Below are 72,089 nucleotides of genomic sequence, written 5' to 3'. Positions count from 1 at the left end.
ACTACATTTGCACAACAGATAACATAAGGCTGGGATACATGAGAGAAGGAAAACAATTGAGGTGAGACTTATTATGGTCTCAGCTTTTAGCAGTCGATTTTAAGAGTTTGGTGAATGGAGTGGGAATCCAGGCAGAACTTGGTAGTCTTGCTGTGGAGCATCAAGAGATCAAAGTTTAGGCAGAATTTACAGAGCAGAGCACTACAGATGAATAAGCTAGGCAGAAAACAAAGAAGCAAACAAACGAGCAACAACAACAGTAAAACAAACAGAAATCTCTTGTTGTTCTTCAGTCTTTGACTTAGTAACACTCTGTGTATTCCTAGTAGAAACCCCTCAAGATGGTCAAAGAAAAACGTCTGGAGAAAGTACCGTTATTAGGCAGTTGTTAGTTGAAAAATTCCCAGAGCTCATATAGAGCCAAGGATTGTTTGATTTCTCTCTAGCCAAACTGGATAGGCTTTACTGAATACAGAGCATGTGGCAGAGAGCTCGCTCACTCATTTGGTTAAGACTTCAACACGAGGATATATTAGCTCTAGAATGAAGGCTAATTTTTACCCACCCTAAAATGAGCCTAAAAATGAGATTCAAAAGGATCAAACTAATTGACAAGAGCAGTTTTAGGTTTACAGAAAAATTAGAGGAAAGAACAGAGAGTTCCCATTAACCTATTACCTTCAATATTTCCTATTATTATTTTGCATTAGTGCGGTACACTTATTATAATTGAGCCAGGGAATGGAGTCTCACTGTCACTCAAGCTGGGGTGCCGTGGAGCAATCACAACTCACTGCAGCCTCAAACTCGTGGCCTCAAGTGATCCTCCTGCCTCAGCCTCCCAAGTATCTAGGAATACACCACCACACTTGGCAAATTTTTAGAATTTTTGTAGAGAAGGGGTATTGCTATGTTGCCCAGGCTGGTATCAAATTCCTGGACTCAAGCAATTCCTCCCCTGTGGCCTCGCAAAGTGCTGGAATTATAGGCATGAGACACCACACTTGGCTAGATATAGTTTTACTGACTAAAGAGCATAGTTTACGTTAGAATTTGCTCTAGATGTTTGCACTCTATGGCTTTCGAAAAATGCATAAGGACATGTATCCACCATTACAGTATCAATTAGAATAATTTTATACTAAAATCCTCTTGGCACCACTTTTTCATTCCTCTTTACTCTTCCTGAACTCCTGGCAACCACTGGTCTTTTTACTGTCTTCTCAGCTTTGCCTTTTGCAAAATAACTTACAGTAGTTGGAATCAAACAGTATGCAGCCTTTTTATATTATTTTCTTTCACTTATCAATATACATTTAAGATTCCTTCATGTCTCTTCATGGTTTGATAGCTCATTACTTTTTATTATTAAATAATATTCCATTGTATGGATGTACCAAATTTGTTTATTCATTTATCTATTACAGGACATTTTGGTGCTTCCAAACTTTGACAACAAGAAACTTGTATACAAATTTTTGTGTAGACATACGTTTTAAACTCTGGGTTAATATCAAAGAACATGATTGCTGGATTGTGTGGTAAGAATTTGTTTAGTTTTGTAAGAAACAACCAAAATGTCTTTTGAAGTGGCTGTCTCAAATTTCATTATCAGTAATGATTGAGGTTTTCTATTGCTCCAAAGCTACATCAGCATTTGATATTGTCAGCATTTTGGATTATAGCCATTCTGATAGGTGTGGTGGGATCATTTTGTTTTAATTTGTAATTAATAACATAAGATGTTGAAGATCTTTTCATGTGCTTATTTTACATCTGTATCTCTTACTTGAGGAATTGTCTGTTCAAATCTTTTATAATTTGAACTGTTTTCTGGTTGTCGAATTGTAACAATATTGCATGGTTTCTGAAATGCCGTCTGATATTATTATCCTTGCTCTTCTATAATGAGAGTATTTTATTCTTCTGACTTCTTCCAAGACTCTCTCTTTGTCTGATTTTCTCCAGTCTAAATATGTGTGGGTGTCATTTTTTCTTTTTATTCTGCTTGGTTCTCTGAGATTCCTGGGTTTGTGGTTGGGTGTCTATCATTAATTTGAGGAAAAACTTCAGTCAATATTACTTCAAATATTTCTTATTTTTCTTTCTCATTTTTTGTTCTTCTTGTATGCCCATTATACATACATTATGCCTTTAAATATTCTACAGTTCAGGATATTTCCTTCTTAATTCTTTTTCTCTTTCTGTTTCAATTTTGGAAGCTTCTACTGACAGTTCACTCATTCTTTTCTCAGCCATGCCTAACTGTTGATGGGTCCAACAAATAAATTCTTCATTTCTTCTATAGCATTTTTTATTTCCAGCCTTTCTTCTTGATTTTATCTTAAAGTTTTCATTTCTCTTCATACATTACAAAGCTCTTCTTGCATGTTGTACACTTTCAAGATTAAATTCCCTAGCATATTAATCAGTGTGATTTTAAATCCCTAGATGGATAATTTCAACATCACTGCCATTTCTGAGTCTGGTTTGGATGCTTGCCCTCTCTATCACTTTGGACTGTGTCTTTTGTATTTTTGTATGCCTTACAATTTTTGGAAAGCAGGACAGCAAGTACTGGTTAAAAATAACTGAGGTTTCATGTTTTTCTGGCTAGGTGTTAGGCTTTGTTTACTCTTTGTTGGAGCTGTAGGTGTTGACACAGGATTTTTCTCAGTTACTTTGTAAGATGGGGACCTCTGGCTAGTGATGTCCCCCTGCCTGGACCTTGCTTGACCATGCTACCTGCAGCCTGCACACTTGACCTGCCTGGGCTGCAGTATAGAGACTGCTTAAATAATTTCTGATATATGTATATCTTTCATTTGTATTGCCCTGTTATTATATAGGAACCCTATTGATGTGGTGTAAGGGGTGGGAGGAAGAGAAGTGTTCAACAGACGTATGATTAAGTTTTTTTTTTTTTTTGAGACGGAGTCTGGCTCTGTCACCCAGGCTGGAGTGCAGTGGCGCGATCTCGGCTCACTGCAAGCTCCGCCTCCCGGGTTTACGCCATTCTCCTGCCTCAGCCTCCCGAGTAGCTGGGACTACAGGCGCCCACCACCTCGCCCGGCTAGTTTTTTGTATTTTTTAGTAGAGACGGGGTTTCACCGTGTTAGCCAGGATGGTCTCGATCTCGTGACCTCGTGATCCGCCCGTCTCGGCCTCCCAAAGTGCTGGGATTACAGGCTTGAGCCACCGCGCCCGGCCGCATGATTAAGTTTTAGTCTTCTGGGGAGCTTGTGTCCCCGGGCTCTGACCTTCACAAGTGCCTCTCAGTTCCCTTCCCCCAAACTTAGGTGTAACAGGACAGCTAGAGAGAGTAGGAGTTAGGTATTTCCCTTCCCCCACATCAGGCTCTGGCAATATCTCAGCTGGTTAGGGGGCTGGAGAAATAGTCTTTTGAGGACAGGTCTTGTTACAGAGAACAGAGTGCTCTGAAAATATTTCAAACTGGCTACTTTCCCCCTCTCCCTGACAGAATCACTCAAGGACTTTGTTTCTGGTTATCATTGTGAGAAACTTTTAGGCTCTTCGAGGTAAAACTCACAGAAGTGTGTGGTTTTCCTAAGAAGGGCACTGTTGTGATGCAAATCCTCAAAATTCTCCACATTGAACATCCAGCAATTAATCAATTACAGTTAAGGTTTTCTTATCCTGATACTGGTTGCCATTGAGATTTCTTCATGTAGGTTTGTGCTCTCATAGTTCTGATTCTCCATATCTGCTAGCATGTGACTCAGAATTTTTGGGGCAGTGTATTTTTCCTGTGATCTCAATTCTTTCATGAATCTAAAAATAATTGTGAATTTTTCAATTTTTTAAAGCTATTTTCTGTAGATGATAATTTCTAAGTTCCTTCTGTGTTAGGCTAGAAACCAGAACTGAAATACAATTTTAATAAAAAGTATAAATCCAGAGCTCATACAAGGAATCCAAAAAACCACAAACAGGTTAGACACAAAGAAAACCACATTGAGGCAGATTATTACTAAATTGCTGAAATAGTGTTAAGTAGAAAGTCTTAAAAGAACTAGACGAAAAGAGGCAGTCTGTGCAGAGGAACAAAAATAAGAATGAACACACATTTCTTATCAGAAACTCATACTGGAAAGGGGTTCAGATCCAGACCCTAAGAGAAGTTTCCTGGAACTCACAAAATAATTCAGGGCAAGACCATACAGTCAAGTGAAAGCAAGTTTATTAAGAAAGTAAAGGAATAAAGAATGGGTACTCTATAGGCAGAGCAGCCCTGCGGGCTTCTGGGTGCCCATTTTTCTGGCTATTTCTGATTATATGCTAAACAAGGGGTGGATTCTTCATGCCTCCCCTTTTTAGACCATATAGAGTAACCTCCTGATGTTGCCATGTCATTTGTAAACTGTCATGGCACAGGTGGCAGTGTAACAGTGAGGATGACCAGAGGTTACTCTCATCACCATCTTGATTTTGGTGGGTTTTAGCTGGCTTCTTTACTGCAACCTGCTTTATCAGTGAGGACTTCATGACCCGTATCTTATGCCAACCTCCTATCTCATCCTGTGACTAAGAATGCCTTAACCTCCTAGAAATGCTGTCCAGTAGGTCTCAGCCTTGTTTTACCCAGCCCCTATCCAAGATGGAGTTGCTCTTGTTCAAATGCCTCTGACAAAACTACACAAAACCATAAGATAAGGAAATAACATACTTAAAGTACTGAAAGAAAAATACATAATTAGATTTCTATATACATTAAAAATATGTTTCAAAAATGCAAGTAAAATAAAGACATTTTTAGACCAACAAGATTTAAGAATATTTTTCACTTGTAAATAGATACATTAAAATGTTAATGGAAGGTCTCTAGGCAGAAAGAACATGATACCAGATAGAAATTTGAATATACACAAAAAATTATAGAAATAATTAATATATGAATACATAGGGAAGACATGTTCTCCATTTATATGTGTGTGTGTATATATATAATATATATATATGCTCTAAGAGTAATAAAATGTTTAAAGCACATAATAACTCTGTATTATTATGTTTATAAAATAAGCTGAAGTAAAATACATTACAAAAAGAACACTAACAACACAAGTAAGGAAATAGAAGAACAATGTTATAAACTTCATACATTTTATGTGTAGTGGTAACATTTGAAAATATATTGAAATAAGTTACAGATTATAGATCCTAGAGCAAAGGATTAAAAATATAACTCGTATAGCTATTTAGCCAATAGCTGAGATAAAATGGAATACAGATGTTCCTCAGCTTACAATGGGGTTACATCTTGATAAACCCACTGGGAGTTGAAACCATCATAAATCAAAATTTTACTTAGTACACTATATAGTATCAGTTGTGTACTTTTGTGATCTTATGGCTGACTGGGAACTGTGCTTTGAGTCACTTCCCAGCATCGTGAGATAGTATCGTAGTATATATCACTAGTCCAGAAAAATATTAAGTTTCATAATTCAGCTTCTACTGAATGCATATCCCTTTTGCACCAATGTACAGTTGAAAAATTATAAGTAAAATAACATAATTTGGGGGTCATCTGTACTAAAAGGTAATAATAGTAGTAGTAGGAAAAAGTACAGGACAGATAAATAGAAAATAAATAGTAGCAAGATGGTAGCATTAAACCCAAACACATTAATAATTTTATTAAATATAAATAGCTTAAGCATTCCAATTAACATGCAAATGCTTTCAGAACAGATAAAACAGCAAGACCCACATACTTGCAGTTTATCGAGTACCCAAATAAAATGTAAAGACACAGGTTAAAAATAAGAAGATGTAAAATATTTATCACACCAGTTCAAATAATGATAAAGCTGAAATGATTGGATGAATATCAGAAAAAGTAGACTTCCAAGAAAGGACTATATTATTAAGAATTTACAGGGTACAATTTATAATTACAAAGGTTGAAGTCATCAAAGAGTTATAACAAATGAGTTTAAAACACAAGCTTAAGACACAAGAAGGAAAACCTACAGAAATTTAAAAAATACATAAAACTACAATTATAGTTAGACATTTCAATAAATTTATCAGTAATTGATAAAACGAGTAGATAAATATACAGTCATAATAGAATTAAATAATGATACCAGCCAACTTCACCTAATTGGTGTTTAATACCACTTCAACCAACTACTACAGAAATATACTTTTCAACTGCACACAAATCATTCACCAAGATAGATGATATTCTGGTTAATAAAAAAAGCAATAAATTCAGAAACAAAAAAGTTATACAAAGTATGTTCTCTGATCAGCATAAAATTAAATTAAACAACGATAACAAAAATATATCTAAGATATCTATAAATATTTGGAAATTAATACACTTCTAAATACTTCATAAAAATAAACCATGAGGGGAAATTAGGAAATATTTTTACTAAATAATAATAAAAACAATATATTTCAAACATTGTGAGATTAGCTAATTCAATGTTCAGAGAGAATTATAGCTTCAAATACTTCTATTAAAAATACGAGGTTTAAAATAAATAATTTAAGATTCTGCCTTAGAACTCTAAAAAACAAAACAAAAAACAGATAAATAAAAAGAACTCTAGGAAATTGAACTCATAGTAAATGAAAAGCTGGAGATAATGAAGAACACAAAAATTTGGGAAAAGCCAAAAGAAGAGAAATCAATGAAACAAGAAACTCTTTTTATTTTGTTTTAAAAATTAACACATTGTTTCATGTTCCTGGCCTTTTCTCTCAACAAAATCTGAGACTTATCTGTGTCATAATATATATGACAGATATATTCTTATATTGTTTAGTAGCATTCCATAGTATGAATATACTACAGTTTATTTCCTTTGGTTTTACTTTTTCAGCTTTTGGCTATTGTGAATAAAGTTGCTATGAACGTTCCTGTTCAAGATCATGGTAAATGGGTGTGTTTTTTTAAATCCAAATTTTAATTTTATTTTTAAGAGACAAAGTCTGGCTGTGTTGCCCAGGCTGGATTCCAACTACTGGGCTCAAGTTCTCACACCTGATTTCCAAGGAGCTGGGATTAGAGACACATACCACCACACCAAACTGGTCAATGTGTACTTCTTTTTCCCCTCTCTGGGTTCTCTAAGAGTGGAATGCTTGATGACATTATGAGTGTTTGTTTAAAATTTTAAGAAAACTATTTTATAAAGTAGTTGTAGTATTTGACAATTACCAAGAGAAAAATATGAGTATTTGCATTGCTCCATGTTTTTGCTAACATGTGTTGTAGTCACTATACTGTTATAATTTCAGCCATTCTTGTAAGAAGTTGTATCTCTTTATGATTTTCATCTGTATTTCCCTGATAACTAAAAAGTCTAAACAATTTTCATGTGCTTATTTATAATCTGCGCATCTTCTGTAGAATGTTCATATATTGTGTCATTTTACATTGAGTTGTTTGCCGCCTTTTCATTAAAGCATTGATAGAATTGAAGAATTCTAAGAATCCTTTGCATATGCTAGATACAAATTTTTTGTCAAATATGTGTTGAGAATAGTATTTTTCCAGTTTGGAGTTTGTTGTTTTCTTTTCTTAAATATATCTTTTGAAGAGGTGACGTTTTAAATTTTGATGACATCCAGGTCGTTAATTTTTCTTTTCCATTTACTGTTATTTATGTGCTAAAAACGTGTAGTCTATCCCAGGTTCATGCAGATTTTCTCCTCTGTGTTAATACTGAACTATTGTTCTGGGTTTTATGTTTAGTCTGTGATCTCACTTCAATTAGTATTTTTCTGTGTGGGATGAATTTCAAGTCAATGCTCATTATGTTTTCAGCACCATTTTTTGAAAAGACTATCTTACTTACTGCTATTAAATTCCAACGGCTATTTCGTAAAACATGAATTGATCATTTACAAATCATCCATTTCTGGACTCTCTGCTCCATTTTAATGACCAATATGTTTTTATTTATGCTAATATCACAGTGCCTTTATCTTTATAGCTTTATCATAAGTCATGAAATCAATGAGTCCAAATTCCCTAGTTTTGTGTCTATGTTTTGAAATTGCTTTGGCTATTCTAGATCCCTTGCATTTTCATGTACATTTCATGTTCAGCCTGTCAATTTGTACCAAAAAATCTTTTGTGATGTTGACTGGGATTTCCTTGAATTTATAGATCAATTTGAGGAAAATGCACATCTAAAACCTGTTGGATCTTTTAGCCCACAAACATGATCTACTTATTTATATTTTTAATGTCAGTAGTGTTTTGTTGTTTTCAGTGTAAAGGACTTGCATATCTCTTATTATATTTATTTCTAAATATTTTGTATTTATTAGTTTCAGTTGCATATTCTATTTTTTTAAAGTTCATTTCTGGCTGTTGCAAATCCATGTAAGTTGGATTTATACATTGACCTCACATTGTATCTTGATTAATTTTATTTACTCAAGTAGTTTTCTTATTTTATTTGTTATAATTTTTATGCAGATAATTATCATCTATGAATAGAGTTTATATACAAATAATTCTTTTCTAATCTTTATTTATTTTATTTATTGTTATACTAAAGAACTTCAGATACATGGTAGAATAGAAGTGAAGTGATCATCCACCTTTCTTTGTTGTTGTTTCTGATCCTAAAGGGCAAGAATGTAGTCTTTCATCAATATTAATTAACTATAGCTTATTTGTTGCTACCGTTGTGAGGTAGTGAGCATAGTACTCCATAGGTAGTTTTTCAATCCACATCCCCCCGCCAGTACTCCACAGTGCCTTTTATTCCCACTTTTATGTCCATGTGCACTCCGTGCTTAGCTCCCACTTGTAAGTGAGAACATGCAGTATTTGATTTTCACTTCCTGCCTCAATTTGCTTAGGATAATGGCCTCCAGCTCCATCTATGTTGCTTCAAAGGACTTGGTCTCATTCTTTTTTATGGCTTCATAATACTGCATGGTATATATGTACTATATTTTCTTTATCCAGTCCACAACTGATGGGAATCTAAGTTGATTCCATGTCCTTGCTATTGTAAATAGCGTGGCAATGAACATACAAGTGCACATGTCTTTTTGGTATAATGACCTTATTTTCCTTTGAATATATACCCAGTAATGAAATTGTTGTGTTGAATGGTAGTTCTGTTTTAAGTTATTTGAGAAATCTCCAAACTGCTTTCCACAGTGGTTGAACTAATTTACATCCCCGCCACCACTCTACAAGCATTCTCTTTTCTCCTCAGCTTTGCCAGTGTCTGTTGCTTTTTGGCTTTTTAATAATCATCATTCTGATTGGTGTGAGAGTATCTCCTTGTGGTTTTAATTTGCATTTCTCTGAGAAGTAGTGATGATGAGCATTATTTCATATGTTTGTTGGCTACTCATATGTCTTCTTTTGATAAGTGACTATTCATGTCCTTTGCCCATTTTTTATTGGAGTTATTTGTTTTTTGCTTGTTATTTTAAGTTCCTTATAGATTCTGGATATTAGATCTTTGTCAGATGCATAGTTTGTGAATATTTTTTCCCATTCTGTAGATTCTCTGTTTACTCTGTTGATAGTTTCTTTTGCTTCATAGAACCTCTTTAGTTTAATTAGGTCCTACTTGTCATTTTATGTTTTTGTTACAATTGCTTTTAGGAACTTAATCTAAAATTTTTTTCAAGGTGGATGTTGAGAGGGGTATTTCTTGGGGTTTTTTCTAGGATATTTGTAGTTTGAAGCCTTACATTGAAATCTTTAATTCATCCTGAGTTAATTTATATATGGTGAAAGGTAAGGGTCTAGTTTCATTGTTCTGCATATGATTAGTCAGTTACTGAATTTACTGAATAGAGAGTTCACTTATTGAGTAAAGAGTTCTTTCTCTCTTGCTTGTTTTTGTCCACCTTGTCAAATATCAGATAGTTATAGGTGTTCAGCTTTATTTCAGAATTTTCTATTCTCCTCCGTTGGTCTGTGTCTGTTTTTGCACCAATACCATGCAGTTTTGGTGACTGTAGTCTTACAGTGTAGTTTGAAGTTGGGTAATGTAATGCCTCCAATTTTGTTCTTTTTACTTAGGATTGCTTTGGTTATTTGGGTTCCTTTTTGGTTCCATATAAATCTTAAAATAGGCATTTTCTAATTCTGTGAAGAATGACATTGGTAGTTTAATAGGAATAGCATTAACCCTGTAATGACTTGCTTTGGGCAGTATAGTAATTTCAACAATATTGATTCTCCCAATGCATGAGCATGGAACAGTTTTTCATTTATTTCTGTCATCTCTGATTTCTTTCAGCAGTTCTGTGTAGTTCTTGTAGACATCTTTCACCTCCCTGGTTAGCTGTATTCCCAGATATTTCCTTGTCTTTGTGGCTATTGTAAGTGGGACTATGTTCTTGATTTGACTCTTAACCTGGGTATTATTGGTGTATAGAAATGCTACTAATTTTTGTATGTTAATTTTGTATCCTGAAACCTTACTAAAATATTTTATCAGTTTTAGTAGCATTTTGACATAGTCTCTAGAATTTTCTAAGTATAGAATCATATCATCAGCAAAGAGAGATAATTTGAATTCTTCTTTTCTTATTTAGATACCTTTTACGTCTCTCTCTTGCCTGATTGCTCTGGCTAGGACTTCTATTACTAGGTTGAATAGAAGTAGTAAGGCTGGGCATCCTTGTCTTGTTCCTAATTTTAGTGGAAACACTTTCAACTTTTTATCATTGAGTGTGATGTTAGCTATGCACTTGTGATAATTGGCCTTTATTGTGTTGAAGCACACATTCCTTCTTTATCTAATTTGTTGATAAGTTTTATCATGAAAGGATGTCGAATTTTGTCAAATGCTTTTTTTGCACTGATTGAGATGATCATATGTTTCTTGTCCTTCATTCTGCTAACATACATTATGTATCAGATTGACTGATTTTCATATGATGAATGATCCTTATAACTCAAGGATAGATCCCACTTTATCATAGTGTATAATCCTCTTAATGTGCTGTTGAATTTGGTTTCCTAGTATTGAGGATTTTTTTCACCTACGATCATAAGGTATGCTAGCCTATATAAATTTTTTTTGTAGTGTTCTTGTGTAGCCTTGCTGTCAGGGTATTGCTGACTTAAAAGAGTGTGAAAGTGTTCCCTCCTCTGATTTTTTTGAAATAATTTGTGAAAAGTTGGAGTCAATAATTCTATAAATGTTTGGTAGAATTCATCTGTGACGTGATCAGATTCTTGGCTTTTTGTTGTTGGAAGTTTCTTGATGACTGATTTAATCTCCTTGTTTGTCATTTTTTTTTTTTTTTTTTTTTTTTTTTTTTTTGCGGGGGGGTGTTCTGTTTCTTCTTAATTCAGTCTTTGTAGGTTTGGCCTTAATTTGTGTTTCTTTTTTCAGTTCCTTGAGGCATTTAGTTGTTTACTTGAGAGCTTTCTTTTTTAAGGTAAATGCTTATAACTATAAATTTTCCTCTTAGAACTCCTTTTGCTGTATCACATACATTTTAGTACATTGTGGTTTCATTTTCATTTGTCTCATTTTTTAAATTACCCTTTTAATTTCTTCTTTGATCCATTGACTATACAGGAGCATGTTTTTAAATTTTCACATATATGTCAGTTTTTCAGTTGTTTATTTGCTATATAATTAGGTTAATATAGGTTAATTCTATAATAATCAGAAAAGATGCTTATTATAATTTTATTCTTCTGGAATTCATTAAGACTTGTTTTGTGACCTAGAATGTGACATGTTGTGGACAATGCTCCATGCATACTTGAGGCAAATGTGTATTTTGATGTTGTTGTGTAGAATGTTCTGTTTATATCTGTTAGGTCCGTTGGTGTATTGAGTTGTTGATGTCTGCTATTTTCTTATTGAATAACTGCCTGGATAATCTCTTCATTATTGTGAGTACTGAAGTCTCTTACTATTACATTGCTGTATATTTCTTCCCTCAGATCTGTCAATGTTTGTTTTATGTTTTTAGTTGCTCTGATTTTGAATATATATGTAGATGTATCTACAAATCAGATAAATGGAATATGATGGATATGATAATCCACACCAACTAAGGAGGGCAAGTGTCTTGCATATATTGGTACCTTTATGCAAATCACCAGTGTTGTCCCCTTCAGAGAAACCAATTACCCCAACGGCCCTCTTCTGGAGGACATAATTGCATAAAGGAATCCTTTCCTCTAGATCTATTACTTCCCTAGGCCACAGTGTTTGTTCATTTAAGCATGGGCTACATAAATTTAGTCACAGCCTTTATTGGGGCCTTATCCTCTGGAGATCACAATATAGACTCCAGTGTGGATAAGGCCCCATGAGTCTCTCCCCATCTCTAGAATGTGCTTCACAGTGTACAAAGTGCTTAGCCTCAAGCAGCTCACTACTGACCTTAAGAGAACATATACAAGACTTTGGGAAAATAATGTCCTTCAAAAAAAGATATTTTATTTTTTACCTTATGAAAGTCATAAATGCAAAATGTAATATCTAAAAAAATATGGAAGAGTATAAGAAGAAAATTTTATTCCAGAAAGCAACCTAATCTATAACTCATATATAAAAGCTCTTAATATGCTACAGTGTATCTACTGAATCCATTATTTAAACGAATTACTGAAATTTAGAAAACCACAGTTATTAACAACTTAATTTTTTAAGCAGAAATTATTTGTTGCATTTCAGCTTGCATATTTCAATTAACATTCATTGATCCTTCCTTGTTTTTCTTGGCCTTGATGACCTTTAAAGAGAGATAAGAAAGACATAATGAGACCCTACATACTGAAATGAAGCTCTGCTTATGGTTCTCTTTTCACCTGCATGTCTTTTCTTCCCATTGGCTACATTATTCTCCTTCTACCCTATGAAAGCTCATTAGTCACAAAGTTATGAAGATCTACCTTCAAAAAACTCATTTTCCTCCCATTAACTAATCCCTTTGTCTTTTTCCTTCCTGAATAGATTTTTGAAATAAACTTCTGTGTTATCCTGGTTAACCAGGTGCCCAATTTTTTAAAAGTTTAGATTTGTAACATTTGCAGAGTCTGGTGGTATACATATTTTTCACATGGCTGATTTCAAACTACCACATGTTTAACAAGCAGTGCATACAATTCCTGAATTTCCAACAATAAGCTGTGTTCAGTAAGGATAGGAGTGAACTCCAGCACACTACTTCTAGTAGATATCTCTGCCCCAAGCCCAATTGCTCTGTAATGCAACTCCATAGATACCAGAATATTTTTTGCTAAAATGTCAAAGTGATCAGGCATTCTTCTGCATAATTTTGTTTCAATTTTTCATGTATTTTCAACAATAAAGTTCCCATTTATTTACTTTTGTAAAAGCCACACTTCTGTTTCTTTTTTATCTTTGGGCCTCAGTAGTCCCTTTTCTTTTTTTTAATCTTTGGGTCCCAGAGTCTTCTGCATCTACTGAATTTCAGTTGCACGGAACTCATTATGCTGTGTCACGCTTTTGGAATTTTCATGTATCATTTCCTTTGCCCAAAAGTCCCTCTAGTGTCTTTACCTTCCTAAAAAAAATACTATCTCCCACAGTTCAGTTTATTATGATGTGCCAGGCTGTGAGATAATTAATATGTATGCAGTGTTTGAATGTTTAAACCATTCCAATGAAGTGGAGACTTCCATTATTTTAGAGGACCAATTAAACTATTTCTCCAATATCAGCCAACTAGTGCTTGTTAAAGGCAGGATTCAAATCAGATCTGTCTTATTCAAAGCCCTTGCTCTTAAGTCCTATGTTCCCTGTCCCTAGACACATCTTTAAATCAATTAACACTAGTATTATATCCTTTCTACAGCTGTATGAATGCCTTTACCTTAATATCCTTTTGAAAATCCTCCAGTTACAAATGCAAGGGCATTGTTTAGGTTATCCTTTCACTCGCTGGACTCTCTGAGTAATACATGAGGAATCTGGTGTTCCCAAAGCCTAAGCCAAATTATTTGCCTCTTTAGCAAGCTCATTCTCCTCTATCCAGTTCCCACCTTGATGAAGCTGTGACTTCCACACACCAGTTTCAGCTTGCGGTTAACTGTTCTCAGTTGAAAGCAGAAGAGTCGAAGTTTATCTCCTTTCTCACACTTGATATTGTGCCATTTTCCATTCCCCACTACATCCATGGATCCTGTATTATCTTTTATTTCATAGATTGTGTTCTTCTTGTGTATGCTTTTCTGCAAAAGAAGATTAACATCCTGTTTCTGAGAGGATTATTAGTATCGTATACATGAGAAAGAGCCTCATGACAAAGTTAATGCAATATGCACGAGAGGAATGACAGGTACAGATCATACATGTGGCTTGGCCTGCCATCTCACAGGGCCCATCTTTTATTATCCAACAACAAGGTATTTTTCTTCCTGCAATTTTACACCAATAAATATTTCCCTCTTTTTCTCCTGCTACCACCTTCAGATCAGCTGAGAGTAAATAAAGCACCTAGATATAGAGGAATCAAAAATTCCTATAGGACTTCTTGGCTTATGGTCCTGTGGAAAACCAAATGTATGCTTTCTACAATTATTCAGTCAGTAGATTATGAGGAATTTCACTTTATTATTATTTTAATTTTTTAAAATTTCAATAGCTTTTGGGGTACAAATGGTTTTGGGTCACATGGGTTAATTATATAGTGGTGAATTCTGAGATTTTAGTGCACCCATCACCCAAGTAGTGTACATTGTACCCAATATATTGTTTTGTATCCCTCACCTCCCTCCCAGTCTCCCCCTTCTGAGTCTTGAAAGTTTATTATATCACTCTGTATGCCTTTGTGTACTCATAGCTTAGCTTCCCCTTATCAGTGAGAACATACAAAATTTGGTTTTCCACTCCTGAGTTACTTTGGATTATGAGGAATTTTAAAGGAAAAAACGTCTATGACACAATCATTCCTTCTTTTTCAGCCTTCCTCATTACTCATTCTTTTCCAGTATCTTGTCCCCATTGACCTAGATCCCTCCATTCATACTCTGTAGTTTCTCACACACTATTACTCATCAATTCTGTAATTGTATTTATAAGCAAGATCTCTTAAAGACAGTGTGAGAAAATGTGGAGGTAAATTTAAGGGGCTATCTTGGAAGACATGTATATAGGGTTATAAAGCAGTCAATCACATAAAATGTTAGTTGAGTTCATAGAAATGTGTAATGTTTCAGAGTGGAGAAAGGGATGGAATGCATTGTCCTAACTAGCATCTTGAATTTGGACATGGACATATCAATAAAACTCTGTGCCTTGTAATTATTTTTTTTTTGTAAATAATATGATGAGATTGCCTTATCCTCTAAGTATCATGGAATTCAATATTTCTCAGTTGTTCAATGCTGTCTTCATAAATAAATGAATAAATAAATAAGACAGAAGAGCAACAGCACAAATGTTTAGATTGTATGGATAGCTGTTGAATGTATTTGCATTTATGAGCATACCAGCCAATCCACTTATTACTCCAAATATATGTCACAACCAGAGTTCAACCTTAGTAGCACGATTCATTATTTAAAATAAATTTATCAAAATTCAAAGTAAAATTATCAGCGCTCATTGGGATGGAGCAGAAAGAGATGATGTTATTAGCCTGCTCCCGTTGATTTGGACCCTGTATTGTCCTCTAGTTTATTGTGGCTGACAACAGATTATTACTGCTAATATTTCTTGGTAACTCTTTTTCAAAGTCCCTACATTTACTTTGGCGTAAGAAAGTTAATAGGTCACTTAGTCCTATTTCCTATTTTGTGGGAAAACTTCATCAGTATCTCTAGTCAATATAAATTATTGTGTTCCAATATTGAGGCAGTTAGCTAAGTCTGACAAGACATTTAGTTCCAGGTAATGGTAGAGAAAATTAAAACAAAATTAAGGGATTACCTTTTGTACCATAAACAACCCATACACCATTGTTCCAGATGCTTGCTTGTAAAGTTGACTGATCTTGGGAGTTTTATTTGCTATTTCGATAATTCTGTTTGGGACCTCAAAGTTTTGATCAAAGTCAGACACAGATGATGCTTCCTTTATTTCCATTACTCCTTTACATTCAGAGTAATCAGATATGGTAATGACCTTCTTCCTTATGAATTTCTCTTTCAAGCTGATGTCGAAGACTTTCACATGGAAATACTGAGTCTTACTGGCCACTGTAGCATGAAACATTGTGCTTTTCCCATGTTCTGGGGACTCATATTTAAATGGTGCTGTTGCTTTCAGTACCATCACTGTCACTGGGTCCTTTTGGGGAACATTTCTTCTCGTATCCACCTGACATTGGGCCTGGGTTTGCTGATTCTGTGTTGGGCAGACACAAGAAAACAAACTTAAAACTTTGAGCAGGAGGTCGGACGCGGTGGCTCACGCCTGTAATTCCAGCACTTTGGGAGGCCGAGGTGGGTGGATCACGAGGTCAGGAGATCAAGACCACCCTAATTAACACCGTGAAACCCCGTCTCTACTAAAAATACAAAAAAATTAGCCGGGCATAGTGGCGGGCCTCTGTAGTCCCAGCTACTCGGGAGGCAGAGGCAGGAGAATGGCGTGAACCCGGGAGGCGGAGTTTGCAGTGAGCCGAGATCACGCCACTGCACTCCAGCCTGGGCGACAGAGCGAGACTCCCTCTCAAAAACAAACAAAACAAAACAAACAAGAAAACAAAACAAAACGAAACAAAAAACTTTGAACAGGAATACAAAGTCACTCTGCACGAGTGACTCTGCAGAGCTTTCGACCCAACAACTTTCACAGATACGTGGAGGTGGGGGCTAGGCTAGACAGGGATTGCTGAACTGAAAGGAAAGGCACATGAGCTGGTATAGTTTAGCTAGTGAAAGTCTAAGGTAGCAGACAACGGGCTTGGAAATTAAATCACCCTCATTGACTCAGAATAATCTTCCTGAAGCAAAGCATGATTATCTGCATGAACAATCTAGAGCAGCAGATGATGAAAGCATTATTGTGAAGAAACTTTAAAGAAAGATTAGAATATAATAACAAATCCAAATATCTCCTCTACCTACTTAAATTATCAAAGACAATCAACAAAGTGAAAACAACTTGGATAGCATTAAAAATGAAGAACCATGCCCACCACAAGCCTCAAACATCATTAGATGTTCTAATGATCAAACATTCATTAGAAATTCTAATGATCACTAGTGTACTCTACCATTTTGAGGACCCAACTCCTTTGTTTCTTCCCAAGAAACAGTGCTGTTACAAGTGGAAAGACTTGGCCTGGCTCAGCATATAAGTAGTCTCAGGTAGAGGATTTCTGGTTAGAGCTATGTCCTCGACAGCATTTCACAGTGGCTAGAACACTAACAATAATGAAAAAAGGACAAGTTTGTTTATCTCATGTCCTCTCCCCACAGTGGCCTGGCCTATTTGAGTTGCAGCAGAATACTTTTCTGAAGAGAACGTTGCCAGATCTGTACTAGGAAGTGTGGGGAGCAAAGATGAGCCATGGACTTGTATGTACTAGTACTAGAAGCCAAGCTACTTACCTGCACAGACCAGAAATGCTTAGTGGTCTGTCTTGGTGTTTTACACACAGTGATTGCCTGTGGGTAATTGGACTTTACTTGCATGTGGCTTCTCACCAATGTAAACAAGGTATCATAATATAGAAAACAGTTTTCCCTCAGCAAATCAGTAACATGAAGAGTTATGCATGAGAGTAACAATAGTAACAGTGGAATGCACTGTGACTGGGTTAAAAAAATGGAGAAGAGGACCAGGAAAGAGTGTACCTGAGCAAATGAAGTGTTGGATGGAGTTGATGATGAGGTATGGGGTAATGGGGGATGATCCGTGGCTGCAGATGTGCTGGCTCCTGAGGGACGTGGGGGCTCACTCTGCTCCTGGGGCACCTTAATCCTTTTGGCTTCAGTCTTTCCTTTGTTCAGAGTTTTTCTTTTCTGAAAGCAGTTTAATTTTCCTGTTAATGGGGTTTAGTATGAAAAGAAGCAGAGCAAGTTTTCATTACAACGTAGTAAGTTCTATTTATATTGGATGGGATGTCCTTGGAAACCCCATGGAATTACAACCTCTCACTTGAAGATATGGACAATAGATAATATTGGGTGTGGATTGTTGCACTAAAAAAGAGATAGATGATTTCAACAGATGCATTACTGTTATCGCCACTGTGGTGTGATGAGAAGAGCACTGGACTTGGAATGAGAAAATCTAGATTTGTGTAAGGATGGGCAAGATGTATATTAAATATGATTATTACCACATTTTTATAATGCAGATGATAATATATTTATGTCACAGAAATTTTTTACTACATTTTTATGATGCCTAACTCTTTACCCATCACAAAGATGATCCATAATTACTAATTTGGTAAATCTAAGCTGTGTTGAGATATTAGTGAAGAGCCATGTGCCATAGCAGAGTATCTTCTGTGGGACTTCAATCCTGCTCCTCTTTCTCAAGCTTACCTGAGCTACAGGAATCCTCTCTCCTACTTCAGATGTCAGTGTGTTTCTTGCGGTGGGTGCAGGTGCCACAAGACCCACTTCTTCCTGGTTTATTTTTTTCATTATAACTACTCCTTGTGCTTTCATTTTCCTAGCAACTGACAAAAGAAAAGAAAAAGGGCACAATAGGCCTAGACTGGAATAGCTTATCTAAGACAGCTAAAGCAGTTTCAATATTACCTGCTGTCAGCTCCTGCATGAGAGTTCGGATTTGCCTGTTACCTCTACTACATTAACCCAGCCTGGCTGCTAGGAGGCCAACAGTAGCATGGTAGGCATAGGCACTGTCTCATTCTCCTCAGTGCTTTCCTCACTCCTCCCCTGTGCAGTGAGAACATGCTTCCTGTCCTGTGAACTCCATGTGCCTCAGTCAACCTTTTCTCAGTCTTGTTCTCCTACCATTTATTTTAAATATCTAAGGTCATGATGCTGACAGGCTGGTCATGTTCTGTGCAATATTTGTTCAAATGACAGAAATATGACCTGAAAGGAAATATGATCTGAATTGTAATGTGGCAAAGTGCTAATATTGGCTTTTGAATTAAAAAAAATAGTGATTTATATTAAGTGGAGAAATTCTATACTTCTCTTAATAGAACTATTTGCTGTGCAAATTGGTTAAATATAAATATTTCAAATAAAATGCATTTTAAAAAGTAGCTTTTTTTTTCTGACATTTCTAATTTACTGAAACCGTCATCCTCTCATAAATCCCTGTCTTTGATTTTTTATCCATACCCCAAATACATTCTTCTAAATCTATCGATCTCTTTTATATGAAACAGAATGTTCTAAATTGCCAACTGGTCAGTCTCTGAGGTGCCAACATCCCCATGACTGCTGAGTTATAAATTGGGAAAGGGATGTACCAGCTATGACCAAGGTGGGGTTCTACTCAAGACTGGGGAGACTCAAGGCAGAGTAGCCATGTGCAAGGTTTTCCCTATTACCTTTTGACCTCTCTTTTCGAAGATTGTTGACAAGGTTTTTAAGTGGTGGCATGTCTTTGGCCAGTTCTATTAGTTTGTCTACACAGGCAACACCTTGGAACTTTTTTTCCATCAAATCTGAAATCTTAATTCTGTTGTATTCCTCTTGCATTTTTGTAGTTAGTCCTAAATCATAGGCCAGTAAGGACTTAATTATTATAAAATGATACTCATCCATGAGCTCGAATCCTTTCAGCAAAAGAATTTTCTTGTATTCATTCGCCATTTCTGAAGTTATAGCTTGGCCTATAAAGTAAAAATGACACACAACATTACATATTTATGCAGACAATTTTAAAAAATGAGATATGCTTTTGTGAGTGAGTGTCCCAGGACAAAATGTTGTCCTTGGATGTGTGTAAGAAAAAGGAACTAAGTTACCAGCTGTGTCACTGTGAACAATGGATCAAGACTTGCTTTATTAGGAGGTTCAGTGAAGTTCTTCCCTTTTAATGTTGATTGTTGAGTTGGGTCAGAGGTGTGTGTGGTGAAATGATGTTTGGAAACAGGTAATCGTTGCAGTGTTTATAGTATGGGTTTTGTGGTGTCAAAGTCCCTGGTTCCCCTTCTGATACTTTACTGGGGCCTCAGCCTATCCTTCAATGCCTACCTCTTGGTTCCTGACTCTTCCCATACTCACTATGACCAAAGTGGCCTAAGTATAAATGCTGCAGCTACTTACCTTATATGAACAAACTTCTGCCACAGCACTACACTTCTGAGTAGTGAAATGGACTCTAGACCTTCTTGGCTCTCCCTAGTCGGCTCTCATTAGCATTTTGTCTCCCTGGGACTTATTCTCTGTGTCTCATGCATCTACAAAATTATCATTTTACTGTCCTCCTAACTGTTCTCTAGTGTAGAATTGCAGCATTTATTTTTTGTCCATTTGTTTGTTACAGTCAATTATTTACCTCCAACTAGTCTTACTTTTACTAAAAGATTTCTGTCAGACAACCAAGTAGGTTTCTTTATGGATAAAGGCACGACTCTATTTTTCCTGAAATCCTTCAATAAGTTTTGATTTTTATTAGTATAAATTTCCACTCAGCATGACCTGAAAGGCCTTGAATAAACTATAGCTTTCTTTGTGTATGTGTCTGTTACTTTTGAATTTCTTACATCTTATGCTCTAGTAATATACAATATGTCATTCTTTTTCAGGTCTTCTCACTGTTAATTCCCTTCCCGCTACCTGGGAAAGCATTCCCACTTTTCTTCCTCTGAATACTTCCTTAGAGTTTTTAATGCTTAATTGAGGCTTTATCTTCTGGGAGCTGTTGTGGTCCCAGTCTCACGAATGTGTGCCTCTTTAACCCCTTGTGTACTACCTAAGGGTATTCAGTTCTTAATGTATATTCCAATTTTCTATTTAAATTTGTGGGTGTTCCTTTAGGTTGGTGACCATATGTTTGTGCAACTTTTCTATAATTAGAGTGTTCTAATTCTTAGGGCTGTAAATTGTTCTCTTTTGGGAGATAATGAGTGTTCCTGTGTTCAAACCTATCAAATAAAGAAAAATTTCACACATGGGCACATACAGTAAAGCCAAAGAATATTAAAAGCAAAATGATAAAATCTTCCAGAAATACTGAGTAGAACACCTACAAAGATTAAATACTCTGATTGAATAGTCTGTAGCAGGTTAAGAAAGTAATTTTTACATAGTATTGATCCATAATTATATATCTGCAATTTTACAACCTAAGAAGAAGCTGAAGGATGAAAAGATTTGGTGGGTTTCATGGCCTGGGAAGGGATGAGAGTTAGCAGGGAAGTGTGGTACCAAAATCACTTTGCAAATTAGAAATATGATGTAAAGTAATACGTGGCTGATATGGCTTGGCTATGTCCCAACCCAAATCTCATCTTGAATTGCAGTTCCCAGAATCCCTATGTGTCATGGGAGGGACCAAGTAGAGGTAATTGAATCATGGGGGTGTTTTCCCCATGATGTTCTTGTGATAGTGAGCAAGTTCTCATGAGATCTATGGTTTTATAAACATCAGGCATTTCCCCTGCTAGCACTCATTCTCTCTTCTGCCACCCTGTGAAGAGGTGCCTTCCATCAAGATTGTAAGTTTCCTTAGGCCTCCCCAGCCATGCAGAACTGTGAGTCAATTAAATCTCTTTTCTTTATAAATTACTCAGTCTCAGGTATTTCTTCATAGCAGCATGAGAAGGAACTAATACAGTGGTTATTTTTAATCTCCCTTATTCATCTCACTTTAATGTGTATAATGACATGGTTTGTTGAAGAACTCTTAATGCATTTGATATTAGGATGTTGATATTACCTCTACTGGGACAATTGCAATGCCTACATACAATGTATGCATTAAGTAGTCTTTCTAAAATCCCTCCCTGAGTAAATGAATTAAAAATCAGAGTTGTCCCAGGAGTTTCAGGTGAAGTGCTGTGAATCAGTTTTCAAGCAAAAATATTTTTCAAACTAAAATTTTGTAACTGGTCAAAATGTTATTTGAACGTTATGGTTTAAAAAATTATTCTCTTGTTTACTTAGAGTGACATTAGTAAGATTACAGATAAGGAAGTTCTAGACTTTCATTATGTCATGGAAACACCAAATAAATAACAATTTATGAACCAAACTAATGTTTTCAGCTGTTAAGAAGTGGTTGCAACAAAAGAAATTCCAAACCAAGATTAAGCCACACTCAAAATAGTAGAAAACTTCTAGGTGTTTTTCTTTGTCCCTGTTTAACTTTCTCCCTTGAACGGTGTGATGTGATCAGGAGAAAACTTCCTAATTCCTCATTCCTCCTCTGGAATAGAAGGAAAAGTGTGGAACTGCTTTGCAACATTATGGCTTATCTGGAGGTTCCTTGAGGGACTAGTATCTGCTTCACATGACTTGGAGCATTGATGGAAATGGTGACATAGTTTAAATGTCAGATTTGAGGCTGCAAAAGGTAGCGGTGGGTGCTCCAGCTTGTGAGAGCTGCATGGGATCTGCTACTCCCTGGGTGCCAGAAGGCAAGAGATTATGGATAGAGGAATACAGTAGAACATCTACGGTTACCAAAAGAGGCAGATGTGGCTCTTAGGGAAATTATGGCTTAAAAGCAGTGTGTATATGAGAGAATTACAAAAAAAAAAAATGCATACACATAAGCCCAGGCAAGACACACGTCCATATAGGCCTCAGATAACATTTAGATTTCATACTTAGATGAAGAGTGAAAGTCCTCCCCTGAATGATGCCATTTAATAATGGTTGAGAGGGGGCTGTTTTTATAAATGTCCAGTTTTCAACAAAAAGTATGAAACAAAAAGAAACAGGTAAACATGGTCAATTTAAAAGAAAAAAAAATGAATCTCCAAAAACTTTCTCTAAAGAAACAGAGCACTCAGACTTTCTTGTTAAAGACTAAAGCAGCACTCTTAAATATGATCAGTGAGTTAAAGGAAAATATGTACAGACAACTAAATAAAATCAGGAAAATGGTTAATAAAATGAGAATATACAAAAAAATAGAAATTACCAGAAAAAAATCCCATAAATTCTGAAGCTGAAAAACACATTGACTGCATTGTAAAATTCACTAGAGGTTTTCCTCAGCCTACACCAATAGACAGAAGAATCGGTTACCTTGAAGACAGGTCATGTGTAATTATCAAGACTGAAGAACAAATTTTTTTAAAAGATATAAAGGAAAGTGAACAGAACTTATAAATGACTTACAGTACATCATCAAGTAGGACAATATATGCATTATGTAAGTCTAAAAAGGTGATGAAAAAGAGAAAGGAATAACGAAATTACTTGAGTAAATAAGGACTGAAAACTTTCCAAATTTGAGAAAAGACAAAATGTACAGATATAAGAAACCGAACAAGCTGCAACTATGTTAAACTCAAAGAAACTTACACTATGACACATTATTATCAAATTACCAACTCTCAAAGACAAAAACAAAATCATTTAAAAAGCATCAAGAAAAAGGTCACTCATTATATACAAGAAATCTTCAATAGAATTATGAGCACATTTGTCAGTAAATACTTTGTAGACCAGAAATAGTGGGACAATATATCTCAAGTGTTTAAAGAAAAGTCTGTCTATCAAAAACACTATATCTGGGAAACCTGCTTTCATAAATGAGAGAAATTAAGATATTCCTAGATAAATATAAGCTGAATGATTTCATTACCACTATATCTACCCTAAAAGAAATACTAAAGAGCTTTCTTCAAGCTGAAACACAAGGATGAGGCAGTAACTCAAACTCATACAAAAATATAAGTTCTTCATGAAAGGTAAATATATACATAAATATAAAACATGGCTTTTGCTATTTTGATTTGTAATCACTTTTAATTATTTTATAGGATTTAAAATGTGAAAGCAAAACTATTTATAAATCAATGTCAATTGGTACATATTATATAAATGCAATTTGTAATATTAACATAAAATTTGTGTTGAGGAGCTGTAAAGGAGTAAACATTTCACATATGATTGAAGTTAAGTTGTTATCAGTTAAAAATAGATTGCTATAACTTTAGAATATCATATGCAACCTGATGATAACCACAAAGATATCTGTAGGATGTACACAAAGGAATAGAAGAACATTAAAATGTTTCACTACAGGAAAAATCAACAAAAAGAAGTCACTGAGAGAGGAGAGACAAAAACCTATTAAGACATACAGAAAATAAATGAAAAATGGCAACAGTAAGTTCTAAGTTCTTATCAATAATTAGTTCAAATGTAAATGGTTTAAACTTACTAATCAAAAAGCATATTAAAATTACATATATAGATATATCACAATGAATTTAAAAACAGGGGATCCAACTATATGTTGCATACAAGAGGCTGATTTTACAGATCTAAGGACAAGGATAGAAAGTGACAGAATAATAAATATATTCCATTGAAATATTAAATAAGAGAGCAGAGTTTGCTATGCTAGTATCAGATAAAATAAAAATAACAGTCAAACAGTGTTATAAGAGACAAAGATTATTACATAGTGTTAAAAAGGCCAATTCACCTACAAGATATAAAAATTAGAAACACACATGCACAAAACATCAGAGCTCCTAATATATGAAACATTTACGGAATAGAAGGGAGAAATAGACAGCTCTAAAGTAGTAGTAAGAGACTTTAATGTTCCACTTTCAATAATAGATAGAACAACCTGACAAGAAAATTAGGAAAAAATAAATATTGAAAAACATTATAGACCACTTATAGACCAATTGTATCTAACAGATTTATCCAAAACAGTAAAGCCAACAACAGTGGAATACACAGTTTTCACATGAACATATGGAACACTGTCCCAAAATATACTACAAATTAGGACACCAAACAAGTGTTAATAAATGTTAAATGTTTGAAATCATACAGACTATATTTTTTTATCATAATGGAATAAAAGTAGAAATCAACAGAAAGAAAACTAGAAAATTCATGACCACGATAAAATAAACAACACAAACAATGAAACATGTACAAAGAATCACAAGTCAAATTTAAATCCATATTTAGAGAAATTATATGAAAACACAACGTATTTCATTAAATGCAGAGAATATGGTGATGAGGGTAATTTGAAGATTTAAACAACTACATTTACAAAGAAGAAGACTCTCAAATCAATAACCTGACTTTACACCATAAAGAACTTAAAAAAGTAGAACTAAACCTAAAGCCATCAAAAGGAAGGAAAAAAGAAAAATTAGAGGTAAAATTGAGATTAGAAAAATAATAAATAAAACCAATAAAAACAAGAGTTGGTTCTCTGAAAATGTGAATAATACTGACAGAACTTTAACTGAATTAACATAGAAAAAAAAGGAGAATCAAATAATAAAATCAGAAACTAAAAAGAGAACATTACAACAGATTTCACAGAAATAAAAAGAATTATAAGAGAATACTTTGAACAATTGTATATCAATAGGTGGGATAACCTAAATGAAATGGATAAACGGATAAATTATTAGAAAAATACAACCCGCAAATTTTGAATCATAAAGAAACAGAAAATCTGAACAGTCATTATGACCAGTCAGGAGACTGAATCAGAAGTCAGAAACCTCTCAGTAAAGAAAAGTCCAGACTAAGTGGTTTTACTGGCAAATTCCACCAAATATTTAAAGAAGAATTAAGACCAAAATTCTTCAAAGTCTTTCAAAATTTGAAAAGGAGGGAACACTTCCAAACTCATTGTATAACTCAGCATTACTCTAATGCAAAGCCAGACAGAGGAGAAAATTACTTCAACACAGTAAAGTCTATATACAAAAACACCATAGCTAACATTATTCCCAATGGCAAGAGACTGAAAACATTTCTTTTGCTCCTGAAAGATCAGGAAAAAGACAAGGATGAATTTTTGTTCACTTCTGTTTGAGACAGTACTGAAAGTTTAACACAGCCCCCACCCCAAACAATAGACAAGAAATGGAAAATATAAAATATCTAAATAACAAAGAAAAAAGGTAAATTAAAAATTTAAAAACTCTAACTCTTCATATATGTTTAATCATGCAGTTTTGTGCATGTATGTTTTTAATTGTTATATCTCATTGTGGTTTCTATGGGTTTGATTTGCATTTTTCTAAAGATTATTGCTGTTGAACATACTCATATGTGCTTATTGGCCATTTGTATAGCACCTTTGAAGAAATGTGTATTCAAGTCCTATATTCCCAAAATAAGCGAAAGTGTGATCTCAAATAAATGTATGTACATATATGTTCATTGCAGCATTAATCACAACAAAAAAATGTGAAAGTAGTACACGTGTCCTTCAATGGATGAATGAATAAAAAGAAATATGGTTTCTTATGTATTTTATGGTAAATACATAAAATGGAATATTATTCTACCCTAGGAAGAAAGAATATTCTGACATATGATACAGTACAACATGAAGGAACTTTGAGAACATGAAATGAAAAAAGCCAGTCACAAAAAGCACACGTATACTGTATGATTAAACATACATGAAGAGTTAGAGTTTTTAAATGTATACAGACGGAAGGTAGAATGATGTTTGGCAAGCTCTGGAGGAAAGGGAAATGTTGAAATTGTTGGTTAACGGATTTAGAGTTTTAGTTTTGCAAGATGCAAAAGCATTCTGGAGGTTGGTTGCACAACAATATGAATGTATTTAATACTACTGAACTGTACACTTGAAAATGTTTAAGATGACACATTTTATGTTACATGTTTCTTAACACAATTAAAAGAAAACCATTATTATTCAAAGCTTTCAGAAGTTTGGCAGTGAAAATATCTATACCCACAGCTCTTTGAGAAGAACTACTCATTATGTAAAGAAATAAATCTAAGAAATGTTGGAGGCCAAAAGGGAAGTAAGATCAAACAAATAGTTTAATTAGAGTTTTTACTATCTTAAAAATAAGTAAAGCCAGAGTGAAAGAAAAGAAAACAGGAACGATATGAACATACTCTTACAGTTGAAGTTTTATGTTTGGGGGACCAGAAGATGTGAGAGTTTGCTAAGGGGAATATAGATTTTTTAAAAATAAGAAACTTGACAAGGAAGGAGAAGAAAGCACAGAATAAGTGCTATAAATTGAAACAAAGCAAGATGGCAAAACCAAGTTAAAATATATACCTTTATAGAATGTGCATATCTGGACTAAACTCATTAACTAAGAGGAAAAATTTTCCATTTGTATTAAAAATAAATCCAGTCATATGTTGCTGACAAAATACAAATAAAGTATAAGGTCACTTAAGTTTGAGAAACAGCTGGAAAAAGTTATATTCTTCAAACTTTACCTTAAAGAAAGACATTTTAGGAAAAATGGTGTAGATTAAAATAGGCTTTAGTCAATAAGTATCAGCACATAGTTTCACTACATAATGGTAAAGTATGCAACCTGTAAAAAGATATAATAATTTAAATTATATGTATAATCTGTTATTACTTTAAAAGATAGCATATAGAAATTTTTTCTTCTCTCTAAACACACACATAACATATATACTTGGATATACATATTCTATGTAAAAATATATGGTAGAAATCAAAAGAACTACAGTGAGGAATTAACAAAATCACTATTAGAGTTGGCGATTTCACCACCTCTCTCAGTTACTGAAAGAACAAGGTAAAAAAATAGCTTAGATTTAGATTTAGATTTTTCAAACATAATTAACAAGCTTACTTAAGAAACTTTATCTTACTTAAATAGAATTTGGAATCCAACATTTATAAACTCTTCTCAAATACTCATGAAGTAATTAGGAAACTCTCATTATGTACTAAGCCATAAAAAAGTCAAAATGTATCCAAAAGTAGGTAATATATAATTGATTCTCCCTGTCTTTTTATTATATCTTGCCACAAAAAATGTTACCTATCACTGAGTAAAGCATAGACCATTTGAAAAAGAGAAATACTTCTTCTTACACTTGCTGTAAAACGAAGAATGAAATGAAACTGATTCATGAAAATGTAAAGATTATTTTTGAGTAAAGGCTTGTAAAATTGAGAAATTAATGTGTGCACATGTCTATGCTCTTTAATATAGAGATAAAATCATATAATAGAGATTTATGTCCTTGTTTATTTTTTACTAAATATTACTTCATAATAATTTTCCCATGGGACTGTCTTCTCTTTTAACTTAGGCCCAAACCCAGTCACCGAGTTTCCTAGTCATCCTCTAGCCAAGAAAACCAAGTATCTCCTCTAAATATCAATTTATGCCAACAGACACCTAAGAATTAATTTTAAAATTTGCTGTAGACAAAATACATTTTTTTGGTTTATACCCCAATTGTGGTAGGATAAAAGATACCTATTTTCTACCTAGACAGGTAACGGATTCAGTTCTCAGTTTTCTGAATATGATTGATACAACACTTCTGGTCTCAAGCAGTCCCGTAACTAATTCTCCACTGAGATGGTATGGTTATCAACTAGATACCTAGATCTTTCTCTCAAGAACTTCCCAGAAATCTCACCTTAATGGATACTTTTTCCACAATAGTCTTCAGAAATCCTGGAGTCACTGTCTTGTTTAGGACAGGCTCACTGTCCGTAAAGCTTTGGAGAGAGTAAACTGCAGACTATTATAATCTTGTAAAGGGCTGAGAAATGAAAGCTAACAAGGAAAAATGACACTTGTTAGAGCCTCTCTAAATCTTGATTGTAGATGGCCTTCTCACACTGTACTAACTCCTAACTAGAAAGAAGTTACATAATCATGGAACAATTTTGAGGCCACGCCTATCAGCCTTTGTAGCTTTCTATTTCAGATGTCAGAGAAAGTGGTCAGTTCCTCCTTATAAAAAGTAATCTCAGTTACAAGGAGAAATGAGAGCAAATGGTGCTTCTTCTTTGCTTTTTTGACTTACAAATACTTGCTGAAAGGAATTTCAAACTCAGAACTTTCTTATAAAGCTAATTTACGTTTAGGTCATTAGAAACCAGTAGCCCCTTGAATAAGGATCTTAATATCAATTTGGGAAAGGCAAAACACCAAGGTTTCTCCCTCCTTTCCTGTTCACAGAGTGGCAGGAGCAGGAAATCTTGGTAGAGATGTCTATTGCTACCAGAACTTGACTTCATCTCTTGGATAGGGGTGGGTATACCATGAAATTGTTTTTGTTTAAATAATACCTACATATTCACTCAGTTATTAATAACTGATACACCTGGAGCTTAACAGAGGCAGAAAGTATGTAATATGAAGGATTTACACATGAATATGTAAATCCTTACTCAAATAATTTGAAAGAGTTTCATACTAGTTGCTCTCTTGAGTATAATAACTGCCTTACCTTATTAAATTCATGATTATTCATGTTTTTTGCATTATTCATGGGTAGTTGGTTTATATCATGATTGAAACCTTGAAAATTCTGGAAGAGCACTGAAACTCTGGAATGATAGGGGGCCTGATAAACCCTTTGTACTGCAATTCTTTTTTCTGTGAAGAACAGTGGGTGCACTACAAAGTATCATAACTCTGAATTGTCAAATGAATGGTATCAGTTAGCAGACAGTGCTGTGTTACGAACTAGTTGATCTGTAAGCAAAATGTGATCATGACTGGAAAAGGATCCCAAAACAGCTAATAGGGGAAAATGATCCAAGGCCATCTACAGAGAAGAATAAAGTTGATTGTCTTAATCCAAACCGGCAGCATAGAGAGAGTTAAATTTTAGATTTGGAAACTGTCTAAACCCCACTAAAGCAGGAGTAAATCAGAAAAACCAAAAGGATCTAGAATGACAGCCGCTAACACATGTGGGTGTTCATTGTTTCAGTTTCTCACTTATGCTGATGCTTTGAGCAGGTCTTAAGGTAAAGGGTAAAGAGGAACACAAGGAAAACTCATCGGGCACCCCACTTCAGTGTTTGGGAACCAAAAGAACTCATGACAGGAGTTACCATGTTTCAGGACGGCTTTCTAACTTCATATGGTTTGGCTCTGTGTTCCTACCCAAATCCCATCTTGTAGCTCCCATAATTCCCACGTGTTGTGGGAGGACCTGATGGGAGATGAATGAATTATGGGGGCAGGTCTTTCCCATGCTGTTCTCATGATAGTGAATGGGTCTTATGAGATCTGATAGTTTTAAAATAGTTTTTTAAAAAGGGGAGTTGCCCTGAACAAGCTCTCTCTTTGCCTGCTGCCATCCACGTAAGATGTGACTTGCTCCTCCTTGCCCTCTGCCATGATTGTCAGGCCTCCCCAGCCAGTGGAACACTTGGGTATGTCTTTATCAGTAGCATGAAAACACACTAATACAGTAAATTGGTACCAGGAGTAGGGCATTGCTGAAAGATACCAGAAAATGTGGAAGCAACTTTAAAACTGGGTAACAGGTAGAGGTTGGAACAGTTTTCAAGACTCAGAAGAAGACAAGAAAATGTGGAAGAGTTTGGAACTTCCTAGAGGCTTGTTGAATGACAAAAATGCTGATAGTGACAGAAACAATAAGATCCAGGCTGAGGTGGTCTCAGATGGAGATGAGGGACTTATTTTGGGAACTGGAGCAAAGGTGACTCTTGTTATGTTTTAGCAAAGATACTGGCAGCACTTTGCCCCTGACCTAGAGATTTCTGTCTTAGAGCTTGAGAGAGATGATTTACAGTATCTGATGGAAGAAATTTCTAAGCAGGAAAGCATTCAAGATGTGACTTGAGTGCTGTTAAAGGCATTCAGTTTTAAAAGGGAAACAGAGCATAAAAATTTGGAAAATTTGCAGCCTAATAATGTGATAGAAAAGAAAATCCCATTTTCCGAGGAGAAATTCTTGCTAGCTGCATAAATTTGCATAAGTAAGGAAGAGCTAAATGTTAATCAGGAAGACAATGGGGAAAGTATCTCCAGGGCATGTCAGGGACTTGTGTGGCAGCCCCTCCCATCACAGGCCTGGAGGTATAAGAGGAAAAAGTGGCTTCATGGGCCAGGCCCAGGGTCCCTGCACTATGTGCAACCTAGTGACTTAGTGCTCTACATCCCAGCCACTGCAGCAGTGGCTGAAGGGGGCTACTGTAGAGCTTGCAACTTGGCTTCAGGAGTGCAAACCTCAAGTCTTGGCTGCTTCCACATGCTGTTGAGCCTGAGAGGGCAGAGAAGTCAAGAATTGAGGTTTGGGAACCTCTGCCTAGATTTCAGAAGATGTATGGAAACTACTGGATGCCCAGGCAGAAGTTTGCTGTAGAGGCGGAGTCCTAATGGAGAACCTCTGCTAGGGCAGTGCAGAAGGGAAATGAGGGGTTGGAGCCCCTACACAGAGTCCTTGCTGGGGCACCGCCTAATGGAGCGGTGAGAAGAAGGCCACCATCCTCCAGACCCCACAATGGTACATACACTGATAGCTTGCATCATGCACCTGGAAAAGCCACAGACACTCAACACCAGTCTGTGAAGGCAGCCAGGAGGGAGGCTGTTCCCTGCAAAACCACAGGGCTGGAGCTGCCCAAGACTATGGGAACCCACTGCTTGCATCGATGTGACCTGGATGTGAGACAGAGTCAAAGGAGATCATTTTGGAACTTTAAGATTTGACTGCCTTACTGGATTTTTGGACTTTCGTGGGGCCTGTAGCTCCTTTGTTTTGGCCAATTTCTCCCATTTGAGATGGCTATATTTTCCTAGTGCCTGTATCCCTATTGTGTATAGGAAGTAACTAACTTGCTTTTGATTTTACAGGCTTATAGGTGGAAGGGACTTGCCTTGTCTTGGATAAGACTTTGGACTGTGGACTTTTGAGTTAATGACTTTGAGGGACTGTTGGGAAGGCATGATTGGTTTTGAAATGTGAAGATATGATATTTGGGAGGGGCCAGGGGTAGAATGATATGGTTTGGCTCTATGTCCCCACCCAAATCTCATCTTGTAGCTCCCACAATTCACACATGTTGTGGGAGGGACCCAGTGGGAGAAGACTGAATTATGGGAGTGGGTCTTTAGCATGCTGTTCTCATAGTAGTAAATGGATCTCAGAAGATCTGATGGTTTTAAAAAAATGGGAGTTTCTCTGCACAGCTCTCTTTTTGCCTACTGCCATCCACGTAAGATGTGACTTGCTCTTCCTTACCTTCTGCTATGATTGTGAGGCTACCCCAGCCATATGGAACTGTAAGTCCAATAAACTTCTTTTTTTTTTTTTTGTAAAAGGCCCAGTCTCAGGTACGCCTTTAGCAGCAGGATGAAGATTGACTAATACATGCTCTTTTTTAGAAACTAACTTTTGTAGTGATACCCTCTGTTGGTTCTCCACCAGGCAATGCACAAACTGCTGACTCAAATAATGATTTTATCTTATAAATATTTCCCAAATATTTATTTCCCAATTTTCTGGTTCAAGTTCTCACTATCTCTTTCTAGGACCATTAGTGTTCTAACTCACCTCCTTTCTTCCAGCCCAAAGTTCTAAAATCTACCCTGCACCATTTCAAGAAGTATATTGCAAAAATTAGATGATAACATATTCTGTGATTGTCTACTTATATTTTGCTCACATAATGCTCCCTTCCATCTCAAGTATTAGTTATCTAAATATTTGTGGAAGGCTGGTCTGTTTTTCAGCTTCAGGAAATGGATGATTATTTACTTAAGTCAATCAGGGAGAGCAAGTTCCTTTTAAGCAGTTGATTAAAAATAGACATGTGACCCAATTTTAGCCACTGGTGCCTGAAGAGAAGCCTGCAGTAGGAAAATATCTTTAAAAAAATTTTCTTTGCTAGTCAAAGGACATGAGCTAGAAGAAATAGCTTGTTATTTGTTCTCACTATCCTTGTGTTTTCATTTGGAGAGCTGAGGCAGTTGAATTGAATACAGCAGAAGAAATGTTTCATGGAAGCTATTATTGAATCTATGAATTAACTCACATCCCTCCTCTCTCCCCAAGTAAAAAATCTTCTTGTAAATTTCTTACTTTTTAAATCATTTAACTTAAGAATTATGTTGCCTGAGGCTGAAATTATTCTAACTAGCTCATTGATCACTTAATTTCACTTTTTAAAATTCTCCAGTGTTACATGTATTGCTCATTGGATAAAGTGATTCTTTGTTTGGTACTCAAGGACCTTCATAACCTGGTATATCTTTATTTCTCTAGTCTCATTTCTTGCTAGTCTCTGTCTTTTCTCTTCTTGTCCTTCTATAACAACTATTTAATTTGTCCATATCTCTAACACATAATGTTATTTCACACATATTGCTAGTTCATGACTTAGTAGATTTAGTCATCTTCTCTCATCCTGCAATTCCCCTCACACATTTTCTGCTTTGCTGTCCAAATTTTCCTCAAATGACTATATTAAAGCTTACTCTTCCTTTGGAAACTTTCCATACCTATCACAGGTCACCCTTGAGTGCCTCTGTAATACTCTACACATTCCTATGTCTTAGCACTTAGTGCATTTTGTTAAAACGTTCTTTTCACTTGTTTGTGTGCTCCCTCTGTATTGAAAGATAGGTGATTAGAGTCATCATTAATTATTCACCTTCTTTGCGTCACCAATTTCCTGACATAAATTAAGATGATCAATAAATGTTAGTTGAACTAAATACAATCGAGCATGCACAAAATTCACCTAAATTGAATAATTAAAATTGAACTTACATTTTTATTTCTCTCTTTTCTTAATTATCAAAACTAAATAAAATGTAGTCATTTCTTTACAAGTTTCCATCTTTACTCATACTAATTTCTGTTAATAAAAAGTATGTTTTAAAAAAATGTTTATTTTAGGTTCGGGGTATGTGTACATGTTTGTTATATAGGTAAACTGTGTGTCATGGGGGTTTGATGTTCAGATTATTTCATCACCCAGGTAATTAGCATGATACTTGAAAGGTTTTTTTTTTTTTTTTTTTTTTTTTAAATCTTCCCCTTTCTCCCAACCTTCACTCTCAAGTAGGTCCTGGTATCTGTTGTTCCCCTCTTTGGGTCCATGTCTTCTCCTTGTTTGGCTCCTACTTACAAGCGAGAATAGGTGGTACTTGGTTTCTTTTCCTGTGTCAGTTTGCTTAGAATAATGGCCTCTAGTTATTGAGGCCATAATGCTGCACAATACATATTATTCTTTTTATGGCTGTGTAGTATTATATGGTATATATGTACATTTTCTCTATCCAGTCTACCACTGATGAACATTTAGGTTGATTCCATGCCTTTGCTATTTTGTGAATAGTGCTGCAATGAACATATGAATGCATGCCTTTAGGGTAGAAGGATGTATATTCCTTCGGGTATGTATGTACCCAGTAATGGGATTGCTTGGTCAAATGATAATTCTGTTTCAAGTTCTTGGAGGAATTTTCACAGTACTTTTCACAATGACTGAACTAATTTACACTACTACCAGCAGTGTATAATCATTCCCTTTTCTCTGTAACCTTGCCAGCATCTGTTATTTTTTGACTTTTTAAAAATAGCCATTCTGACTGGTGTGAGATTGTTTCTCACTGTGGTTTTGATTTGCATTTCTCTAATTATTAGTGATGTTGAGCATTTTTTTTTTCATATGCTTGTTGGTCCCATATATATCGTCTTTTGAAAAGTGTCTATTCATGTCCTTTGCTCACTTTTTAATGGAGTTGTCTGGTTTTTGCTTATAAATTTGCTTAAGTTTCTTACAGACTTTGGATATTAGACCTTTGTTAGATGCACAGTTTTAAAATATTTTCTCCCATTCTGTAGGTTGTCTGTTTACTCTGTTGACAGCTTCTTTTGCTGTGAAGAAACTCTTTACTTTAACTAGGTTTCATTTGTCAATTTTTGGTTTTGTTGCAATTGCATTTGGTACCTTTGTCATAAAATCTTTGTCAGGTCCTATGTCCAAAATGGTATTTCTTAGGTTATATGCTGGGGATTTTATAGTTTTAGGTTTTACATATAACTCTTTAATTAATCTTGAATTGATTTTTTTTAATGGGGTAAGGAAGGGGTCCAGTTTCAATCTTCTGCATACAGATAACCAGTTATCTCAGTACCATTTATTGAATAGAGGGTTCTTTCCTCATTGCTTGTTTTTGTCAGTTTTGTTTAAGATCAGATGATTGTAGGTGTGTGGGATTATTTTTGGCTCTCTGCTATGCTAGTACCATGCTGTTTTGGTTATTGAAATGGGCCTAGAAGAAAATCTACATAAGTTTCCGCCCAAAAACAAGAGTTCTTTTCATCACCACATGGCACATACTCTAAAATCAAATGCACAATTGAACATGAAACAATCCTCAGCAAATTCAAAGAAACCAAAATCATAATTCTATTAGCCCATTCTCACGCTGCTAATAAAGACATACCCAAGACTGGGTAATTTATACAGAATAAAAGGTTTAATGGTCCACATGGCTGGGGCGGCCTCACAATCATGGTGGAAGGCAAGGAGGAGTAAGTCACGTCTTACATGGATGGTAGCAGGCAAAAAGAGAGCTTGTGCAGAGAAACTCCCCCTTATAAAACCATCAGATCTCATGATGCTTACTCATTATCATGAGAACAGCACAGGAAGGACAAGCTCCCATGATTCAATTACCTTTTCCTGGTTCCCACAACACATGGGAATTCAAGATGAGATTTGGGTGGGGACACAGCCAAACCATATCATGCACACTTCAACCACACTCTTGGACCATAACACTATTAAAAAAAAATCAATACCAAGAAAATTTCTCAAAATCATACAATTACATGGAAATTAAGCGACCTGCTCCTGATTGACCTTTGGATAAACAGTGAAATTAAGGTAGAAATTGAGAAATTCCTTAAAACTAATCAGAACAAAGATAAAACATAACAGACTCTCTGGGACACAGCTAAGGCACTGTTAAAAGGGAAGTTTATAGCACTAAATGCCCACATCGAAAAGTTTAAAACATCTCAAAATAATAACTTAATATCACAACTAAAGGAATTAGAGAAATAAGAACAAACCAAACTGAATGCTAGTAGAAGACAAGAAATAACCAAAATCAGAGCTGAATTAAAGGAAATTGAGACACAAAAAACCATATGAAAGATCAATGATCCAAGAGCTGTTTTTTTTTTTAAAGTTAATAAGATAGATAGATTGCTAGCAAGATTAATAAAAAAAAAGAGAGAGAGAAGATACAAATAAGCACAATCAGAAATGCCAAAGGGGCCAAAACCAATAGCCCACAAAAATATAAAAAATCCTCAGAGACTGCTCTGAACAGCCTTACACACACAAACTAGAAAACCTAGAAGAAATAGGTACATTCCTGGACCCATACAACCTCCCAAAATTTAATCAGGAAGAAATTGAATCCCTGAACAGACCAACAATGAGTTCTGAAATTGAATCAGTAACAAAAAGCCTACCAAGCAAAAAAAGCCTAGGACCAGGCAGACTTACAGCTCAGTTCTGCCAGATATGTAAAGAAGAGTTGATAACATTTCTATTGAAATTATTTCAAAAAAATTGAGGAGGAAGGACTCTGCCCCAACTCATTCTATGAGGCCAGAATCATCCTGACACTAAAACCTGGCAGAGATGCAACAAAAAGAAATCTTCAGGCCAATATTCTTAATGAACATAGATGCAAAAATCCTCACTAAAATACTAGCAAATTAAATCCAGCATCAAATCAAAACACTAGTCCACCATAACCAAGTGTGATTTATCCCTGGGATGTAAGGTTGGTTCAACATGCACAAATCAATAAATATGGTTCATCACATAAAAAGAGCTAAAAACAAAACCCACATTATTATTTCAACAGATGAAGAAATAGTTTTTGATAAAATTCAACATCCGTTCCTATTAAGAGCTCTCAACAAACTAGGCATTGAAGGAACATACTTCAACATAATAAGAGCCATCTATGAGAAACCCACAGCCAACATTATACCAATGGACAAAAGCTGGAAGCATTCCCGAAAAGAATGCCCTCTCTCACCACTCCTACTTGACATAGTCCTAGAAGTCCTGGCCAGAACAATCGGGCAAGAGAAAGTAATAAAGGGCATCCAAATAGGAAGAGGGTAAGTCATATGATCCCTGTTTGCAGAAAACATGATTGTATACCTAGAGAACCCCACAGTCTTTGCCTATGAACTCCTCAATCTGATAAGCAACTTCAGAAAAATTTCAATATAAAAACTCAATGCAGGAAAATCAGTAGCATACCTATATACCAACAACAACCAAGCTGAGAGCCAAATCAAGAACACAACCTCATTCACAATTGTCACAAAAAGAATAAAATACCTAGAAATACAGTGAACCAGGGAAGTGGAAGACCCCTACAATATGAATCACAAAACACTGCTCAAATAAATCAGAGATGACACAAACACATGGAAAAACATTTCATGCTCATGGATAGAAAGAATCAATATCGTTAAAACTGCCATACTGCCTAAAGCAATTTACAAATTCAATATTATTCCTATCAAATGACCCATGACACTCTTCACAGAACTAGAAAAACTATTTTAGAATTCATATGGAACCAAAAAAGAGCCCAAACAGCCAAGGCAAACTTAATCAAAAAGAATAAAGCTGGAAGCATCACTTTACCTGACTTCAAAAAGTTGTCTTAATACAGGGGATCTTCATCAACCTGATGAAGGACATCTACAAGAAAATGACAAATATGCATATGAAAAGATGCTCAACATCATACATTCACAAGGAATTGCAAATGAAGAATAATGAGATACCACTACACATCTATTAGAACAGCTAAAATCCAAAATGCTGACAATACCAAATGCTGGTGATGATGTGGAGCAACAGAACTCTTATCAATTGCTAGTGGAATTGCAAAATGGTACAGCCACTTTGGAAGACAGTTTGACAGTATCTTAGAAAACTAAAAATACTCATACATTCCAGTACTTGTTCTCTTTGGTATTCACCCGAAGGAGTTGAAAACTTACATCCATAAAAGAAGCCTTCAGACATGACTATCTTTACTCATAATTGACAACACTCAGAAGCAATAAAATGTCCTTCAGTAGGTGAGTGGATCAATAAACTGTGTTATATCCAGACAATGGGATACTATTCAACCCCAGAAGAAATGAGACATTAAGCCATGAGAAGATACGGAGGAACCTTATTAAATGAAAGAAGCTAATCTGAAAAGGATACCTACTGTATAATCCTAAAATGACAAAAGTATAGAGAGAATAAAATCAGTGCTTGCCATGGGGTTGTGAGAAGAAAAGGAGTTAATGGAGAACAGATCATTTTTAGGGCGATGAAACGACTCTGTATGATACTATAATGGCAGATAGTTGTCATTTTGCATTTGTCTAAATGTATTGAATGTAAGATACCAAGAGTGCACCCTAATATAAATTGCAGACTTTGGGTAGTAAAAATGTATCAGTATTGAACACATGTTCACTGATTGTAACAAATGTACCCCTCTGGTGAGGGATGATGATGATGAAGGAGGTAGTGCATGTGTGGGGTGAGGAGCATATAGAAACTGTAATTTCCATTCAATTTTGCTGTAAATCTAAAACTGCTCTTAAAAAAGTATATTAAACAAAAAAGAAGATGTTACTGGATTTAAAAATAACAAGATTTATTTGCCATAAAACATCCAGGAAGACTAGAGCTTGTAAGCAGCCTTGTTAGTGAGATCAAAAGTGATCGCACTGTGACAGGATTTTCTGGCTACTGCTAAAAGTAGACAGGAACTCGTATTAATTGAACTTCTTCTCTATGCCAGACTTTAATCACAGTTCTTTTTCATATCCCCTGATTCTTCCCAATAACTTCTCAAGGCTGGTATGCATATGTTGAAATATTTTATATCTCCAGCTGGGTTTTCTTTCTAGGCCATGGCCAAAAGAGCACCGTGGTCTGTTTGCCCTTGTTGGAAATGAAGTTTATATCCTCAAAGAGAATTGACTCTAGGGAAGTTTCAGAAGTGGCTTTGACCACTTTTTTAAAAGTTTGGTCTATAAGTAATTGCAGGACTTCTAAAGGGGCACTCTTACTCCACACAAATAAAAAGTGTTTGGGATTTTAGCCCTTTGTTGAACTTCTTAATGGAATGATATACTTATGGATTTAGGAGTCATGTCTGTGTTCTATTAGGCATGATATGTGTAACTATGATGCTAACAATAATAGGAATCAACAAATTTGGATTTTTATTTCTTAAGCACCTACTATATGCCAACTTAAATTATCTTACTTAATTCTTCCAACAACTTTATGATTAAGTATGATTTTCAGTTTTGCAAATGAGGCAAAAAAGGGTTAGCTAAATTGCCCTACAATTTACAATGATGATTTATGGAATCGGAATTAAAACTCAAAGTTGTTGGGAACAGGCCCCAAAATCTGGCCATAAACTGGTCCCAAAACTGGACATAAACAAAATCTCTGCAGCACTGTGACATGTTCGTGATGGCCTTGATGCCCATGCTGGAAGGGTGTCAGTTTACCAGAATGAGGGCAAAGAACATCTGTCCCACCCAGGTAGGAAAGCTGCTTAAGGTGCTCTTAAACCACAAACAATAGCATGAGTGATCTATGCCTTAAGGATATGTTCATGCTGCAGATAACTAGCCAGAGCCCATCCCTTTATTTCAGCCCATCCCTTTATTTCCTTTAAGGAATAGTTTTAGCAAATCTTATGACTGGCTTGCTGTCAATAAATGTGTGGGTAAATCTCTGTTAGAGGCTCTCAGCTCTGAAGGCTGTGAGACCCCTGATTTCCCATTCCACACTCTCTGTTTCTATGTGTGTGTCTTTAATTCCTCTAGCGCTGCTAGGTTAGGGTCTCCCCAGCCATGCTGGTCTTGGCACAAAGTTTTTTGACTGTATGTTCTATTATAAACAACACTGAAAATTGTGCTTGTGGTTTTATCTTTTAGTAGCGTCTGAGAGTGAGTCATGAGAAACAGTACTATGTATATGTAGATGGGTGTGCAGATAAGCTGAGATGTGCAGACAGGCAGACAAGCTGACTGCTTTTTTTTTTTTTTTCCTAAAAAGGAAATGACGGTTTAAAAAAATGCTCTGAAAGAACCAACGAGTATGGCAACACCTTTTTTTGGAACTCCCATGGTATACATTCCTCTTTTTGTGTGGGGGATTGTTTTGTTTTACTTTAAGGGAGTCAAGCAACTAACCTGACTTGCTTCTCTTGATGCTTTTACCCCGGTATCAAAGTGAAAAACATCATTTATCATAGTTCAAAACAACTTTAAAATGTATGAAGGTCAAGGAATGTGTATGACCCACATTGTGCAAGAGCTAGTTAGTAGCAGAGCCTAGATTAAAAGTCAGGCCTCCTGACTCCCAGTCTACATCTCCACAGTGACTCCTATGAATGTAGGAAATGATGCCCTTCTGTGTGGTTCAGGCAAAGCCTCCTAATCAGGCCTGAGGAAGGGACGCCTAGCTGGACTGTATTCTAGAGCTGTTTCTTTGACATCCCAATCTATATTCCCATGTTCCCAATTAGCATTAATTGAGGGAGAAAGAGGAGAAAACTGGAGCCTCCCCAAAGCTCCCTGCTCCACAACTCGTGGAGGGGGTGGTCTCTGCTGAGAAAAGGTCGATAATTACAGAAGTTGAGGCTGTGAATCATTGAGCTGGCACCAGCTCCCTCCTGGGGACTGTTCCCTTGATTCTCCCCCGACTTTCCCAGTTCAATTAAGCAGCTTGTTTGCCTTCTCATTAGTAAAACTTGTTAGCACTTTGTTCTATTCCCCTGAGTTGCTTAGGAGAAAAGTTCTGTGGGAGGATTTGCTTTATTGGATAGGTCTAGCTCTCATGCTCTCTATGAGATACTGAGGTACCCATGTCCTCCAAACAAGTCAAATATAACAGTGGTAATTCAGCAATGGGTCCAAGGCTCCACTGTTTGGACAAAGGGAAGAGGAAGCAAAAAGCTAGACTGGTAAGGATAGGGAAGTTCAATGCAACTGCCTCAGATCCAACTGATAAGGACATATTTAAGACCTGTTTTGTACACATTGCTCAAAGATTCCCAGGCACATTGCATATTGTTGGGCCTCTGAGCAGACGTACCCATGCCTTCTGATCTCTCCTCTCCATGTACAGAATTTGTGCAGATCCTCACATTGCTACAGCTTTTCAGAGCTCATCAAGCACTTTCATATTTCAGTAGTGCCTCCCCACTCAGGCAAGCTCCTACTTCTTCAGCATGAGCTTACTGTGTTCCTGGCTTACTCAGAACAGAGACTGACTACATCAATAGGGGAATTTCTAACCCTTCTCACTAAGATCAGGTGAAGTGACATTGAAAATTGCCCATTTTTTTTAGCCCATTCAGACCAACCCTCAACAAGTTAATTTAATACCTATATGTTGACCACTGCCAACATTAGTAGAATATCAGTAAAACTATTGAGTGACCACTAAAGTGGCTATATAAATGTATAAAGGAAATTGAGACTCAGAAAGATTATGTATCTAGTCCAGGATCACAGAAAAAAAAAATCACGAGTCTGGTGTTCATGCATAGGTGAGTGGTGTAGAAGGAGGACATTCTGGACAAAGAAATATAGAGAAAGTAAGGAGGTGGTTCAGTATTTAGTAATAGTCCAGAGTGGATAAAAAGGGAAGTATAGAGGGAGTATATAAATAAATGGAAGACCCAATTAAAGATAATAGATTCAGAAAATGTTAAAACTTCATCATCATTCTGGTTTTACTTTCCCTGACCTGAGACACCTGGATCTATTAAAGCACCCATCCTTAGTCTCCTGAAATGTCTAAGGTCTGAGTTACAGCAGAAACAAAAGACTCTTTAGTATAACAAGGGTCTCAGAACCTGCCCCAATTTCCCCCATTCTCTGCCCCTCAGCATTAGAAGGAGTTTTTAAGTTATGCCATTATCCAGCCTTTGCTTCCTGGGTCTCAGCCCGTGTGCCTGAGGTCCTAATGTTGCTGCCTCTTTCCTTGGGGGCACTAGACTGTATTTTCCTTTTCAGATTACACCCATGCCTATGCCTCCCACAGGTAGGCAGGTCTCCAGGAACCATGGATGTTCTCTCTTCCTTCTCATTACTTCGACAATTGCTGCACAGCACTAGCAAGGAGCAGACTCAGTTTTGCAGTGAGATCAAAGGCAACACCCTGGAAATAATCTGATTCCATATTTTTGAACAAACCAAAAAGCAGCACTAGAAAATTAATATATAAAGCAGGTAAATACCACACAGAAAACAAACTAAAATAGTATAAATGGGGAATTGAAGCTCTGACTATTTCCTGTGCCCTCTTTTCTCCCGTGGCTTTCCTAGCAGTTTCTCTTCTGAGATGACTTACTTCAACCTTTTCACTCTTCTGATGAGTGAATTGAGGGCCAAGGAGGTAACATGACCTGCCAAAAGATGCACAGCTCATTAGTGGCTAAGGCGAACTAGAACTTTTCAGAGGCAGGTCACGGAGTTGGGTCTTGAATACCTTTTATAAAATTGCTTCTTAAAAATTATTATATATTTGATCAATAACCAATTTTTGCTTCTTATATTTCTGGTTTATATCAGCAACTATAAGCTGTTTTCTGAATACCTTCATACTCTTTAGATCCTTTCATACCTTTATAATCTTTAAATTTATTTCTTCATTCTAAGAGAGGATTATCCCAATTTTTACATAATGAATAAAAAAATGTTACAGAACTTGCTCTAAGAAAATATAAATTCAACCCTAGATTCACTCCAGCAGACTGAGTGACTGTGGTAAGACTTTCTCAACCTCATTTTCTTTGTCTGCAGAATGAGAGGCTGGCAGTTGATGACTGCTTACATTCCTTCCATCTTAGGGAGTTTTGATCCTGTGATTACAACACTTCTTAAAGAAAGTAGGATCTGAACTCGGCCCATATGGGTAAGATCCAAATATCCAGAGCAAAGCTGGGAAGGTGTTGGTCCAAATTCAAGTGTTGCCACGTTTTGGTTATGTAATTCTGGACAATTTTTTTTGTTTGTTTGTTTTTGTTTTTTGAGACAGCATCTGGCTCTGCTGCCCAGGCTGGAGTGCAAGGGCACGTCTCGGCTCACTGCAGCCTTGACCTTCTGGGCTCAAGCAATTCTTCTGTCTCAGCCTCCCAAGTAGCTGGAACTACAGGCACGTGCCACCACACTTGGCTAATTTTTAAATTCTTCATAAGGACAGGGTCTTGCTTTGTTGCCCAGGCTGTCTAGAACTCGTAGACTTAAGCATCTGCCGGCCTCAGCCTCCCGAATTACTGGGATTACAGGCGTGAGTCACTGCTCCCAGCCTGGGCAAAAAATTATCTCACTTTGACCATCTCTTTCCTTATATTTAAAAAGATTATGATCTCCACAGTTCTCTAAGGCTTAAAGGAAACAAAACATACAAAATGATTAACACTGCTCCTGACACTTAAAAGGTGCTCATGAATAATAGAAAGTCTTATTATTTCAGAGACACGATGTATAGAAAAGAGATTTTAATGCCTGGCTCTTTGGGGTTCAATCATTATGTTTAGTATATTCTTCTTCTTCTTCTTCTTTTTTTTTTTTTTTTTTTGAGACGGAGTCTCGCTCTGTCACCCAGGCTGGAGTGCAGTGATGCGATCTCGGCTCACTGCAACCTCCGCTTCCCGGGTTCACGACATTCTCCTGCCTCAGCTTCCCGAGTAGCTGGGACTACAGGATCCCGCCACTCCGCCCGGCTAAATTTTTCTGTATTTTTAGTAGAGACGGGGTTTCACTGTGTTAGCCAGGATGGTCTCGATTTCCTGACCTCGTGGTCAGCCCGCCTCGGCCTCCCAAAGTGATGGGATCACAGGCGCAAGCCACCGCGCCTGGCCTACGTTTACTACATTCTTAATGGCATGATATGAATAATGCACTTAAACCTTCCTTTTTCTTCAGTTTCTTCATCTGCAAAATGAGGGCATCAATAAGAATTTCTCCAGACAATACTTGTGAGGGTTAAATAGTTGTAAACATGTAAAGCATGTAAAATAGTAAACACTATCTACAAGATAGACATTATTGGCTGAATTTTTTCACATCAGTTTCTACAATGGAAATTCATGCCTAGTTTTACAATACCTTACATTTTTTAATGTGGATCAGTAGAATTGGCAGTGGTCCAAATCAGGCATTTACTTTGGACTGAGGTGGCCAAAGTGACCCTGGAGCATCCTATGTATATCTCTGGGCCCTTGTGAAATTTACTCTAGGGCCCTAATATATAGCTTTTGGGACCCTATTTTTCTTCTTTCCCTTTCTGTGTTCCTACATTACAGTGATCTCAACCTGCTTTATTGAGAGGTGGTTGTGTTAGCAAAATCACTGGCAATTGCTTGGCTCACACTAATTGACACTGTCAAGGTTGTATAGTGCAATGAGCCAGGGAAACTTACAATCTACATGGAGACCTAAGTAGTTGTATAACAACTCACGGCAACATATACCTCATGTTGCCTGGCATATTCATCAATTTATGAATAAATAATTGGATGAATGGACTCCTAAGGATTAAATGAGGTTGACAGAGATTAAGCACCTTTCCCGTGACCACACCAGGAGTCATCTTCCTTTCTTAGATTACTTCAGTGCTCCAGGCTTACCTCTCTTTTACTTCACAATCATTTATTTTCTGCAAACTTTTAGGGTCCCTTCTTCTAATCTTCCTTAGGGCAGAGCTTCCCAACAAACATAGGTATCAGGTGTGCTAAGCACCTGATCTCTTTGCCCCTCATCCTTTGAATGACCAAGTGGATCTTGAGAAAATTATAGCCTTTGGTCAGTTTGCATTTGTCAACAAGCAGCCTTTCTGTTTACCTCAGTGTGTCATACAAATATTATTGCTTTAGTTTTTTTTTTTTCTATGATGTTAAAAGAAGTGGGAAATAATCATCAATGTTATGATAGTTAATGCATTAGGTTATGCTATAGATTAAATATTTATGTTCCTATAGCATTCATAGGTTGAAACCTAACCCCAAGGGCTTCTAGGAGGTGAGGCCTTTGGAAGTTGATTAGGTCATGAGGACAGAGCCCCTATGAATGAGATTAGTGCCATTATAAAGGATACCTTAGAGAGTTCCCTCTCTCCTTCTACCATTTGCGGCTGTAACGAGAAGAAAGCCATCTTTGAACTGAGAAGCAGACTCTCAACAGACACGGAATCTGCCAGTGTCTTGATCTCTATTTTCAAGCCTCTAGAACTGTGAAAATAAATTTTTGTTGTTTATAAGTCACCCAATCTGTGGTAGTTTGTTATAGCAGCTCAAACTATGTAAGACGAGGTCTAAGACCCTGTCTAAGGCCCAACTCTTTGGCCTTATCTTTTATGTTGACATCAGTTTTAACACTCTAGAAGGGTAGAAACTATATGCATATGTGTGTGTGTGTGTGTGTGTGTGTATACATATTAAAATCACAAACTCTGCAGAGGCATCAAAGTTAAAGTTTTATCATCTAGGGTGTTCATATGGTTGATCATCCAAGTGAAGCCCAGATAATTTTAAGAATGAAACAGGGCATTATTAACAGTTATTCTGGGTCAAGAAGTACTTAACTAAAACTCTCTTGAGCAAACCAGAATATATCACTGTATTGACATGCATTTTTAAAATTTATGTATTTGTTTCAATAGACAGTATCTCTGACTGGGCATGGTAACTCACACCTGTAATCTGAACACTTTGGAAGGCTGAGATGGGAGGATTGCTTGAGCCCAGGAATTCGAGACCAGCCTGGGCAACATGCTGAAACTCTGTCTCTATCAAAAAAAAAATAAAAAATAAAAAAAAAAAAATTAACTGGGCATGGAGCACATGCCTGTAGTCCCGGGGAGGCTGAGATACGAGGATGGTTTGAACCCAGGAGGAGGAGGTTGCAGGGAGCTGAGATTACGCCATTGCACTCCAGCCTGGGAGATAGACCCAGACCCTGTCTCAAAAAAAAAAAAAAAAAAAGACGATACATATACATTATTAAAAAATCAAAATAATCCATAAAAGGTATATATAGAAGAGTTTAACTTGTAGGCCCATTTGTCCCTTTCTACCCCTTGCCAGCCTCTATCTTCACAATGGAAAACAACTTTTAGTAGTATTTTTTACAGTCTTTCCATTTTTCTTTATGTAAAAACAAGCAAATATAAATATTCTTAGATGCCCTCCGGAGCTCTTGCCATATCACTGAGGAAGGTGCTTCCTCATTTTGGTAAACATCTCTGTGCTTGTTTCACAAATGGGAGATTTAACAAATCTCCACTAAAGTGCTCTTGGGTCACTTCCAGTCTTCTGCTATTACAAAAAGCAGAACTACAGCGAACAACACTGTGCATGCACATCATTTCATGTATGTGTGTATACATATCTGCAGGATAAATTCTTAGAAATATGATTACTGGGTCATAATACAAATAAATGTGTAGTTTACACAGGTTTTGCTTTTTCACCCAACGTATGCTATTTTGTACTGCTATAAGCAATGCATAAAAAGGTCTGCTCCTTGCAGCTTCTCCAACAAAGTATGTTTTTGAACCTCTGGAACCTTGTCAATCTGAAAAGTCAGCAAAGTTGTTTAATTGTAATTTAAAATTGCATTCATCTTATTATGAGTTAGATTGAATGTCTTTTCATATAAGTGCTCCTACTGTTTTATAAATGCCTATCTTGGGGTCTGTTTCCCCCGTTCCAAATTAAGCATTTCAAGGAAAGGAACCGTGTGTTAGGCATCTCATATTTTCCCTAGTATAAGGATGGGAAATAGAGTGTTCAATAAATGTATTTAATGAATAAATAACAGAATCACTGGTATTTCCTCTTCTCACACTTTTTAAGTTGTACTTTAAATCACCTTTTCTAACCTTCAAATCACATTTTTTCTTGGAAAATATTATTACACATGTCTGTCCCTAATATAGAATATGTAGATGAAAAAATTTAAGATCACTTATAAAATTAAAGCAATTATTTACCTATTTCTTTTTAATCATTTGTCATAACATAGGCTTTTTCAAATATTAGCAATCGTATTATGAAATGTTGACACTTTTGAAATTCTCCTTTCTTCACCGAACATTATAACACTCTCAGTTGTCTCTCTTGCTAAATCATGAATTTCTTGATAGAGGCAGAACGCCTCATTCTTTTCTCTAATTTCATGTCTAATACAGCGTAAATGTTAAATGAGTACTTTACAGGAAGAAGATCTCGTGAGAAGAAATTAAACAATTTTCTTAGCTAAGCAAGGCCTATATTTGGAACACTCTCACTTTTATTTTATCCCTTCACGTTACTTATCACTTACAAACCTCTCACTCCTCATTATATACAATGTAACATTTTTAGCACATATTTCTGTATTGATTTTGTTTTGTGTATAATTTTCTTACAAACAGGCACTGATTGCTTTCTGAAGGTGAATACACAGCCATCACTCATTTGCTGCCAAGACAGGATGATACACTACAAAGCATAGCGGAAGTCTGTATCAGAATATGTCTTATAAAACCCATAGATAAAGCTGCAAATTAGGGGTGTTTTAGTATTTGAGACTATGAAAGATAAACTAATTTTGTCAAGTGGCAGCTGCAACCATGCATCCTGCAGAAAGGTCACATGTTTCTGATGAAGTGGAATCTTGGCTTAAGGCAGGAGAAGACCGAATGAGAACTTCTAATTACCCAAGCACCTGGATAGTTTTTCACTCAAGGAGACAGCCTTCCAATCTTGAGGTTACAGTATTTTCTAAAGTAAAACTCTCCAAACAAAATCTCATCCTTTCCTGCTGTTTAAATAATTCCAGCCCTCTCGGGAAATTTTTCACGTTGATATGAGGAGACTCAAGGGTTTCCTCTATATCGATGTGGTCTGTGTGAAAATCTTTTACAGTGAATATTCTGATATCCAATTTAATTTTGCTATTATCTTGTATGATTTTCTTTTTTGCCTCTGATTCCTAAATATCAAACCACATTTGTATCTACAAGTGATGCAAATGTATTCTTCTCCAGTGGATCAGGGCTTCAATCTGTTATTTATATGGCCTCTGCATCCATCCAGTACATGCTCATGTATTGTGTTCAGTTGAGGTCAGAGTCCATGTACTGACCATAAGACTTTTATGAAGATGATACCGATAGTGATGAAAAGGAAAGCGATGATGAAAACATAAATAAACATATGTAAATGCCACATAAAATAATGATATGGTGGTCGCGTAAACAATGATAGCAATACTGGTAATGGTGGTTTAGAACACTGCTCGGCACATAGAGAGCATTTGACAATGATTAAATCAATGAATAAATGATAGGGGAGATAGTGAGGGTAGTGGTCATAGTGATTGTTGTGGAGACGGAGATAGTCAAAGCAGAAGTGATGGCACTGCTGATCTTTCTCATATTGTGGTAGGGTTAATAATGGAAAAATACCTTTGCAGGGACATGGTTGGAGCTGAAGGCCATTATCCTCAGCAAATTAACACAGGAACAGAAAACCAAATACCTCATGTTCTCAATTATAAGTGGGAGCTAAATGTTGAGAACACATGGACACATAGAGGAGAACAACACGCACTGGGGCCTATTGGAGGGTGGAGAGTGGGAAGAGGGAGAGGATCAGAAAAAGTGACTAATGGGTAGGAGGCTTAATACCTGGGTGATAAAATAATCTGTACAATGAACCCCTGTGACATAGGTTTACCTATGTAACAAATCTGCACATGTACCGCACATGTGTTAAACCTGCATATGTACCACACGTGTATTAAAATGAAACTATTACACATTAGTAGAAAAATGAGGAACAAACAGATTATTTACTCCTTTCTGGTCATTTCGCTGATCTTACTAGAAGGGAGTAGAGATGAAACTGATTGGGAAGTCTTTTCGCAAAGTAATTTTTAAGAAGATTAAACTCGTTTTTAGAGTGATCAAGGTGTTGTTCTCCATGTATGCACAAGGATATATGAGTTGGATTTGTTCTCTTTTTATAAAAGGCTACATGGGACTTGCAAAACTTCTAGTGGCCCAGAGGAGGTAATGCACCTGGGATTAAACGCTAAAGTCCACAGTGAGGGTTGCAGAATTGAGAAAAGTCATTTGAGACATGGAGCTGCTCTGCTGCACTTCCTTTTGCACAACTTCTTGCCCCAGAGAAGTCCTTATTGAAAGCTTTACACACTTAGCAACTCCAGGGAACATGTAGCAAGGAGTCCCTGGGAGGCCCGCATTTCCAGGAACATGAAATATAAGTAGGGGAGTGTCTTGGGGTAGAAAGGATGCCGAGGAGAATGCTATAGTCCTAATGTCATCAAAACCATCAGGTAATGGGCAGGAGTGGTGCCGAAAAGATGAGAGTAGCCAAAGAAGACAGCTAGATGAAGGCTTTGAATGAGGCTTATTAGGGTATGGGAGGAAAACTCAAGTGACATAGGTGTTGATTCCCCTCAAAACCCACCACCATTTCCCAATTTAGGGAAACATACATTATCTGTGTCGTAAGAGTCTTGGGAAACAAATACTTGTTTTTTTTTGAAGAGGAAGCTGAGGTTAAGTAAAAAGTTGCTCAACCTAATGTCTAGTGGCAACCAAATTGCTGACTTTAGAGTAGGGTTTTCCTATTATACCATAGGACTTCTGGCTTCTTGGCTTCTTGGCTTCTTCTTGACTTCATGGTTTTCCTTTTTGAGAATTCCTAGCACACATCCTTTGGGGATGAATTTTTCACCCAGCGCAGTGTATCCGCTGGGTGAATTATCATTAGGCACTACGGGCCTAGGATATTACAGTTTTTGGAGATTCTGCATTTCTTTTATTTTCCATTTTTTCTTCTTCTAGTTCTTACCAGGAGAGGCTAAACACTTCAGAGGGGCTTCCTGAAAGAAGCTTCAACAGTCACTTTAGGGAGATGACTTTTCTTCCTTCTCCACAGTCCAATATTGTTGGTTATTTTCTCATTGGGAACTATCGAGGGATAGCAGTAGGAATTTTCTAGCTCTCCTATTATTGGATGGTGGAGTAGGGGAGAAAATCACTGAGTCACTGGAGCACAATATTATAACATAGAAAGGGATTAAACTGGGATCAGGAGCCTTGGTTTCTAGTCCCAGCCCTGCTACCAACAGACTATGATATGGGACCAACCATTTCTGCTTTTGGGGCTTCAGTTCCTCTAGTGCAAAGTGAGGAACATTGATTAGATAATGTCTCAAGTTCCTTTTAAGTGCTCAGATTTTACGAATAGAGGAAGAAGCTTGAAGTAATTTATATTCTATCTTTGTCACTTGTTCCTAGGACTCATGGATCATGTCAATCATAACTGGACCCAGAGTTTTATCCTTGCTGGTTTCACTACCACTGGGACCCTACAACCTCTTGCCTTCTTGGGGACCTTATGCATCTATCTCCTCTCTCTTGCAGGAAACATTCTCATCATTGTCCTGGTACAGTTAGATTCTGGACTGTTCACCCCCATGTACTTCTTTATCAGTGTCCTCTCCTTTGTAGAGGTGTGGTATGTCAGCACCACAGTGCCCACACTGCTGCATACCTTGCTCCACGGGTGTTCACCCATCTCATCAGCTGTATGCTTTATTCAGCTGTATGTCTTTCACTCCTTAGGGATGACTGAGTGCTACTTGTTGGGTGTCATGGCACTGGATCGCTACCTTGCTATCTGCTTCCCACTCCACTACCATGCACTCATGAGCAGACAGGTACAGTTACGACTAGCCGGGGCCACTTGGGTGGCTGGCTTCTCAGCTGCACTTGTGCCAGCCACCCTCACTGCCACTCTGCCCTTCTGCTTGAAAGAGGTGGCCCATTACTTTTGTGACTTGGCACCGCTAATGCGGTTGGCATGTGTGGACACAAGCTGGCATACTAGGGCCCATGGCGCAGTGATTGGTGTGGCCACTGGTTGCAACTTTGTGCTCATTTTGGGACTCTATGGAGGTATCCTGAATGCTGTGCTGAAGCTACCCTCAGCTGCCAGTCGTGCCAAGGCCTTCTCTACCTGTTCCTCCCACATGACTGTGGTGGCACTATTCTATGCTTCTGCCTTCACGGTCTACGTGGGCTCACCTGGGAGTCGATCCGAGGGCACAGACAAGCTTATTGCCTTGGTGTATGCCCTTGTTACCCCTTTCCTCAATCCTATCATCTACAGCCTTCGCAACAAGGAGGTGAAGGAGGCTTTAAGGAGAGTCATTGACAGGATCAGAATTATTTTAAGGGAACCTCAATGATCTAATTTGTCATAGCCCAGCTTGTTGGTGATTGTGAGAATCAGCTGGTTGGCTTGTCAGTCAAGTAGTCAGAGTCTAAGAAAACACCAGTAAAGAAATGAAAAAGATCAGTAGTCAAACATGCTGCACACCCCCGTGCCTGAACTGGTCAAAGTTAGAAGATGTAAAGAGAAAGGGGTTATGGTCTCTGATTACCCCATTCTAATGGGAAAGAAAAGCAACAAAGGGAGAAAAAATAGCGATGCAGAACAAGTGGTTAAGCTGTATTTATGGCTTAGAGAGACAGTGCAATATAGAAAGAGAGAAGACAAATTAAAGCTAGGAGTGGTAGGTTTAGTCAAGATTCCCGGAGAAAGGTTAAGAAGGTGGAAAACTAGGTTGGCAAAAAGGAGTCTAAAATTTTAGCTTGTATAAAGTTGCAGATGTAGATCAGCGAGTCATGAGCAGAATGCTTATCAATTTGTGGCATCCAGTGATTCTGGGTTATTATGTGACCAAATGTAGCTTGATGGAGAAAAAACCTGAAGTTCTGATCACACTTCTTTTCTCTCCAACTCCTCTATTGCTTCCTCTGCTGAGCAGAGTCATCTCCCATTCCTTGATGGTGTCTGAACTGGGGGCCAAGTACCTGATAGAGTATGATCAGATAAATTAGTGAGAAAATAGGACTAGATCTTGGCAGAGACTAAGTATGGCCTAATCTTGAATACTTTCCATTTTCCTTATTCTTACAGACCTTACTGCTTTATTTTATGTATGTCTGTATATGCCAGAAATAGTTACAGCTGCCTTCATGTTTTTAAAATTTTAATATTTTTAATATCCCTCTGAGGAAGGAAGAACATCCCAATATTTATGTAATAAAATTATAAAGGTTATTGAACTTGTAGTAAGGAGAGACAGATTCAACCCTAAATCCACTTCAGCTGACTGAGTGACCCTCCTCAGCCTCATTCTCTCTGTCTGTAAAATGAAAGACTGGCAATGAATGAGTGTTCTCATTCCTCTCAGCTTAGGGAGTTTTGATTCTATGCTTATTACACTTGTTTTGTTTTGTTTTGTTTTGTTTGTTTTTTAAGATGAAGTCTTGCTCTTGTCCCCCAGGCTGGAGTGCAATGGTGTGATCTCAGCTCACTGCAACCTCTACCTCTCAGGTTCAAGCCATTCTTCTGCCTCAGCCTCCTGAGTAGCTGGGACTACAGGCGCCTATAGCACTTCTTAAGGAAAGCAGGACCTGAACTAGGTCCAGATGTGTAAGATCTGAATTTGCAGAGCAGAGATGGAAAGGTGTTGGTACAAATTCAGGTGTTGCCATTTTTGCCTCTATGATTCTGGGCAAAAAACACAAGCTCTCTCTAACGCCAGATTTGTTTTCCTTTTAAAAAAAAACTACATCACAGTGTTCTAAAGTTAAATAACACATAGTAAGTATTTCATAAGCAAGTTAGTCTGAGCATCCCAGAATCAGGACAGTATAGTGGTTATAGCATGGACTTTGAAGCTTCTCTGCCTGTGTTCAAACGTCAGTTCTACCATTTATTTGCTGTGTGATCATATGCAATACACTTAAATTCCCTCCACCTCAGTCCCCTTATATGCAAAATGGGAACAATAAAAGAACGTTAAGCATATAAATATTAATCGTTGTTACTTCAAAGTTTTCCACATAAATGTCTTCAGTGGGAATTTATTTCTTTGATAATGCTTAGTTTTATACCTATCTCACATTGTTATTACAATAGACTTGGTAACTCTCCAAATGAGGCATCTTCTTTTGATCTAAGGGTCTAAATTTATCTTTCCATAAACTGAGGAGTAGTTCCTGCTTTCAAGACGTCTATGCTGTTTCCCCAAATACAAGGTGCAAAACTCTATTCTGCTGATGGGCTGAGTCTACTACCTTTGGGCTCCTTTTCTTCCTCTCCTTCTGCACCTCACTTCACTCAGACTGCTCTTTTTGCAGGAACTATTATGGGCCCAACAGAAACTCTTTTTTCCCTGTGGTGGCAGCACTAGAGGATGGCTCAAATTGAAATGGCTTAGATCACATTAATTAATAGGTCATTATAGTAATAATAATTACTAAAACTGTTATAACAATTATTATTAATTACTAATATCTGTGGGGTGCATACTGTGCAGTGAACATGGGGACTTACTATCCTGTAGTGAAGACATAAGTAGTCATCTAACAACTCAAAGTAGCTTATATCTCACTACTAATTTGTACTACAATGCATGGTATCCACTCATATTTGAACAAATGAATGAATGAATAAACAAACTCTTAAAAGTCAAATGGGTGTGATAGAGATTGAGTTCCCCTCCTGAAACTCCACCAGAAGGTATATTTTTTTAAGATCCATTTACAGCTGCAAACTCCCCTTGCCTTTCATTCTACACTCTTCTTTTTTTCTCTTGACACCTCCTTAGGTATTTCCTTTAGAATATAAAGTTCAGGTCATCTTTAGAACAGAGCTTCTCAACAGGTATAATTAACAGATGTGGTGAGTTACTGAGTCCCTGCCCCTAACACACACACTATGAATGGTCAGATAGGACCTAAGGGAATTGAAGTCCTTGGACTGGTTGCCTCACGCAGTAAGTGTTCACCTTAGTGTGCCCTACAGATACCATCACTTTTATAAGCACTATGATATGAAAATAAAAGTTTGAGAAGTAGTGCCTTAGTGTGACATGTTGGGGTAAACGCCCAAGATAAGGTCCAACTTGTGGCCACTTCTCCCATGGTGACAATTGGATACTGACTCTAGCAAGATAGACAGTAAGAAGCAGTCAGGTCTAAAAGGCAGCATAATCAGACCATTCACTTGGTACTAGCACCAAGACTGACATACTGTCTCATAGGACATTCAGACTCAAGTACATCAGAGAACAAAATGAAATGCTTTCAATGTACCTGGGGAAGACAGATATAAACCACAGTTGTACTGGGCAGACAAGGGCATGTGATCTTGATATATCACTTCATTTACATAGTTGTTTTAAAAGTTTATTTGCTTCAATAAATAATATCTCTAAAAGGTTCAAAAGTTCATCTTATGTGTGAAGTTGACATTTTTTTCTTATGTGTTTATATTTTTAAAAAATAATCAGGTGATTTGAGGATCTGTCTCCTCCCACTCTATATAATAATTATCTTAAGGGAAGCAACAGTGTTATATGCATCCCATTTTCTCCAGTTCCTAGAATAAAGTCTGGGGCATAAAAACCGTTTCAAAAATGTATTAAATAAATAGATAAATGAATTATTGTGAATTCCCCTATTTCTCACATTATGTTAGTTGCATTTCATATCATTTTTTCCTAACATTTAAAGCACGTTTTAAAAATAATGTATTACATATAAATGTAGGACTTTAAATGTTTAGGTAAATAAAAATTTAAATTACTTATAATCCCATTACTTCAAAAATTATTTCTCTATTTATTTCTAAATTCTAATAAGCATATGCTGTTTTTCCAAATAGTGGCAATGGTGCTATGAAAATTTGAACATGTTGAATACTACTTTTTTCACTTAAGCTTTTAACAAATAATTTTAGATCTCATCTTTCTCCTCAAATAATGAATTGCTTGATGAAGGTATCAGTGTAACCACAGAACCAGTTCAATCTGGTTTAACTTTGTCAGTAACAAAATACAACAAAATAATGACTTGTTTTTTAGTTGCAATGGACCCTCAGGTTGCAAGTAACCCAAACATGCCCAGATGAACCAAGTGTGCCAGATTTGTGACCCTAGAGCCAACCAGAATAAAAAGGTAAACCACATGCGGAACCTAAGTATTCAGACCAACGAATGGTGATCAAATTAAAAAGGAAATGATAACCTGTTGTGTTGCAGTACAGTTATAAAAGTCAAGGACCTGGCAAAACTTCTTTTCAGGAACCAATCAGGTAACGCTTTGTTGCATCCTCCTATCTCCTTCTTACTTGCTCTCTGCCTATAAAACCTGTCTCCAGACCTTAGTTCGGGGAGACAGATTGAACATTGCCTCCTGCCTCCCTGCTGGTCAACCTTGAAATAAGGCTTTTCCGTTCTTAAAAGCTGGTGTCACAGTATTGACTTCTTAGCTCATGGGACGGTGAGTCCACTGCACAGTAATATCAGAACTTGTCATTTTCTCTCACTCTATTTCTGATACAGAATAAATGCCAAGTAAGCACTCTTTATTGACAAGTAGTGGCATAAAAGAGAAGAAACAATGCCCTTGACTAGGCTAGAACTAAACTTGGAAGCCTGGATCATTTAGTACACATATCTACACTAACTGATTCTAGATAATGTTTACAATTCTTATGCTCAGGTATTTGTCATGTTGATAGCCTTCTGAGGGATCATGCATGGGCATTATAATTTACTCAGTCAATACCAAGTCATACAAATATACAATTAGACAATACAAATGATGCAGAAAGTCTGTCTCAGAGTCTGGCTCACAAGAGGAAAAGAGGAATGTAGGAACACCAATGTGATGTGATATGTAGAGGAATAAAAATGAGTATTAAAGTGGCCACTTTGAGTACAGCACAATTATTCATTTGAAGGATTGGGATAGATGGCTAATCTACATGTACCCATGAAATGAAAATAAAAACAAAAGGTCTACTGGTGCTTGAGACTGTGGGAGATGCAGTAATTTAGTCAAGGATAGTTTCAACTATCCATCTTTGAGAAAAGTTAGGTATTTCAGAGTAAGTGGGACATAAGCTAAATGCTGATTAAGGTGGAATGAGACCATCATATTGTCCAAATATTTGAGAGACTCTTCCAATCCCAAAGTCACATTAGTACCTGAGAAACAAATATTTTCCTTTCCTTTGGCTCAAAAACTTTCCATCTCCTACAGGAAAGCTTTTCTAATTTGATCTCAGAATACTTAGTGTTTGTCTTCCATTTAATGTGATCTACTTGTTAATCTTTTTATGGTTACCTCCTTATCTTAAATTTAATATAGCAACTGCTCTTTCCACCTCTGATTCTGAAAAATAAAAGTACATTTGGGCCTATGAATGATTCAAATACGTTACTTCTGATAGATAAATGCTGTAATTCCATTATTTATCTGGACTCCATATCCATCAAAGTATATGCCCACAGAGAACACACAGCTGAGATAAGAGCTCAGATGTCAAAATTAGGATGTTTAATGAACATATTGAGGGTATGGATGTAAACAAAAGTAATAATGAAAAAGATTAGTCTCATGAAGACGCCTGGGTAATAATAACAGTGGTGATAATGTAAGTAATAGTAACAATACTGGTGATGGAGACTTAGACAAGTGTATTAGATATTCAACAATCAATGATTTGGAACAATGGCTAAAGATATCTGACATGGCAAAGGGAGAGACAGTGGTGACAGTAACAAAGGTAGAGATGGTCGGCACAAAAGTGATAGTGGTGCCTGTGTTGACTGTGATAATATGGTGATGTGGTGAGGTTAGTAAGGATGGATGAGAAATCTCCTTGCAAAGAAAACTTTTAAAAAGATGAAACTCACCTCTGGGGTGCTAAAGATGTTATTCTTCATGTATTCAAGTTGGATTGTCTCTGCTCATAAAAAGCTATGATGGGGAGGCCAAGGCAGGTGGATCAAGAGGTCAGGAGAGCGAGACCATCCTGGCTCACACGGTGAAACCCCATCTCTATTAAAAAATACAAAAAATTAGCTGGGTGTGGTGGCACATGCCTGTAGCCCCATCTACTTGGGAGGCTGAGGCAGGAGAATCGCTTGAACCTGGGAAGCAGAGATTGCAGTGAGCCGAGATCGTGCCACTGCACTCCAGCCTGGGCAACAGAGCAAGATTCCGTTTCCAAAAAACAACAAAACAAAACAAAACAAAAAAATCTATGAAGGACTTGCAGAACTTCTAGTGTCCCAAAAGAGGAAGTGTCCCTGGGATTGGATTCTAGAGCCAGTGAGGGTTGCAGAAAAGCCATTTGAAAGAGAGTTGGGCTGCTTTACTTCTCTGTGTCCAACTTCCTACCCCAGAGGAGCACTTACAAAAAACATTACACACTTAGCAACTCCAGAGAACATATAGCAAGGAGCCCCTGGGAGGCCGGCATTTCCAGGAACACGAAATATAAGTAGGGGAGTGTCTCGGGGTAAAAAAAAAGATGGAGAGGAGGATGTTGCAAGTTCTAATGTCATCAAAACCATCAGGTAATGGGCAAGGGTGGTACAGAAAAGATGAGAGTATCTAAAAAAGAGAACCAGGTAAAGGCTTTGATCTTTCCTGGATAAGGCCTAATAGAATATGGAAAGAAAACTCCCGGGACATTGATATAGACCACCCACCTCTACATCCATCCTAGAAACATTTTTCAATGGCTTTAGAATCCATAGACTAACAGGGTGGTGAGGGGCTTTATACAACATTTATTTAGAGAAGGGGAAGTTGAAGTAAAGAAAGGAGAAATGGTTAAGCCCAATGTTCATTTTCAGTTAGTGGCAAAACAAGTTTACAAAGTCAATTTAGAAATAGAATGCTTTTTGTGTTGTGCTACAGCCCTTCTAGACCAAGAATATAGGGGCCTTACCTTATCAATTCCTCTCTCTCCTCATTCCCTTTGAGAATTCCCGATGCCTGTCTCCCTTAGGAATCCTTCTTTAAAATGCACTTTGTCTGTTCATTGATTCTTCATGTAGCCCTGCAGTTCTGAGCTTTGAGAGATGGGACATTTCTTTAGGGACTAGATGGAAATTTTTCTCTCTCCTGTTTTCTGGCAGGGTGTGTGGGGAAAAAATTCTGGCACTTACGATTTTGTTTTAAGGAGCCAACACACTCTCTCTCTCCCCACCCCTACCTTTTTCTCTTCTTCACATACATACACACACAGACGGACACACACACACACACACACACACACCAGTATGTGCAGCAACATACTAACACCAAAAAGACAGACTTTTTTTTCATTTTGTTCTATGTATTTTTGTAGTGATGGGAGGTCATGAAAAGTGGTGGGAAGGAGTGCATGGATTGGTGAGAAGTGAATGAGCAAAACAAAAGAAAGTCTCACAGAAGTGTAGAAGTGTATTGTGACCTCTCCTCATGCCTCAGACTTTGGAATGCTAACTGGGCACCCAGTTGGTACTTCTCTGAAGGTTCTCTTAAGACCAGGTGTGGAACTGTAGGATCCTACTAGGAGATTCCCTGTCTGAGGACAACATAGCCATAGCTTATTGAAGATACAAAAAGAAAACTTATTTTTGAAATACAAACTCTCTGGGCAACTTTTAAAATTTCTTTTTAGTGATAGTGTAAGTTTTGGGTTTCCTGTTTTTGAAAAACAATGTCGAAATGCTTTCTTTCCAAATGCAGGGATGACTTGGCATTTATTTTAGCTTATTTTAAGAGAAAAGGTATGTGTGGAGAACAATGTTGTGGAGTAGCATACAGAAGCAGTATCTCCTTCTCAATTTAGTAAATTTGACTAAGATCACAGAATGTTCTGGGACCCCCAACTATTAAATGTGAATAAATTGTCCAATTTGAGGTTTTTCTATGACAATATATCCTCAGGTAAATTTTCCCTGAGCATCCAGCTCAGATATGGACTATATTCTCTTTTCTGACATTTGGTGGATCCTAAATAAAGGCAAACCCATTATAATATTGTCAAACCTTAAAAATTAATGCTGTGGAGAAAAACAACAGCAGCAAAATAGTAGAAATTAAATCCATGATTTTTTTTTCCTAGGTAAAAGCAACTTTTCCTTTGTGGGTAGATAGGTTCAAGTGTTGGGGTAAGCCAACACATAACTTTTGAAGACTTGCTTTGAGCAAACACCATTTGCAGCTAGGTGAATTCCACCAGAAGTCACTGAGAATCATTGAACTTCTGATTTAGATGGTGCTTAAGAAGACATCTGATCTAAACCCCTCTGTCTTCACAAAACATAAAACTGAAATCAAGAGGTAGGGAATAACTTAATTAATTAAGGTTACATGGCAATTTAGAAAAAGACTGAGAAAGGGATAGCACCAACGTTTTCTAACGCTTTCCAGTATACCTTTTGGCATTTTTTTTTTTTCATTTTATCTGAAGTAGTAAGCCTCTGGCATCAAGCACCACGCAGCAGATGTAGGTGAGAAATCAGATTCAATGAGTCATAGACTTCTTCTAGGTCCCTGACTATCTTCCCATAGAGTAACTCATACCTGTAGAGAACATGGCTGGCTGTGGAGGTTCACAAGTCTTGTCCAGCCAGACTTTCTTCTCTGACTCCTGTAGTCTCAATTTTCCTTTCCAGAAGTAAGTTTTGGTTTCATACTTCACAAACCATCTCATGATCTTGCTTAATTTCATGATCCTTGATTATACAAGTATCCCTGATTACACAAACATATGATTATAGGTGGATGGCCTTTGTCCATTTTCTCATTAAATCTCCCATAGAAGGTAAATAGATAAATGTCTTTTCAACATTAGTTAGTAGATAGATTCTAAGCTTAATCCAGAAGATTTAACTTTCATTTAACAGCCAAGAGGATCTAATCATGCTAACTGAGGCTTCATCCTCCTTACCATCCCTGACAACTATGGGTTTTTAGAACATATATGACCCCACAAGTCAGCCTACATATGACCTTTCACTTGAATGACCTTCTACTTAAACGTAGGCTAGAGAAAGAAAATCCTTTTAAACGTGATTCATATGAGCCTGCAGAGTAATTATTGGGAAGGTATTTTTTGTCTATGTTTATTAAGATCTAAAAGTAATGTCAACTTTTATAGGTACGTTAGTCATTTCTTTGGCTAATATGGTGAACAAACCATAAAATCTTTTTAAGCTTTCTCCCAACATTGATTAGGTGTGGGATAAATGGGGATCAAGTCACCTGGGATCTTCTCAGGTAAAAACTTTAGCAATAGAAAAAGATTTTTATTTTAATGAGAATATATATCTCAGATCAACTAAATTAGATGCTCTGAAAGTGGGATCTAGTAATTGGTGTTTTAATAAACCTCAAGAAGTTATGCATGCAAGTTAAAGAACTTGGAGAACCACTGGTCTACTCCAATCGGTGAGATTGAAAGGAGGAACTGGGCATATGTAGCACAGTTCTTTCCTGTGCTGTTCTCCCAGGGAGCCAGCCTGCCTGGTTTGTGAGTTCTGCTCTGCTTTCTGCCATTCAGTGGAAGGGAGTCTGTGACTTTCCATGCTGCACAGTAATTATGTAAAAGCAACATAAGGAAAATTAACACACTATCAGAGTAAGATATTTGAAATCTCTCCCCTGAGTAATAAAAACAACAGGCAAATAAATCATAAGTTTATATAGAAATTATTTGTAGAATAATTAACAAGGTCCACCTGCTGGAGGCATATGGAATAAAGATTGATTTCAAGCACAGTGGAATTAAACAAAAGCTAGGCCACAAAACAAGTCTCAATACAGTTAATAGAATTAATAATATTAACATAATATAGACCTCTGCTTCTACTAGTGATATAAATAAATAAGAAATAAATAAATGATGCATTTAACATGTCCATATATTTGATATTTAAAGAAAATACTTCTATACAACTTACTCTCAGAGGTAGTCATAGGAAAAGTAGAAAACATCTATATCTGAACAGTAACAAAAAGTATAATTTCAAAATATTTGGAAAAAAGTGCTTTTTAGAAGTTTATAACCTTTAAATTTAATATTATTAAAAAAGTATAAAATTAATTAACTAAAAATTAATTCAAGTTGAAAATTAGAAAAATAATGTTAGGGAGAAAAAGAAAGTGTAAGAAAAAATGTGGGAGCAGAAATTGATAGAATAAAAATAAACATATGACAAAAATTATATACTAATAAAAATGTTGGTTCCTAAAAATAAAAATAAACTCCTGACAAGACTAATAAAAATAAAGGAGAGAGGGGGGCAAAAATAAGAAAGATTAAGAATGAACAATTGGCAGAATTACAGATGCATCAATGTTTAAAGTTATAATAAGATATTATTAAAGATATATGCCAATTAATTAAAATTTTAAATTGACTAGATTCATATCTAGAAAAATTATAAATTAGAAATATCAAGGTCAGAATTAATACAAAATCTAAATAATATTAAATTAGGAGTTACAAAATCACTAGAAAGAAAACATCAGTGGCGGCTTGCTTAATAAGTGAGTTCTACCTAATATTGAAGAAAAACATAGCTCCTATTTTTATAAACTTTCTTCTGAGAATTAAAACACTGGAAATACAACTCAACAGTGCATTTTACAAAGGCAGCCTAACAATGATTCCAAAATAAATAAAACTAGTAATGTGAAAAAATAGGCGATAATCTCATTTATTAACATATATGCAAAGTTCTTCCTCCAAATATTCCTAAGCCAAATTCAATAATTCCCATTAAGAACAAAACAAGATTCATTACTAATATTACTTTTATTTAATATTGTACAGAAAAAATATGACTTAGGTCACCAAAATGATAGAGTGAAACAACCTGTCTCCACTACCCTCGATCTCATAGGAAACAAAAAACAAATAACAAAAAACAAATACGCAGGGCAGAAATGATCACCAGCAATATCCCAGAACCCAAATAGAAGGATGAGATAGCTTCTGGCGTTGCAGAGAAGTAAAAACACTGTGCAGAGGGTAACAGAATCAGATTTTTATAACTATAATGCTTTTCCCCCAATTTGCCATGAACCAAGCATTTGGGAAATTTCCCCTGATTCACAGTTACTACTCTGGAAAAGGTAAGTTCAAGATGGACAACCAGCTTCCTCAACATCTTGGCTTTCCGGGCGGGAGACCTGTTCCTGCCTCAACACGCAAAAAGCTGCACAAGTACTTGAATGGAGAAATATTCCTGAAGACTGACAGAGACAAAGTGGGCAGTGCGTCTAGCAGCATCCCCAGCCTGGGAAACTCTCTGTATCTTGGCTGAAGGAGATGCCAAATTAGAGTGTTCAGTAGAACCTCACTGTAGGAGGTATGATCTGTTAGTCTCTTGGGCACAAAATCCTAGACAGCTTTCCCATTCTGCTATGTTATCCCCCTTTGGGACCTCCCCCATCCTGGACAGGCAGCACTCTGAACAGTTGCTAAAACAGAGGTAAACCTGGACTTAGTTGCCACTTAGTGCTAAAAAGGAGGCAGTGACCTAGCAAAAAAAAAAAAAAAAAAAAAAAAAGACAACAGGTAATTGTAAAGAAAACGCTAAGCAAACATATCCAATAGAAACAAAAATATATCAGATAAAGGAGACTGGAATAAATAATTTTTCAATTCAAAGTCATAAATGTACATATACGAACAGAAAATCATGAGCTCCCCAAATTGACAAAGCAAAGCACCAGTAACCAACCCTAATAAGACAGCCATAGGGAAGCTCCCTGATTAAGAATGAAGAGAAGTTTTAAGAAAACTCAAAGATATTCAAAATAATACAAAAAAGCAATTTAGAAATGTATTAGAAAATTTTAACAAAGAGATTAAAATAACGAGAAACAAATCGAATAGGAACCCTGGAACTTAGAAGTATATTTGCTAAACCACAAAATTATTTAGAGGCTCTCAACAGCAGAATGGATCAGGCAGAGGAAAGAAACAGTGAGCTCAATGACAGAGTGTTGGAAAATACACAGAGGAGAAAAAAGAATGAAACTAAATGAAGGAAGGCTACAGGATATAGAAAATTACCTCAAAGGAGCAAGTCTAAAAATTATTGAAGTTCAAGAGGGAGCTGGGCATGAACAAAGAATAGAAAGCTTAACAAAGAGATAAATGATGTACCTTTAAGGTACCAAATAAGACCCCTCCAGTTTGCCCATGATTATGGAAAACTCTGAAGCATCCTGGGTCGTTGAGCCGTCCCTCTGACTCGAAGTACTTTCCGAGAAGCCCCTTTTACATCCTTGTTCCTACGGCTGGAGATGATGGGTTTTATGAAGGCAGAGACAATGCTGTAGAACAGCACCACCTGTTTTCTCGCTGTAGGTTATACTAGGAGTCAGACCTCATGCACATGATCACGGCTGGCCCTTAGAACATGGTGACCACACTTTTACTTTTTTTCCGTGATGGCAGGTGGAAGGCATTGTGAATGTGATTCTACCGTGTAGAAAGACAAAATGGTGTGTAGAGATTCATGCTGTGGACTTTTTCCAAGGAGCAGCACAGGAACTTAACAGAAAAACTGAAAGAAGCCACAAACTCTGTGAAAATAGTAGTGTGCAGCAGCCTACACTGTGACCCAAACAGAAAACGATGAGTCTCCAGAGCATAAGTAGTGGGGGGACTGCTGCCATGACACACATCCCCACAGTGGGGAGACTGTTGCCATGACATCCTTTCCCACAGGAGAGCTGGGCAATCCAGGCCATGAGGGGAGGCCTCAGCCCTCCTCAATGCTGGGGCTGATTTAGGGAGCAGTGGGTAAAAGATGAGAAGGAACAGCATGGGGACATACTTTGCATGCACTCTCAGATGCCACTGGAGATGGAGGGAAGCCGTTTCTGATCCTACCTCACAGGGGACCTTGCAGAAGTCTACTGGCATCAGGCAGTGGTCACAGGTTGAGAGAAGCTCCCAACTGAGATTTGCAGTATAATTTGAGTAGGGGCGAACCCTAGTGGCCAGAACCAACAAGCCAGTGAGAAGTGTGCTATAAACATGGGTATAGAAACTGGGTGCCCCTGCTTTATGAGCAAACCGGAGGGGTATGGCCTGAAAGCCATGCTTTCTGTCTCCCTTGGGGTTTGGGTTCAAGCCAGTGAATAATGGTTTGGGGCATAAGCCTTCTGAGTGAAGGCTGCCTGGAACTCAACTAGCTGCTGCCAGCAGAGCACTGTGTATGTGAGACCTGCCCTGCCAAGTGTGTGAGAGCTAAGTGGGGCTTATTGCCACTTACTACACCCCACTGCCTGTTTGGAGTCTTTTGTGCAGCAGAGAAAGCTACATTCTTCCTCGGAACATTACCCCAGTAGCCAGGGAACTGCCCTCTGGGGCCACTGCCTGCACCCACACGTGAGGAGCCAGAGTACAGACTTACCTGACTCAGCCCCCACCTGGCTTTGCTCCTAGACCCACCTTGGTAGCGTAACACAATGTGTAGAGATATTAGGAATTCCATAGGAGCTTTGGGACACCTACAAATTGCTTGAGATGCCAGACCACCTTCCCTGGGTAACATACGGCAAGCACAAATTCCACATTGCAGCTGGTGTTCTTTTAGGAGTACCATCTGCTGGCTGGAAGCAACCAGGATAGCCTTTTACAATATCTGGAGGCACAATTACACTGTATTTAGGAAGGAGAAAACTTTTGTGTAATCTCTGCTATTGCCATTGACTGCATCATCCTGGCTAGCCAGGAGGTCTTGAATCTATCCACATGCCCCAATACATTATTTCTACAGCTGACATTCAAGAAAGCCAACACACTAAGGCTATTTCTAACTAAGGAAACCTTAGAGTCTACTAACTTCCCTCCCATCCCCATCAGAGCTGGTGCTGGTACCTGCTGCTGGAAGACTATAGGAAAGGTCATATCACAGGATCCCTTGCAGACACTCCCCAGCAACAGTGTGGAGTGTGGAAGCCCCACTGGGTGGCTCGACCCAGGGGAGCAGCAGGATTCACAGTAGTCTGGCCCTAAGGGACTGCTACTTCTAGGGGAAGGGGGAGTGCACCACACTGAGGGAGTATCCCATGAGAGAGAAGAGGCCATACTACGGTCCTTAAGTCCCTGAACTTTCCGCTTATGGGATTGAAGAGGTACAGGTGCAGTGCTGGGCTACTTGGGGAATGTCTGTGAATCTACTCTGACAGTCAGGCAGCCCTGATGCTTGTGAAGAGTATAAGAGAAGGGGACTTTTCTCCCCACTGATTACCACTGCAAACACAGCTGAGACTTCTGCTATGAGAACTCAGCATGTGTGCATCTGTAGACAACCTTTCTGAAATACTTTGGTATGACACATCCCCATAGGAGGAGTGCTCTCCAGGTTCAGGCTTGCATGAGAGGTAGAGTCACAATCCCCCTCTACATAGAACGTCAGGATTCCTGCAGATAAAAAGAAGTGCCTGTCTAATCTGAATAACCGGAACATCAGGTTAGGAATGTGACTGGAAGAAGGATCACATTTCCGATGGCTGGGAAGGAAAACTGTGGTGGCTCCTGCTCCTCCCCCTGAAAAGATCTAGTGCATCTCGCTGAGAGATTCCCCAGCTACCTCTGGCAAGGCTGGGACCTCTGCTCACCATTGAAGGATTGCATTTACCCACCTGCTTTAGCTGCAGCTAGATTTTACCCATGGGCACCTCCTACTGACCTGAAGCCTAAATTGTTCAACCCAGTGAATCAAATACTAGGAAATTATTATTATTATTATTATTATTATTTTGCCTAAGTATTCATAGTGCATTTTTTATTTTATTTTATTTTTATTATACTTTAAGTTCTAGGATACATGTGCACAACGTGCAGGTTTGTTACATATGTATACATGTGCCATATTGGTGTGCTGCACCCATTAACTCATCATTTACGTTAGGTATATCTCCTAATGCTATCCCTCCCCCCTTCCCCCACCCCACGACAGGTCCCGGTGTATGATGTTCCCCTTCCTGGGTCCAAGTGTTCTCATTGTTCAATTCCCACCTCTGAGTGAGAACATGCGGTGTTTGTTTTTTTGTCCTTGCCATAGTTTGCTGAGAATGATGGTTTCCAGCTGCATCCATGTCTCTACAAAGGACATGAACTCATCCTTTTTTATGGTTGCATGGTATTCCATGGTGTATATGTGCTACATTTTCTTAATCCAATCTATCATTGATGAACATTTGGGTTGGTTCCAAGTCTTTGCTATTGTGAATAGTGCCTCAATAAACATACATGTGCATGTGTCTTTATAGCAGCATGATTTATAATCCTTTGGGTATATACCCAGTAATAGTGTGGCTGGGTCAAATGGTATTTCTAGTTCTAGATCCTTAAGGAATCGCCACACTGTCTTCCACAATGGTTGAACTAGTTTACAGTCCCACCAACAGTGTAAAAGTGTTCCTATTTCTCCACATCCTCTCCAGCCCCTGTTGTTTCCTGACTTTTTATGATCGCCATTCTCACTGGTGTGAGATGGTATCTCATTGTGGTTTTGATTTGTATTTATCTGATGGCCAGTGATGATGAGCATTTTTTCATGTGTCTGTTGGCTGCATAAATGTCTTCTTTTGAGAAGTGTCTGTTCATATCCTTCGCCCACTTGTTGATGGGATTGTTTGTTTTTCTCTTGTAAATGTGTTTGAGTTCTTGGTAGATTCTGGATACTAGCCCTTTGTTAGATGAGTAGGTTGCAAAAATTTTCTCCCATTCTGTAGGTTGCCTGTCCACTCTGATGGTAGTTTCTTTTGCTGTGCAGAAGCTCTTTAGTTTAATTAGATCCCATTTGTCAATTTTGGCTTTTGTTGCCATTGCTTTTGGTGTTTTAGAAATGAAGTCCTTGCCCATGTCCTCAATGGTATTGCTTAGGTTTTCTTTTAGGGTTTTTATGGTTTTAGTTCTAACATTTAAGTCTTTAATCTATCTTGAATTAATTTTTGTGTAAGATGTAAGGAAGTGATCCAGTTTTAGCTTTCTACATATGTCTAGCCAGTTTTCCCAGCACCATTTATCAAATAGGGAATCCTTTCCCCGCTTCTTGTTTTTGTCAAGTTTGTCAAAGATCAGATGGTTGTTGATGTGTGGTATTATTTCTGAGGGCTTTGTTCTGTTCCATTGTTCTATAGCTCTCTTTTGGTACCAGTACTATGCTGTTTTGGTTACTGTAGCCTTGCAGTATAGTTTGAAGTCAGGTATCGTGATGCTTCCAGCTTTGTTCTTTTGGCTTAAGATTGTCTTGGTAATGCGGGCTGTCTTTTGGTTCCATATGAACTTTAAAGTAGTTTTTATAGCTTTGAGAGTTCCTTTGGAATTGATTTCTAGTTTCATTTTGCTGTGATCTGAGGAGACACTTGATATGATTTTTTTTTTTTTTTTTTTTTTTTTGAGACAGAGTCTCACGTGGTGGAGTGAGAGCAAGAGGGGGAGGAGATGCAACACACTTTTAAACAACAACATCTCACAAAAACAAATGATGGAGAATAGAACCAAGCCATGAGGAATTCACCCCCATGACCCAACATGACCCAAACACCTCTCACCAAGTCCCACATCCAACATGAGATTTAGAGAGGACAGCATCTAAACTCGTTACAGTTCAACATGAGATTAAAAAAAAAATCAATAGTGTTCAGAGTACAGGTGGTTTTTTGTTATATTGATAAGTTCTTTAGTGGTGATTTCTGAGATTTTGGTGCACATGTCATCTGAGCAGTGTGCACCATACCCAATATGTAGGCTTTTATTTCTCATCCTCCTCACCTTTCCCCGAGTCCCCAAAATCCATTGTATCATTCTTATGCCTTTGCATCCACATAGCTTAGCTCTCACTTACAAGTGAGAACGTACGATATTTAGTTTTCCATTCCCAAGTTACTTTACTTGGAATAATGGTCTCAAGCTCCATCCAACTTGCTACAAATAACATTATTTCATTCCTTTTAATGGCTGAGTAGTATTCCATGGTGTATATACAAACATTTTCTTTATCTACTTTATCTACTGGTCGATGGGCACTTAGGTTTGTTCCATATCTTTGCAATTGCAAATTGTGCTGCTACAAACATACAATGACTGCTTTTTCTTGGAGTTAATATCTAGTAGTGGGATTGCTAGATTGAATGGTAGTTCTACTTTTAGTTCTTTAAGGAATCTTCGTACTGTTTTTTATAGTGGTTGTTCTACTTTACATTCCCACCAGCAGTGTAAAAGTGTTCCTTTTTCACCACATCCCTGCTAACATCTATTACTTTCTAACTTTCTGATTATGGCCATTGTTGCAGGAGTAAGTTGGTATCTCATTACAGTTTTAATTTGCATTTCCCTGATAATTAGTAATGTTGAGCATTGTTTTCATATATTTGTTGGCCGTTTGTATATTCTCTTTTGAGAATTTTCTATTCATGTCCTTTGCCGACTTTTTGATAGGATTTTTGGTTGTTTTGAGTTCCTTGTAGATTCTGGATATTAGTCTTTCATTGGATGCATAGTTTGTGAATATTTTCCTCCACTCTGTGGTGTGTCTGTTTACTCTGCTGATTATTTCTATTGCTGTGCAGAACTTTTTAGTTTAATTAGGTCGCATTTATTTATTTTTGTTTTTCTTGCATTTGCTTTTGGGGTCTTAGTCATGATTATGAGATTTAGAGGGGACAACATCCAATACGAGATTAAGAGGAGGGCTTGAAAAGTCTAAAATAATTACTATATGGCCCTTTAAGAAAAAGTTTGCCTGCTCCTTCCCTGAAGTATTTATTAGTATCCTGTATAGATTGGTAAATTTCATATTGATTAAATTATAATCTTAGGAGAAATTATATTCTCAGGACAAATTAATAGTGGTTACATATTATTTTTATGTTAGTTTCCAACTTGGCATCTTCTCACTGATGAGTCTGATTTCTGAGCCAGCATCCTTAGGTACTTTGCACAATGTCTGTCCTAGCTCTATGTAGTTGTTACTAGGGATCTTAATTTTTATTTTGCTCTCTTTGCATGATCCCAGTCTTAGGAACATATCCTGGATACACTTTGGGGAGAAAAACAAAAATGTGGCTTGGATGAGAGTATTGTTAGGAGAATTTATAGGTAGATGGGTAGTTTTTCCTAAAGAATGTTTATTTAAAAATGGCTTTCAAGAGAAGGATCTAGGAGTGTGTCACGGTAGTCTCTACTCAATCAACAGTAACACTCAAAAGTTAATAACCCAGATGGAAAGAGGCCATTTAGCTGGAAGAAAATTCATCAAGGCAGGGTTTGAAAGTTTGAAAGCTGGGGGTTCTAGTATTGGCAGAATTCAGTGTTATGCTGGATTCAGAAAGTTGCCATAGGACCAATGAGGGGAAGTGACAAGGAGATGGACTTCAGTTCATGAAAACTAAATTTCAAACAATCCAGAGCTACATGTTTATTGTGACTGTTTTGTAATACAGTTCTCTAATAGGGAACATTGTCAATTAATGTTAGAAACACTAAAAAGGAAAAGAGTATGACGGGTAGGAGGGAGAGTGACTTAAAGTTTATGGATCACTTACTATGTACAAGACTTTATATTTTGCTCTTTATATATTTTATCTGAGCAAAACACAAGCTAGCTCATGATATTCTCACAGAATACCAACATCAGACAAAGTCACTCTGTGACCACAATGAAGTGAGAGGAAAAAAAATACCACTTAATAATCCTGTCTAATTACATATAAGACTGTACAATCAGAAAAATATATTTAGTTTTCTAGTTAAAATGAGTGACTGATATGATATTTCTCAATTACAGATTTAGTCTACCTTAATAAATAGATTCATTAAGATACCTAATCATGGAATTATTTCTAGTAATTGACAGGACCAAATCTAGAGCAAGCTTAGCTTTCTTGAACCCTTCCTCCTCACCTAATGTGAGCTCACATCCTGTAATAATTTCTATCTAACACTCTCTTACAGAAATGTCCCACAACTCCAGTGGTGTGTGATCACCCACATTGCAGTGAGTCAATAAACCTAATTTTGTTAGATTATGGGTATGTTCCTTTATTTTGCTGGAAGGCCGTGTCCTGTCATTTAATTCTCAAAGCAACCCAAATATGTTCAGTTTAAAGGTAAAGAAAATAAGGCTGTGAGATGCTAAGTCACTTAGGCAAAGTTAATTATTTGAAGAAGTTTAGTTGCCAAACAGGTATTCTACATCTGCAACATGAAGTGGGAAATGTAAACTAACACACTTTAAAACTATTGTAGTTAGTGTTTACATTTTATCTTACTGAATTCTCACAACACACATTTATACATAATAAAATACTGGTTCAAATAAATACACAACTGCCTGAGGGTACATAGGTAAAGAGTAGTAGTTAAGAGCACAGACTTTAAAAGAGGTAACACATTACGGTAATGTGACCTTGGTTATGCTCCTTTGACCATTAGGAACATTTCTGAGGCAGTGGAGCTTAGAGGTGATGATCATGGACTCTGGGGTCAGAGTGATTGGGTTTATAATTCTGTAGAGCACTTGTATGAGCTTGTACACATTATTGAACTCTCTGTACTTCAGTTTTCTCAAATGTAAAATGGGAACAACAGTCATACTAACCTCATAGAGTAATTGTGAGGACTGTATTAGTACATACATTGTGCTTAGAACAATATGTGTTGCTTGGCAAATGGTCAGGTAAACAGGTCTTTAATTGGAACTACAATTCAAATTAAGGTTTCTGAAGCTCCACAACCCCAGTTTGTTTGTTTTAAGAACAGGCAGCTCTTATCAGAGAGGCTTCTCAAAGGAAGAGTATTAGGTGGGATTCAGCACATTATCAGGAAAAGTAATTGGCTAAAATGATGAGGGGAAGCAGTGTCTCTTTGGATTTCTGAGGTGAGTCAAGAAATGTGAGAGTGCATGTGTTTGTGAGAAGAGTGTTGGGAGGATTAGGGTCATGTTTTCAGATCCAGAGCCCAAGAGTCTAAGTTCGGAAGTCACTAGTGATGAGGGAATAGGAGTGGCAAAGGAGGGTGATGAGATAGCAAACATTTGGGAAAGACTTTTCTGAGCCCACCTCGGCAGGTGAGAGGTAAACTTGGCTTCCCAGGAGTCTCTCCTGAGCCTGATTCTCACCTGCCTCTGGGGTTGGAGGTCTCCCTTCCTTCTGTCACTGTGGCAAAACAGTTAGTGTTAGCTCTGGGGACTCTGCCTCAGGAGGATGAGACTTGCTATAAAGGAGAAAGGGCTTATAGATCCAGTGTCCATCTCCCACACATATACTGATCCAGGCAAGATCAAAGCAGACACTGAATGATGTTCAGTGGTTGGTAGGTGAACTAGGGGGCACATTAACTGTATTGATCAGGGATTGCAAAGGTGGGACTGATAATAAGGGACTTGAAAACAGGCACTACTTTGAAATCCAACAATCAGTTTAGTGAAAATGTGAGTTAAGCAACTGGGACTTGAAATAATTCAATTTTGATAATCTTAGAGTATCAGATTTGGAAGAGACTTTGAAGGCCATCTTGTCCACCATTCCCTCCATTTGATTCTTACTTCATTCTACAACCAAGAGTTTAGCAAACATTTGCTTTTAAAACGTTGAGAGACAAGAAATTATCTTAAGTGTGTGCTGTCACAGATTGGTCAAGTGCTGACACAGATGGTAGAAAGTAGAGGTTTCTTAAACAATTATTTGTAAAATAGAGGCTGTGATTGAGAACATCTAAAGAGGTATAGACAGTCTCCAATGAACGATAATTCTACTTACATTTTTTCTACTTTACAGTAATATGAAAGCAATACATATTCAACAGATTAATACATGAGATATTCAATACCTTATTATAAAATCGGCTTTGTGTTAGATGATTTTGCCCAACTGTAGGCTAATGCAAGTTCTCTGAGCACACGTAAGGGAGGCTAGGCTAACATAGGATGTTTGGGTATATTCCATGCATTTTCAACTTATTTTCATTATGGTAGGTTTATTGGCTGTAACCCCTTTGTAAGTTGAGGAGCATTTATATTGTATTCTCTCAGGAGAAGCTGCATTTGAAAATGCTTATCCTAGAGAAGGCCTTACACAGATTTTCTATTTGGAAGAGTAAAGACATTTGGTCATGCAATAATTTGGGGTCCAGAGGCCTTTAGGGTGCTCCTGAAATTATTATGTTTGCTAGACCTTACTTGATCTACAAATACAGTTGGCATCAGAAAATCTAACTGGTATAAAGGGGAAACATTACCAACAACAGTTCCTTGCACA

At 37.1% G+C, this 72,089-nt stretch overlaps 2 protein-coding genes across 3 annotated transcripts; one reads left to right on the top strand and one right to left on the bottom strand.

The window, feature by feature from the left end:
- Positions 1 to 12,409: 12,409 nt before the first annotated feature.
- On the bottom strand, positions 12,410 to 57,039 carry MNDA (myeloid cell nuclear differentiation antigen). Of its 2 annotated transcripts, XM_050758121.1 has the most exons (8): positions 56,714 to 57,039; positions 37,521 to 37,577; positions 19,450 to 19,734; positions 18,461 to 18,597; positions 17,762 to 17,929; positions 15,888 to 16,304; positions 14,000 to 14,188; positions 12,410 to 12,726 (listed from the first exon to the last, which is right to left on the bottom strand). In XM_050758121.1, the coding sequence occupies exons 3-8, from the start codon at positions 19,712 to 19,714 to the stop codon at positions 12,679 to 12,681; spliced, it is 1,224 nt and encodes a 407-aa protein (XP_050614078.1). In that variant the 5' UTR covers positions 19,715 to 19,734; positions 37,521 to 37,577; positions 56,714 to 57,039; the 3' UTR covers positions 12,410 to 12,678. The 2 variants fall into 2 exon arrangements, with proteins under 2 accessions (XP_050614078.1, XP_050614067.1); XM_050758110.1 differs by lacking the exons at positions 37,521 to 37,577; positions 56,714 to 57,039 and adding an exon at positions 28,475 to 28,710.
- On the top strand, positions 46,791 to 51,821 carry LOC126936358 (olfactory receptor 6N1-like). The gene has a single exon (XM_050759072.1). It carries the CDS (start codon positions 50,237 to 50,239, stop codon positions 51,182 to 51,184), a length of 948 nt encoding a protein of 315 aa, XP_050615029.1. The 5' UTR covers positions 46,791 to 50,236; the 3' UTR covers positions 51,185 to 51,821.
- Positions 57,040 to 72,089: the final 15,050 nt, after the last annotated feature.

The sequence above is a fragment of the Macaca thibetana genome, chromosome 1, assembly GCF_024542745.1.
Source record: "Macaca thibetana thibetana isolate TM-01 chromosome 1, ASM2454274v1, whole genome shotgun sequence".
NCBI lineage: Eukaryota > Metazoa > Chordata > Mammalia > Primates > Cercopithecidae > Macaca > Macaca thibetana.
This window is presented reverse-complemented; position numbering and strand designations above follow the sequence as displayed.

Coding starts and splice junctions, on each gene's coding strand:
- MNDA (XM_050758121.1), bottom strand. CDS start 19,714: ATGGCGAATGAATACAAGAAAATTCTTTTGCTGAAAGGATTCGAGCTC. Junction 18,598..19,449: donor TCGAAAAGAGAGGTCAAAAG/GTAATAGGGAAA, acceptor TTCTTTTGTCAG/TTGCTAGGAAAATGAAAGCA. Junction 14,189..15,887: donor GGTTGTTTATGGTACAAAAG/GTAATCCCTTAA, acceptor CTTCTTTTGCAG/AAAAGCATACACAAGAAGAA.
- LOC126936358 (XM_050759072.1), top strand. CDS start 50,237: ATGGATCATGTCAATCATAACTGGACCCAGAGTTTTATCCTTGCTGGT.